At 33.5% G+C, this 66,084-nt stretch overlaps 1 protein-coding gene across 4 annotated transcripts; it reads right to left on the bottom strand.

Moving 5' to 3' along the window:
* Positions 1–9,795: 9,795 nt before the first annotated feature.
* Positions 9,796–47,936, bottom strand: LOC118200220 (uncharacterized). 4 transcript variants are annotated; one of them, XM_035372158.2, is made up of 9 exons: positions 47,682–47,936; positions 40,750–40,970; positions 36,160–36,383; positions 29,489–29,662; positions 23,736–23,874; positions 23,591–23,636; positions 20,700–21,591; positions 10,305–10,409; positions 9,796–10,135 (listed from the first exon to the last, which is right to left on the bottom strand). In XM_035372158.2, exons 1-9 carry the CDS (start codon positions 47,771–47,773, stop codon positions 10,013–10,015), a joined length of 2,016 nt encoding a protein of 671 aa, XP_035228049.1. In that variant the 5' UTR covers positions 47,774–47,936; the 3' UTR covers positions 9,796–10,012. The 4 variants fall into 4 exon arrangements, with proteins under 4 accessions (XP_035228049.1, XP_035228047.1, XP_085666866.1 ...); XM_035372156.2 differs by having other exon boundaries at positions 23,591–23,639; XM_085810740.1 differs by lacking the exon at positions 47,682–47,936 and adding an exon at positions 37,779–37,907 and having other exon boundaries at positions 23,591–23,639; positions 40,750–40,859.
* Positions 47,937–66,084: the final 18,148 nt, after the last annotated feature.

A 66,084-nucleotide genomic window follows, 5' to 3' on the forward strand; every position in this document is an offset into this window, starting at 1 on the left:
TGCATCGCCACAGGTCAGTTTTTTGTTTCTTTTGTTACAACTTTTTCTTGGTTTTAGCAAGACCCACTTTGTAGGTTATCATCTTAATTTTCTTTTATTTTATTTTAATTACAGATTTTCATTACAGATTTCTAAAATATATAAAATTGTTAATCTTTAAGCTTGCAGGCCCAGCCCGTATGTTTTTGTATATTTAGCACTAATAGCAGACCGCTATTTATTTTTGTTTTTATTTTTATTTTTATTTTTATTTTGATTTTAGTCTAGATTTAAGATGTTTCGGAATAGTTTTCACATATTTTAACACCTTAATGTGTCATTTTGTGCGGACGCGTCGGGAAATTGGAACAGAGAATTGAGACTATTAAAATTTTCCAAGACACTTTGTCTAAATTACAAATTTTTTTTGTAGCGAAAAAGTTTCAATTGTCTGTTTACGGCGAAACGCGTAATGGGGTTAGCTTGATTTGACGTTCAAACAAATTAAATTTCCCTTGAAAAGCCAGTTTGGAAGTCGAGTTAGGCTAATTTACCATTTTCCGCTTACCTTTTTATCTGATTCTGTTTTTTTAATGTTTTACATGTTTATTGGTTTGATTTTCATATGTATTAATTTTTTAAAACGAGTTGAACTTTTTGGAACAACAGCTCCTGGTAACTTTTAGGCGAGCTTACTACACTTTCTATTTTAAATCACTATAAAATATCTACATTATAATGAACATATTAAATTATTGTGTATTAATTGAGTTCGTGTACGTTCCTTAACATCCTTCCACCTTGCAATTTTAGGAAATTGCAACATGTTCTCTACTCAGTTCATCAGTTTCTAGTTCTGACTCTTCAGAGAGAGGCCATTTATCCGGCTCTTCTTTAAACCAGTCCGGCCCCTCCCACCATCTACTCTGTAGCAACATTTTGCAATCAATCCCTCTAGAGGGAAGATCAGCAGGTTTGCTTGAGCTTGATACATAATGCCCCAGTCGTCCGGATTTGTGCATCTCCTTATTTCAACTACACGGTTTGCCACAAAAACACTCCAGTGAGTATATTTTTTTATCCATGTCAGAACTACAGACGAGTCAATCCAAAGGTACACTTGGCACTTTGTCAATTTAAGAACGTCAATGACTTGACGATACAACCGAGTAGCTATAAGTGCTCCAAGCAACTACAATCTAGGAATAGTTACTGATTGCTCTGACATGTCTGTCTTGATTTACATAATTCCGATTGTACTGAAGATTTGCCCTCAAAATATGCACGTAAGAAAATGATGCTGCATAAGATACCTTACTAGCATCACTAAAGCAATGTAGAGTAATAGAGAATTCATCAAAGGGTCCAATCACAATTCTTCTTGAAATTTAAAGATTATTCAAAAAGTGTACTCTTTTGAGCCAAGCAAGAAATTCTCTTTCTATAGCTTGTGGAAGATTTTCATCCCAGGAAAGATTCATGTTCAATGTTTTTTGCAGAATGACTTTTGGAATAAACGTAGAAGGACTAGTAAATCCAATGGGGTTGAATATCCTCTCCAAGACTGACAGCAGAGATTTTTTCATGTGGACACTCTCAGAAAATGTTAATAGGGTTAAATTGCAATAAATTTCATCATTCTCGGTGTCCCATGAGAGTCCAAGAATTGGAATGATCTTCTGATAGGAAGTCATGCTTCTATCTTGGAATGGTGCAGCAGTCCAACCTCTAAGGTCAAAACCTCCTGAAAACATTAGAGTTTGGGACTCTTTGAACTTGACTACTTCTTCTTCGGTTTCGAAACGAGCTATACAATTGTCGACATAAAAGGATTTTCTCAATCTAAGTGCCGTTCCTCTTAAATATTGTGGAGCATTATTCAAATGGTAGGAAATCATCGCTCCCAACAGGAATGAACTCGAAGAAATGCCGAACACGACACAACAGTGTCTCTAGGTAACAATCTCGGTTTGATTTGAATCTTTCCACCACAGGAATTTCAAAAAGTCTCTGTCTCTAGCACGCAAACTTATTTGTAAGAAATCTTTCCTTATATCGGCAGTAACATTAATTGCATATTGCCGGAATTGCATCAAAAGTTTTGGAAGCATTTCTATTAAATTCGTCTATTTTCGAGGCAAGCATTCAAGGAATTCCCATTTTCATCCTTCAAGGATGCATCGAATACAGGTCGCACTTTCGTAGTCAGACTGGAATTCTTGATGAAATAAATAGTGACCAGTATGACTATTATTCGGAGCTATTTCAGTTATACCTTCCTTTAATAATACCATCATATTCTTCGAAAAATCCCATCTGCTGCAGTCTTCGTGTATTGGCGAAAAGTATTTTTTCCGCTTTATCTTTATTATCTCCAAGAATCCGATGACTATCCTTTCAAGGCAAACAGACTTCATACCTATTACCCTCGATTACTTATTAAAGTATTTTCTAGGAAAAATGTGATCATTTCAGGGTCTGAATGCTCATTAGTCTTCACTTCTATCGGATCTTTTATGGCAATTGTCTCTAAATTCCACAGTTCTCTGAGATCCAAATAGCAAAGTCTGACGGTATTAAGCAAGGTATTATGATTTTGCACCGGGCCTTGTAGTGTCCAACCCAATTTTGTTTCAATGGCAGCAAAGTTTTTGTCAATTGGAATGATATTAATTTAAAAGTCAAACAACAAAAATCAGCGTTATATTTTCAAATTTTCACAGTTTTTGTCATCTTGCAATTGTATGCGTTTCGGAGCCGCAAACGGCTTATTTTTCGCTTCCTTTTTTGCACGTGGTGTAACCGCCATTTTGTGATTGCATTGTGAAAATTTGAAAATATAATGCTGATTTTTGTTGTTTGACTTCTAAATTAATATTTGTTTGGCGTGTTATTGTATCTTGATTGGAATGATATTATGCGTCATCAACTGGCCAGAATAATCGGCTCCTATTAACAATACGATAATAGTTATGCTTCTATCTGGTGCATTTCTACCAGAATCGCTGATTTTGATTTTATGTTCTCGAAGTGAGCAACATATACGTTTGAATTTCACTCTAGGAATGTATCCACAAATTTTGTCTTTATCTAAAAGTTATAATTCGTATTTGAATTTATTTTCCTTACCTTGTATTTCGATATAAAAAATACCATGGACCTGAGATTCAACTCCACCAAACAGATTGTGGCTGAAAGTCTCTTGATCTTATTGGACTAATTCTAGTCTCTTTATTATGTCTTTCCATAAGTAAGATCTTTGTGACCCACTATCAAAACGTGTTCTCACAAGTTCTGTTCTTCTATTATGGACAATCTTCACCATAATAGTTTGGAGAAGAGTTGTTTACAGTTTTTGGTTAGACTCACTCGTTTCGTTAGCTACTTTGTAAGGATCCTAAGTTTTACTAACGTTTATTTTATTTAAAAACTGTACTATCACTTCTTAGTTTCTACTTCCGGCCAGAATTAAATGCTTTAACTTGTTTATGTAAATCGTCTTGCTAACGCCCAAGTACTTAAGTTGTGGCTTTTTGCCAAGGGAGAGAAGGAGTTTTAGGAAGAAAGCCGCTTGCTTCTGTAGTTTTACGAGTTTTCACTCGGTTGCTGGTTGCATTTAAGGCCAGAGGTTTAGCCCTCTTGATATTTGCAGACGTATCGTAGTTTTAGCAGCTCGGCGTACTTCATACGTACCTTTTTTAAATAACGGCCAGTCTTAGTGCTAGGCATTTGTATACTAATTCAAAGTTAGCTTTTAGTTAGAGTTTTAGTTAGTAGTTTTTATATTCTTAAGCTCAGACCACAAGTGGTTGGTCTCTGTATTCCGAAGTTCGGAAATACCTGTAAAGTATTGAAAATAAAGAGTTTCGTATACCCTTCCTGCTTGTGTTGTCTACGTCACACCTTCTTGAACATAGCTTGAGTAAGTTCCCTGTTCCTATTCAGGATCATTCATGTTTCCAAAGCAAATCAAGAGAAACACAAGTCCTGACAACTTTAGTGCTTCTTTTTTCGCAACTTCTAGAACCTTTTAGTTCTCTGCACATCACAGTTACATGACGTTTGTTGCAAAATAGGCAAAGAACTTTTACATTTTTAGGCAGTATGCCCAATTTTAGGCAGTTAAAACAAGCTTTTTTCTTCCTTAGTAAATTTTTCGTATCTTCCAATGAAAGGCTGTGCAGCCTAAAGCACTCATAGGAATTATGTGTTTCCTTGTCGCAAGAAACACAAAAATTAACTTGTTTCTTCTTTGAATCTCCTGCATAAATACAAGTTGCTGTGGCTGGAACCTAGCCAAGTTTGTCTGGAGCAAAAATACTTGTACGGGTCAACTGAAGAGGGTCTTCACTTTCAACTTCAATTCGGAAAAAATACAATAAATTTTCCAAATTTTCAGTGTGTGCAACACTTTTCCTACGCTGGCGAGATCGCTTTCATGCTCTCAGAATTTCTTCAGGTAGTGAAGACTTTACAAGGGGATACAGCATAGCTGCATAAATTTCACTTTTTACCCCCAACGTCTCTAAAGCTCTGAATTGTGTCTCTAACTTATCACATAAATTGGATAGAGTCATAATTCCTTTTTTGCCAGCTTGAGCCAAAATCAACTTTAATAATTCGCAAACATAAGATTTCTACCAGTAATTCGTCGCGTGCAAATTGAGATTTTAGTTGCTTGATAGCTTCCTTCTAATTCGCACCTGAGGGAGAATAACTATCTATGAGCTCTCTCGCTGGGGATCCAACGACAGTTGCCTGCAATAGGTATTGAAATTTGTCATCGTCATTTATACTTACATCATCGTCGATCTTCTTAAACTGTTCCCCAAATCCTAACCAATTTCGGGTCTCCCCATCGAATTTTTGAAGCTCCAAATTTGGTAAATTAAAGTTCCTCTTCGTGGAATTTTCTAAAGTTCCAGGTGTAATTACAGGAGTGGAATTCACCATTCTATTTTCTACTTTTGTTTTTAAACTGATATATTTATCACGATATGTTTCATTCGTCTTAAAATCAGACAAATATTACTTTCGTTTTCCCTTTCCTACAAAAGTTCGGAAATTTGTGATTGAACTTCATCTAATCTGTTGAATTTACCTTCCAATTGCAAGCTCAATACTTGGAGTTGATTAATCTCCACGTCAGGCTTTAGAATTCCAGCATCTAAAGCATTGGCAGTATAATCGTAAACGATTGCCTTAGAGGCTTAGGCTTTTGTAATAAAATTTCCATGATTTCAAATTCAATATATCCAATGATATAATCAAATAAATCATACATAACCCGCAAGACATTGTTGATTTGATTAAACCCTTTTCCTCTCGGGATAATTTTAGCATTGAAACTTTTATTCCTGATATAGAAGACATTTTTAATCTCTACCAAATAACGAAATCTGTTCATCAAAAAATTTTTGTTAAAAAAAGTCTTACAGTTCCAGCTTTAATCAGGTCAATTCGTGGAAATACTAATTGGGAACAATTAAAGCACCATTTATTAGATGAATTTTCGGACAAAATTAATAGCCCTCAATCACATCAAATAATGAAATCTCATCGTATGTAACCATTTGAAACCTTACAAGAATATTTTTTAGCTATGACAGATCTCGCACACAAAGGTTCAATGGATGATTCTTCTTTGATTGAGTATGTCATAAACGGTATTGCTGATTCAAACAACAAAATAATTCATCAAACAACAAAATGATTTTGTACGGCTGTAATTTAAAGAGAAACTGAAGATTTATGAAAAACTCTTTAACAATTCAAAATATACGGAGCAAAATACTCAAAAGAAATTTCCTAATTCCCTTCCCAATGTTAAATTTGATAATAAACGTACACAAGATACGCAACCGCTATGTTATTCCTGTGGTTTAAAAGGACATGAAAGCGTTAATTGTCTAAATAAATCTAATGGCAAATTTTGATATCGCAGCAAACATTATGGTCATATTCATACCCGAACTGTCCCAAAAGTTATAGTAGTTCTACCACGGAATCTGCTCCTAAATGTTCTACATCTGATAGTACTGTAAATGCACTTTCTGCTCAAACGTTTTCTAAAACATCCTATACATGTTGACATTCAGCTTAAAGGAACTCCGTTGACTGTTCCCTATGACACTGGATCACAAGCAACGCTAATTAATGAGAAAATATATCGCAAAATTGGTTCTCCACCATAGCATCCTTTTAGAATTACATTTTCAGGTTGCGAGACACAGATCAAAGTATTAGATTCTTTGAGGACTATATTCAAATTCAAAACACTATTTTACCTGCTAAAATCCATGGAGTAAAAGACTATATGATTCCTCTTGATGCCGTTATTAGAATCGAAATTTTGCAACAGACTCAATTTACATTTGATAAAGACGGTATTCATTTATGCAACAGTGATGATGATCAAATTTTTACTAACGTTGCTAATGTTACTGATGATCAAACATTTCCACCTGATCATTCGCACATCTTGAACTCTGACAATCGTGGGGAAGTTCAACATGTCGTTACTCCTCACAAAGCACATGAAGTTAACACTGCTATGAAAGATTTTCAGGCAATAAAAGAAAATCAAAATATACTTGAAGAAAACAGTCAAGGGAAATGATGATAATGCCCATGACGATTTAGAATTGGATTTAGATGATTATAATTTGGATTTGGATGATCAAAGATGATGATGATACCAATCATGAAGCTCATGACGATGATGCTGATCAAAATGATGTTGATGTTGTCGCAGATGATGACATGGATCAAAATCATGATATTGATGATGACGATGATGACAATCATGAAGATAATGATGCTGCTGATGATGATAACACTCATGAAACTAATGAATATGATGTTAATGCTGTCGATGATGTCAATGAAGATGATGTTGATGACAATGACGAAGATGATGATGACAGTCATGAAGCTAATGATGATGATGTCGATGATGAACAAAGCGTACAGAATAATGAAGAAGCTGTGAAAGATCAACTGAATCAGTTTGAACAAGGATTTGCTGAACAAGCAAAAGAGAAGACACCTGCCAAAAGCGCAGAAACTCCCAAACACAAACTAGAGAAAATACCAACGACTGAAAAATCTCCGAAAACCGAAACGCTTCTCGTTTTATAGAAGACTCTTGATGATGAAGTAAAAGATATTACAGACCTGTCTCTGGAACATTTGCTTAGTGATATCAGTACAGAAGACCTCATCTCTACAGAAGAAATCAAAGTTTTCTCTTCTGATATTTTAGATGTTGCTATGCCGAAAGAAGATACAAAGGAACAGGAATCACGGACATATAATCCAAGGAAACTACTTGTCTCTGACATTCCAGCTGATACTACGATTTCTGAAATTGCCGAACTTTTTCCAAAAGCATCTCAGATAACTCCGAATTTACCCCCTGTCAATCCAGATGCTACCAAAAGTTACATACAGAAAAAACCTGCAGTTGAAGCAACAAAGAATGCTGAAGTACTTGGAAGAAAAATTACTGTTTCCTATTCTTTAGCTACTTCACACCCGAAGAAACAAAACAAAACAAAACAAAAAAAAAAAAAAAAAAAAAAAAAAGATCCTGGAAGTATAAACGAAGAAAATTTAAACGGACTTCAAAGAAAATGAAATTGCTGACACAGCAAGATAATGAATACGATGCCTTACATTGAAGTTCAACGGAACATCCTCCGTTTACAGCAAGAAAATATGCGACAGTATAAGAAACGTCGCAAACATGCCTGCAAATACAAACTTGGAGACCAAATGCCAATCCAGCCTGGACTGCAGCTTCGACTGAAACTTAAACTTCGCCCCAAATTCTTCGGTCCTTATGAAACAACAAAAGTTCATCCATCTGATTGTTATGAAGCACGAAAGATACGCCGTGGAGGCCCCATTCTCATGTCAAACCTCTGCTGATAAGATGAAACAGTAGTGCACAAAGTTAACATTCGCCACATGGAGACTAATTTTTTTTCACTTTTTCTGCTTGCGTTTTTTTTTTTCTTTCATTTCAGATCCACCCCCAAGCGAGGATGCCTGGCAGGGCAGGATGGCCGTGTGGTCATCCGCCCTCTGCCTACAACGCCTCCCGACACTCAACATCTGGCAACCTCAGCAGGAGTTAGATCATTCTTCAAGCTGAGAGAGAAAATTCAGAGGATTCCGGAAGATGATGTTAGGATGCTGCGGAGGAATCATCGGTGATGCAACTCGATGTAATTGAAACAAAAGTGATTAAACCGTATCTTTGATGATGTGAACAATATTCTGTGTTTAATTCTTTTGATGTCTTCATCTTACTTCCTTTCACTTTGTACACCATCATCATGTTTATTCTTTCATTATTAAAAAAATCTGATGTGTACACCACATGACTTCCTTGTACGGAATATTAAATTATACGCATTTTTTCTTGCATTTCATTTAAACTTATTGGATTGAATTAAATCTACTTCGCCGGCAGCGCATAAACCACAATAGAATAAATGCATTCTTTAAAATTCACTCTAGTATTTGTTTACCATAGCGACACTCTGGCGCTAGATTCACTTAACAGTATTATAATTCGTTCATATTATAACTCATAATGCACAAAATTCGTATCATTTAAAGAATAGAATTATCTAATCGTTGCCACATGTTCTATTCAAATACTATAATAAAGCTAGAATGATGTATAAAAGAAATTAAGCAAACAAAACAAAAAAGAAACAGTTTTTCAGAGGCGATTGAGTATTTCTCATTCAATTAATTCAGTTCTCACTTCGCGAGAAGGCAAAAATACATAAAAACTCAACATATCTATATTAAAAATTACGAAGTAAATCTTAAACACTTATTTCCTCGAAAAAATTTCAGAAAGGATTAAGCATGATTTAAATAATAAATGAAGGCGTTATCTTTGTTATTGCGAAGCTAAGTTTCTTTAGATTGGCAACAAATCCACTAGTCTGCTGTTTCAAATGTAAACAAGCAATGGCCGCCATTAAAACAGGCTTAGCGGCAATTACACAACTTTAAAATTGCTGATAATTCTAAAAATATTGCACACAGATTTACTAAAGGCATAAAATCCTTAACCGGAAGATAAAAACAACATAATACAAGCAAAAAATGTACAATTTACAAACATATACGAGTAAAGAAACTGAGATCACTGAGCCGGGTAACAGAGTGGATATATATATAAATATATTTATATAAGTTTGGTGCGGCCGATTGCAACCAAAATACGAGGTGCACATCTACATGTTATAGCAGTCCTATATACAAAATTTCAACGTTCTGAGGGTACTCGTTTTGGAGTTATGCGAGATACGTACGTACATACGTTCGTACAGACGCCACGAAAAATTCTTTTCAGAATTCATTTTAAAGCAGTTTTATAATTGAAGGAAAAGAGTATTTTATTCTGTCCTTACGTACAGATATCGCGCAAAAACATCGTTAAATTGCATTCGATAGCTGTCAAAATGGATATTTTCGTTGAAATACTATGCTGCCTGAAACTTTTCGCGATTACAATACTTCCTTTTTACTTCGTACAGGGAAGTAAAAACGATAAAATGTCACTATTTTCTTCGTTATTAATCCCAACTTCATCCTATATATAGGTCTTAAATGTTTTATTGTGGAAAGAATTTGCTTCTTGAATGTATAAAATTCAAAGGTCATCAATGTACATTTGTAATTACATTATCAATTTGCATATGTATACAAAATCTCAGATGAAATATATTATTTATTTAAATTTTAATTACACTAATGATGTTGAGTTAATGTTACTTATTTAAAATTACGCACATTTAAAAATACTTTTTATTTTTAGAACTAAATTTGCCTGTTGAAATACAAAAATTGAGCAGAAGATTGCCTGTGGCCTACAGAACGCCATTTCATTTGCTTAAACAGATGTTCTAGTTCACGGTTATCGAGGAATTGCTATTGGAGGAGTTTTTTGAAACAATTCATGATGATTGAAAGAATTGGTACACAGAATAAATAAATTTATGTCTTCTTATTTGCGATACATTTTATATAAAATTGCTTTTCTTTGCTGGAAATTATTAATAAATATAGTAAATATGGTAGACATAATTATGAACTCCAAGATGAGGAAGAAAGCGTGAAGTTCCAGCACCTAAAATTGAAGATAAAAAGGAAAACATTTAAAAGTATTTCAAAGTAAACAACTCCTAACTTTTAAATGAATAAAAGTACTTTTTCCCCCATTTTCCTTTTTATAATGCTGCATAACATATTTTGTTTAAGTTAAATTTTTGATAGCAAGAAATGCTTTTAAAAATAACCTTTTTAAATGATTCTCTCTGCTCCGTAATCAAATATTCTACTTTGCTATTTAAAGAGTTCAGTTTCTGCTTCATGAAAGATATATCATTTTGCTGTTTATCATCCTGAGAAAAAAAGAACATATTTTAACAACAAATTTTAATAACGAAAATTTTAAATAAAAATTAGCCGTAAACAAGTCAAACAATATAGATTGAGAACGTGTCCAAAAATTTCCTAATTTCTGCATGAAATTAAAAATTGTTCTATTATGTGTAACACATAGCATTAGAATTTTTTTAATAATTAAAATAATTGTAAATGTTTGATTGAATGGAATTGATTCAAATGTTTATAGAGGTTACTCATCAAATGTATAAAATCCAGCGATATAGATGTGATGGAAGATACGTGCATTAGAGATAGTATTAAAAATGAAATAGTTGTGTAAATTATTAAAAGAATAATATTAATAAAAGATTAAAATTTTTGAACATTTATTATGTTATTTGCAAATCTGCGAATTACTGTATCATTTACAAATCTACAAATGGCGTGTCACTTCGACATTTTATAAGAGTTTTTGCACACAACAACATAGATAAATATGTGTATATTACCAGTCGTTCGTTTCAGTAGTTGCGTGTCATCAAGCTCACAAAATCTTAGTCAGTATCATTTCTGGGTGTAGAGCTACTTCTAGAATAACTTTTGTAGTAGCACTGTGGCAGAATTGAGGAACCCTGCTTATGTAAGGCGTCAAAGACCACAATTTATGTTTAAATATCGAGCCCACTTCTTATAACCTTCAACATATGAGAATTCGAAAGCATGTGAATGAATCTACTTGAGAGATGCTTTGCTGAAGGACCGTGAGGGGGAACAAGCTCCTATTCACGTTGGCCACGGACAAAACCACGAAAACACTCATTCACGTTGGCAATGGAAAAAACTACGAAAGCAATGGAGTCAGCTTGTTTGTCATGATACAAACCCGAGTCAAATTTCCAATATTCAGCGGTCTTAGTCATCTGACCAGTGATAGGAGTATAGATATTAAATGTCCAGAAACTGCAACTTGACGGAATGTTGACAAAAATATTGGCATATTAAGTGTAAGCAATTTCTGATATCAAAATATAGCACTGTTGTTAACAGCTCAACTACCTCAAATCAAACAAAAATAAGATACATTTAACTAGACTAATTTTTATTTCTATATTGTATTGCGAAATTTTTTTTCTTTTTCTTTTTCAGTAGCCGAATACTACATTCAGTAGTGGAGAAGGGTGGATTATGATTGTTGCCAGTATTGCAAACTATGTGCGCATTTCTTTAATTAGATTAATTCGAGAAGAGGAATTATGAATGTTGCCTGTATTGTAAACTAAATGCGCACAACGCACACGAAATCCACTTTAAGTAATATAATCATATCCTGCAAATAAAATTCTCTTTAAATGCTGGAAATGAATTCTAATACCAAATATATGTCTTTAAATATTTTTAGCTTAAAAGGGCTTAGCCTCGAAACACGAGTTTGCATTGTTTTACTTTTCATTTGAGTAACGCCATTTGGAAAAATGTAAGATATTATTCTTTCATATGACTGTCTATTCTTAATTAACAAATTAAAATATCTGTAATAAAATAGATGCAGCTCATAAGAATGTTACTTTTTCACATTTTGATCTGATTGATTTAAATAAAATGCATTTAATTCATGATATATCTAATTAAAAACACTAAATATTTTTATAGAATTACATCACATATTATTTAATTTTTTAAGTAGACAGAAGATATGTAACATTCCCATGTTAGTCTAAATGCATATTCATACTTTAAAATAATGTTTCTTATAAAATGTTTTGCTATTCTACCTGGGCCATCTCTATCGATAATTTCTACTGATAAATCATATTATTACGAAATGTCCAGGCGCGGTAAGATAGCTTCCCCTCAAAGCAGGTTCAGGGTTGCCTGAAAATGGTAAGGGATGGCAGGGTTGACACATTTGGGGAGAAATCGCGAATTTGGCGACAATATTGGCGATATGCCATAGAGGGAAAGCCTTCTGAAACCAATTCTTATTGGCTTAGGCCAGATTGTTCTCGAACACAAGCCAAAAAGCTATATAAACCCTGCTGGTACGCGGAGAGTCAGTCAGTGTCTCGTCTAGCGAGTTGATGGTCAGTCAGTGAGCGAGTGTCTCGAAGTCTGGTGCCGAGTTGGTCGTCGAGTACATCGAGAGAGTCTCTTAGTGTACCGCAAGTTAGTGCCTCGTCGAGTTTGATCTTAGAGTGCGCTGAACTCCGAAAACGACTGAACCGAGGAGTCGGGAGCTGTATTCTAGTGTATCGTCGAGTGCATCGCGAGTTGTAGCGTGGAGAGTCTTGAGAGTACGCATAATTCAGAGAACGATCGAGCAAAGTCGAGAGCTGTACTCTGGTGCTTTGACGGGAAGCTAACACCATCGTTATAGCCTGATAGCCCTGAGGCTGTGTTGCTGATTGTTTCAGCGTATTTACAGTAGTTTTTCGACGACTGTAAACGTTATTTTGGAGCTGTCTTGAATAATACTGGACTCGTCGTTATTCACTCCATATCCACGAGCCCCGTACGAACGTAAAGAGAAAAAAAGAACGTAACAATATTATTAAGTTTTAAATAGCGCTTTTGAGCGACCATTAAAATATAAACCCGCTGAGATTAAAAAAAAATCGATTTTCCCCCCCTCTTCCCTTTTGAGTGCAACTTGAAGTAACTGAACCACATATATTGGCAAGCGACTGTAGGCAAGCTCAGAAGTATTTTATGTGTTGTCTTGTGTTGTGTGCCCATAACATAACATAATTCTGCATGCTTTGTGTGGAAAAATAGAGACAAATTCTAAAATGAAAGGGAATTTAAGACTACAGAAATTCTGTAACCCCAAAATTTTGATGGATTATGGACATTCTAGACAGCTACTTTGGCTATTAGATCTTCCTGCAATAGGCATTTTCTTAGGGCTTGCTTGAAAAACATTGTGTACTAGATCGAGATGAATGATCTCAGCATTAAACGTACACATAATGGTTTCCACGTTAAGAGAGTCACAGAATATACTTCAAGCAACTTAGAATAAAAGTGATTATTTGGATGCTTATCGTTCCAGAGTTGGTGAACGTAATTGGAAGTAACCAAGATAGTTAGAGAGATAAAATATTGTTCCTATTCTTTAATTTTATAATAACGTAAATAATAATTTCCATAATAAATCTTAAGTATAGTACTGGCCATCAAAGTTTCTACACCATGAAGGAAAGCAGAGTAGAAAAGTGTATATTTCGTATTTATTTTAGAAATGCATTATAAAAGAAAGATGAAATGATGAAAATTTTAGATAATTTTGAGATGCAAAAATCAGTAATTTAAGCCTTCGCCTCTGCAACAATAGCAGCTGTTATTCTGCTGGACATGGAATCATACTTTATATGATAGTTACGGGTATTGCAGTCCATGCGGCTTCAATTCTATGCCAGAGTTGATCTGTCATCAGAGCCGGATTTATGTATAAGCAACACAAACTACAGCTTTAGGGCCCCCCCCAAAATTAAAATATAGTATAAATAGTATTAAAACTTATTATAACAGACTTCTAAAGCGCCCCATATCTCAAATAGCTCAGAGCCTTACAAGTCTAAATCTGGCTCTGTCTGTTATCCTGGATTGTGGTATTTTAGAGGCAGTCCCTCTGTAGCCATTGAGTAGACGTTTTGAACGATTGATAGATCTGGGGAATATAACCGTCCAAGGCAGAAGTCGAACATCCTTAAGACTGAAAAAACGTACGACAAGTGTAATTTAAAATGTAGCTCTCCAACTGTCATATGCTAATACTTTTTTGAAGGTATAGCGAATGACGCCCCGAAGATAGGCCAGCACGGGTATTAAAATCTTAATAATGTGACTGCGGCCAGTCTAAGTACTGGATGTGCGCACTAGAGGCCAATCGAATGTGTACCCAGCATCAACCCATACCATCAGTCCAAGTGCCGCGTGGAAATTGACATTGAAAGTTGCAAACTTTGAACTTCCGCTTTCTCTCCTTGCCTCCATAAACAGATACCGCTATCACGATACTGTAATAAAGTGGAAGTAGTTAGAAAAGAGCTTTTCACATCACTGATGTGTCCATAACGCATGAAATGGTTTGAACGCACAGTTTCAGGCGTTGGTTGTCCTGTAAATTTAAGGGAAGCCGAAAAAGTCGCTTGTTAGATCTACCTTACTTACAGATTTTTTTTTGAGTATTAAACATCCAGTTTGTCGATTCAGGGTACATGATGTGGCTGTATGATTCTTAACGGCGATTCGGACAAGATGTCTGTCGTCTCAGACTTTCACGAGTGGAAGCAATTGAGATCCCGTACGTCGCTCTACGTGCATCTCCTTGAGCCACAGACTGTAAATTCTCATAATACTCGCTTAGTTTTCGTCAAATCAAGCAGCAGCTGCACCGTAAGGGATAATCTGATTACCTGGCTGGATCCAATTCTCAGGTACAGGAGGCATAAATCGACCTCCAACGCAAAAACAGGACAAGTAAATACGATCTACAAATGAAACGATTTAGCGTTTCAGTCTGCTTTTTTGTTATATATACTGCTATAAGGTATTCATAAATTTTGCTTTTAATGTAAACAAGCCATAAAATGCTAACCATTTGCATATTCCACCAAGTTCTATTTTTCTGGCAAATTTCAAGTGTGCTGTACACTTTTTTCACGGTATAACAATTTTAATGGGCAGCAGTATATAATCTTGTTTCTACGGATATCGCATATTCTTTCAGTCTGAAAAAGGTTTAGTCACATTTTAGTTTTAGTAGAAATGTAAAAAAGTAGTATTTTATTTCGTATTTATTATTAAGATTTAATTTTTTCTACAAAGAAAGTTTTAATTATTAAATTGGTCACTGTCTCAAATCCTTTTAAAAATCTAATAATGAAAAACTCTTCTTGAAGCAAAATTTCAAAATTACATGATCCAAAATATTTTCAACCAACAAAGCGCCCCATATCTCAAATAGCTCAGAGCCTTACAAGTCTAAATCTGGCTCTGTCTGTTATCCTGGATTGTGGTATTTTAGAGGCAGTCCCTCTGTAGCCATTGAGTAGACGTTTTGAACGATTGATAGATCTGGGGAATATAACCGTCCAAGGCAGAAGTCGAACATCCTTAAGACTGAAAAAACGTACGACAAGTGTAATTTAAAATGTAGCTCTCCAACTGTCATATGCTAATACTTTTTTGAAGGTATAGCGAATGACGCCCCGAAGATAGGCCAGCACGGGTATTAAAATCTTAATAATGTGACTGCGGCCAGTCTAAGTACTGGATGTGCGCACTAGAGGCCAATCGAATGTGTACCCAGCATCAACCCATACCATCAGTCCAAGTGCCGCGTGGAAATTGACATTGAAAGTTGCAAACTTTGAACTTCCGCTTTCTCTCCTTGCCTCCATAAACAGATACCGCTATCACGATACTGTAATAAAGTGGAAGTAGTTAGAAAAGAGCTTTTCACATCACTGATGTGTCCATAACGCATGAAATGGTTTGAACGCACAGTTTCAGGCGTTGGTTGTCCTGTAAATTTAAGGGAAGCCGAAAAAGTCGCTTGTTAGATCTACCTTACTTACAGATTTTTTTTTGAGTATTAAACATCCAGTTTGTCGATTCAGGGTACATGATGTGGCTGTATGATTCTTAACGGCGATTCGGACAAGATGTCTGTCGTCTCAGACTTTCACGAGTGGAAGCAATTGAGATCCCGTACGTCGCTCTACGTGCATCTCCTTGAGCCACAGACTGTAAATTCTCATAATACTCGCTTAGTTTTCGTCAAATCAAGCAGCAGCTGCACCGTAAGGGATAATCTGATTACCTGGCTGGATCCAATTCTCAGGTACAGGAGGCATAAATCGACCTCCAACGCAAAAACAGGACAAGTAAATACGATCTACAAATGAAACGATTTAGCGTTTCAGTCTGCTTTTTTGTTATATATACTGCTATAAGGTATTCATAAATTTTGCTTTTAATGTAAACAAGCCATAAAATGCTAACCATTTGCATATTCCACCAAGTTCTATTTTTCTGGCAAATTTCAAGTGTGCTGTACACTTTTTTCACGGTATAACAATTTTAATGGGCAGCAGTATATAATCTTGTTTCTACGGATATCGCATATTCTTTCAGTCTGAAAAAGGTTTAGTCACATTTTAGTTTTAGTAGAAATGTAAAAAAGTAGTATTTTATTTCGTATTTATTATTAAGATTTAATTTTTTCTACAAAGAAAGTTTTAATTATTAAATTGGTCACTGTCTCAAATCCTTTTAAAAATCTAATAATGAAAAACTCTTCTTGAAGCAAAATTTCAAAATTACATGATCCAAAATATTTTCAACCAACAAAGCGCCCCATATCTCAAATAGCTCAGAGCCTTACAAGTCTAAATCTGGCTCTGTCTGTTATCCTGGATTGTGGTATTTTAGAGGCAGTCCCTCTGTAGCCATTGAGTAGACGTTTTGAACGATTGATAGATCTGGGGAATATAACCGTCCAAGGCAGAAGTCGAACATCCTTAAGACTGAAAAAACGTACGACAAGTGTAATTTAAAATGTAGCTCTCCAACTGTCATATGCTAATACTTTTTTGAAGGTATAGCGAATGACGCCCCGAAGATAGGCCAGCACGGGTATTAAAATCTTAATAATGTGACTGCGGCCAGTCTAAGTACTGGATGTGCGCACTAGAGGCCAATCGAATGTGTACCCAGCATCAACCCATACCATCAGTCCAAGTGCCGCGTGGAAATTGACATTGAAAGTTGCAAACTTTGAACTTCCGCTTTCTCTCCTTGCCTCCATAAACAGATACCGCTATCACGATACTGTAATAAAGTGGAAGTAGTTAGAAAAGAGCTTTTCACATCACTGATGTGTCCATAACGCATGAAATGGTTTGAACGCACAGTTTCAGGCGTTGGTTGTCCTGTAAATTTAAGGGAAGCCGAAAAAGTCGCTTGTTAGATCTACCTTACCTACAGATTTTTTTTTGAGTATTAAACATCCAGTTTGTCGATTCAGGGTACATGATGTGGCTGTATGATTCTTAACGGCGATTCGGACAAGATGTCTGTCGTCTCAGACTTTCACGAGTGGAAGCAATTGAGATCCCGTACGTCGCTCTACGTGCATCTCCTTGAGCCACAGACTGTAAATTCTCATAATACTCGCTTAGTTTTCGTCAAATCAAGCAGCAGCTGCACCGTAAGGGATAATCTGATTACCTGGCTGGATCCAATTCTCAGGTACAGGAGGCATAAATCGACCTCCAACGCAAAAACAGGACAAGTAAATACGATCTACAAATGAAACGATTTAGCGTTTCAGTCTGCTTTTTTGTTATATATACTGCTATAAGGTATTCATAAATTTTGCTTTTAATGTAAACAAGCCATAAAATGCTAACCATTTGCATATTCCACCAAGTTCTATTTTTCTGGCAAATTTCAAGTGTGCTGTACACTTTTTTCACGGTATAACAATTTTAATGGGCAGCAGTATATAATCTTGTTTCTACGGATATCGCATATTCTTTCAGTCTGAAAAAGGTTTAGTCACATTTTAGTTTTAGTAGAAATGTAAAAAAGTAGTATTTTATTTCGTATTTATTATTAAGATTTAATTTTTTCTACAAAGAAAGTTTTAATTATTAAATTGGTCACTGTCTCAAATCCTTTTAAAAATCTAATAATGAAAAACTCTTCTTGAAGCAAAATTTCAAAATTACATGATCCAAAATATTTTCAACCAACAAAGCGCCCCATATCTCAAATAGCTCAGAGCCTTACAAGTCTAAATCTGGCTCTGTCTGTTATCCTGGATTGTGGTATTTTAGAGGCAGTCCCTCTGTAGCCATTGAGTAGACGTTTTGAACGATTGATAGATCTGGGGAATATAACCGTCCAAGGCAGAAGTCGAACATCCTTAAGACTGAAAAAACGTACGACAAGTGTAATTTAAAATGTAGCTCTCCAACTGTCATATGCTAATACTTTTTTGAAGGCATAGCGAATGACGCCCCGAAGATAGGCCAGCACGGGTATTAAAATCTTAATAATGTGACTGCGGCCAGTCTAAGTACTGGATGTGCGCACTAGAGGCCAATGGAATGTGTACCCAGCATCAACCCATACCATCAGTCCAAGTGCCGCGTGGAAATTGACATTGAAAGTTGCAAACTTTGAACTTCCGCTTTCTCTCCTTGCCTCCATAAACAGATACCGCTATCACGATACTGTAATAAAGTGGAAGTAGTTAGAAAAGAGCTTTTCACATCACTGATGTGTCCATAACGCATGAAATGGTTTGAACGCACAGTTTCAGGCGTTGGTTGTCCTGTAAAGTGAGAAAGAGTGAAAAGAAACATGATACATTGCTTTCTAGGCCAATCAAAAACTAAATTACGTTAGATAGAAAATTTCGAATTTCAGCATTTCTAAAAATGAGTATTTGAGAATAATACTTCTGTATTCGTGTTTCTTTGAAGAAAAAACGTATTATCTGTAAATTTACTTTCGAACTTACACATGAAGAGCTTTATTTTGTATTGTTTTGTATTAGTTTGTTTTTCCATCGAATCGGCATAAAAAAATTAAAGTTTTGGCATATCTCGCGATCAAAACTCGTAATTTTTTTGCATTCATTTCTAAATCCGAAATCCTGGACCAATGTTGAATCTATCAAGAAATATTTAGAAATATTATGTTTCAAGTGAAGAATAAATTAATTTAATTAACTATCAGGTGATCGGAAAGTAATGCAGAATTGTGGTTTGCCAACATCCATTTACATAGGAGCGTAGTAATATTATTTTGTAATCATAATTTTTACAGTATATATATTTTAGTGTTCCAGCTTCACTGAATTTAACATTTGATTAATTTTATTTATACGCGAGTGATTCTCTGTGATAAGCTGCACATTCTTCGTATAATTCTTTAAGTGATTCGCCTGCATGAAACTACTACAAAAGCTAATTGGAATTTTGCTTGCCAATTATCCATAAACACAGAAGCATACTAAGATATTTTTGCAATCATATTTTTATACTCCACATATTTCGGGCTTCCAGCTTAACTGAATTTAACATTTGATTAATTTTATTCATACGCAAGTGATATCCCACGATAAGCTGCACATTCTCCGTATCATTCTCTAAGTGTTTTGTCACTTTTACTTAGTTTAGTTTAGGGTGAATTTAGTTAAAATACTACAGAAGCTAATTGGAATTTTTAACAATATTTTCGGGTGGTATCAGGGAATGACAATAACAGGAGTTATATAAGAAGTTCCAATTAAGTTTAAGAATTTTAAGAAGTGGATTTAAGTTTCAACTAGAGCTTTCAATCTAGAGAATGAGCCAGGAAGTGGGTAATGAAAGAAAGTGGAAAATGATGAACTGAAGATGATGCTACTGCTAATGAACTTAAGAGTCAAATCCATGCATCACAGTAACGAAATAGATGAGAGGAACTCTTGGCACAGTGAACATCAACACGTTATAGGAAATGAATCAGGAGATTTCCTGATTCATTTCCTATAACGTTTTGTTTGTGTTTCTTATGAACTCACAACTGAAAATCATTAGCAAAAATCATTTGCATTTCTGTGTCTACAATAATTAAGTGAAGCGTTTTCTTTCGTGTACTATGACTGGAGGCAAAAATAGGGTTTTTAATGTTGAGTACAAAAGAGAAGCTAAATATCACCAGAAAAACCAGGATTGCATCCAAAGAAGCTTTTACTCTCTATATGGTGGGGCACGTAAAGTGTAGCGGGTATTGAACTATTAGGTAGTAACTAAAACATCAGTTCAGACATCTGTTATCATTACAGGTAATTTTAAACTAGGTTTAATTACTAAGCGATCTGCATTGATTAACAGATTTGACGTGATTTTTCAGAGGGATCATAAATCACACGCTGCTAGATGGCTCGATAAAAGCTTAATAATATGAAATTTTATTCATTCTATAATCGTCCTCTCCATTTTTACCTGTTTAGGCTACTGAAACCCACTTTAAACAGGAGGTTGATATTAAACTAAATGAATACTTTAAACAACCGTAAAAAGAATTCTTCGAAAAGGGATTGAAAATGCTTGAAAGAAGAGCAGAAGTCATAAAAAGCGAAAGATGTTGTTTAATAAATAATTTGATTTAATAATATTTTTATGATCCTTTAAAATGTTTTTATTTCTAATTCTATATTACTTTCCGATTAATTTGATACCAGCATATCCATTTATTTGCGGATGCATTTCTTGAGACAAAAATAATGAAGTATGGATACTTACAATAATTTCTGCTTTTTCCGATGCCAAAGTAATAGCCTTGACCGTTGCGTTGAACTTATTTTGCATATCTTCCATTTGCAAACGATAAGATTGACTAAGATGCTGTAGATATCGATTAATGAGATTTAAGTTGAATTCAGATTCTTTTATGCGTGATGTTAACCTTATCAAAACAGACTCTTTCTGAATAAGAGCTGCGCTATCAGCAGCATTTTCTTTGCCTTGATATTGCTCTTCCAAAATTTCGGGAAAGTGAGCATTTATAAAGTTCTTCTGATTCTGAAATTCTTTCGTTCTACTGTTTTCGCAGACACATGGAATACATTGTTTCTGGATCACAGGTTTGTTTTCAGTATTGATGTCAGACATAGTGGTGTTACTTACAGTTTTTTCTTTGCTTTTTGTAGTTATTTCGACCAGAATGCTTTTCTTTTTATTAATTTCAGATTTCCTTAGCTTTTGTTTACTATTTTTGTCCCTATGACATTGAGATCCATTTTCAGATGCTGTCACATAGGACTGAAACATAGCTCTGATGTTAATGTCAGAAGCATTTAAATTGCATTTGTTGCCACGTGGAAATTCCATTATCTCTGATTTGTTTTTGTGTTTGATAGCAGCTTCTGTTTGAATTGATGAATTAGTCACAATACATGCGCTAGAAAGTTTGTGAGATTCGATCGGACATACATCTTCACTCGGATTTCGCGAATTTCCAATGATATATTTCAAAAACAGACAAGGTGATAGATTCAGAGTTTTACTTTTAACCCGGAAATGCGAACAATAATATTTTAATACCGTGCAGGTTTGTTGAGAATATTTATCTTGGGATTTAACTCTGTTCGTTACGTCAAATGATTGATTGCTGATGTCATGGGTCTTTGAATACCTGGAATTTGAGAGGATGAATCGTTAATGGCAAATGAGGTTGATTTTGTCAATTTTTTCATTCAAAGAAAACAAAGCAAATGTTACCAAAATTCACTGATAAAAACAACATGAAAATACATTAAAATATCGTAATACAAAAAGACACAAGTGTAATGGAGAATGGATTCAAATAGCGCCCATTGTGTTGTGTGATTCATAATGGGAATGTGTTTCTAAATAATTGTTTTACCTTGAAGTAAAATGCATTGAATCGTCACAAAGGCTACATTTGGTTGCAATGACAAAGTTACGCATCTTAATGCGATCACCGTCTGAAAACTCGGCTATGATTGAAATTATCTGCATCTTCTCTACACCTAAATCATTTAACATCGCTTTTTCGTTTCTGGTAGAAAGATAAGTTAAGAGGCAATTTAGAGTACATTCCATTATTTGTTTTAGAAGGAATTTTTGCATGAATGTCTTCTTAAGAAGAATTCGCTTGCATTCTTAAAGATTTACATTTTCCTTAGAAGTACATTATAAGCAACACGAAGCTGCATGGGAGAAAACTATGAATGCCTAATATAGAGTCTGCAGTGTACTAACAGAAAATTAAGGCAAACATTAATGCACCCTGCATATGTCTCATAACACATTAATAAACTCTTTTCAAGGGTTCTTATTACTTATAATTGCATATTTCTTAGTGACATACTAAAGATATTCTAAAGTAATTTTCTTCAATAAACTGAAGAAGAAGTTAGGAGAAAGTGTTAAAATAGGCATTAATGGCAAGATAAAAGTACATTCAAAGAAAATTGATTGAAAAGTACTAGACTCAGTTTTCAATAAAAACAAATAGTTGCTATCTCTTTTTAGATAAATTAATAGTTATGCTGCATGATGTTTACAAATATGATATATATTTTTGCTATCTAATGGGCATGAAAAGTGATGTTTCGATTTCGAAAAAAATTGGCATAATCATAGAGTTTTCGCTGACTGACTGATGTTTTTGCATTACACCAAGTATTTTAAAATTAATGCAAGAGTTCAATTAAACATACTATTCGCTCAATGGAAAAGTGTGCCCCAAAAGTTCTTATAAGTATACTTAATAGGTCCTTTTAGCATAAATAATGTTACTACCTAACTGGAGAAGAACAGGAATTCTTTTTCAGTACTCTTATCGAGAACTTCGGACTAGAATTGCTCAGTCCTTAATTCCTTCTAAAAATTTTGGGAAAAAACTATATTAAATTCTAAAAATTACATTTTAGAATAGAATTTTAAAATTTTAATTCGAATGTTTAATTTAATTAACTTATTTTAATTATTTTCAATAATATCTAAAATTATTAAAAATTTTAAATGTACTTAATCGTTTATTTTACCTTTATATTCTTGCTTGTGGAAATAATAAGAAAAATATTATTCTAAAATTACCACACATTATTCAAATTCTGAGCAATAAATATTTCATTGCATTTGTGCTTGGAGTGGAACTATTTTTAAAAATAATTATTTCACTGGAAATGAAATGTATTATCATTTCATGTTAAGCAGGGGATTTGGGGAAGATTTCCTTGAAAGATTTGACGCATAAGATATAGAAAATAAAAACGATAAATAAAAGTTAAATTTATGATTGAGTAGTTTTAGCACATATTAATTCAATTGTAAAAGAAAATGAGTAAATTAGATATCAATATCCTCTCTTCATGCTAAGGAAACTATACAGAACTTTTCTATTTTATAATAAATAATAATTTTCTTTTGTCTAACTATATGTGGTTAGCATGAGCAACGAATTTCGAAAACCGATATCTCACTAACTCTTAGATATGTCGCCAAAATTCGTTTTGCGTATTTTTATTTCTTAGAATTTTGGAGCTGCCATCTTAAATAATCTTATCTAGATTTTAAATGAAAACAATTGTATTCGTTTTATAACAGATTATTCATCATTTGTGTCACCCGAATGGTAGTGATTACAACGATAATCAGTGACTTACATGTTGGGCATCATTGAGTCGTTCTGCACTTTGATCAAAGAAGAACCTGCTAAAAAATAAGAATTTGGTAACTTTACCACAATATGCTAAATAATTGACTTAAATGAAACATTTTACGTATCATGTAGTTATTTTTACGACTTACTAAAAGGTTGAGAAGTATTTTCATATGTGGACTTTTCAGTTTCTGTTTCATCATATGCATAAACCATAGAATAGCCCAAGATTCGGAGTGTACTCAGAGGACAATAGTGCTCCTTTCCATGATGACTATGAATCACAACCTGGAAAAATATTATACTGTGAAACTTCGAAAATATATCGTTCTTTGACCGAGTAAAATCTGACGCATTAACGCATTAAGAGTGGCACTTTCTGAAACAGAGTTTCCCCCTTCCTTTACAGATCAGATTTGATCTTCCGAAAAAAAAAAAAAAAAAAAAAAAAAAAAAAACAGATATATGCTATTTATTTACATAAAAATTTAGTTTGCTTCAAAACTTACATTTTATAAAATTATTAAAAATTATTATTAAATTTACATTGTACTCAAAATTTACATTTATTTCATATTTTGCTTCAAAATGTACATAAAATCGCATAAAAAATCTTTCCTCGATTTGAAAATTTCAGCTTAAGATATGTACCACTTAATTTTAAAGAGCAAGAAAATAGAACACCATGGTTGCCCAATGTAAGAAATTTCGAGAATAGGAGACGTTTTAAGAAAAATTGCTAAATTTAAGTCTTAAAATAAAGCTGTTTCGTTAGTAGTTGTTAAGACAATTAACTACCGTCTATATATAGCCGTTATACTTTGGACTTCCTTTCCCTACAGATCTACGAAAATGTCCGCTCGACCTTTGCTCACATCCCGCTGCACATATAATGATCGACATCGGCCTACATGCAAACCTCACTGCTAACTCGAATAATTGCTCTAGCGTACCCAGGTTTCGTAGTTCAATAAAATCCTGAATTTAAGGTAAAAACATAGGCAGTATTATTTGGATAACCTTCGCATCGGGGTTTTTCTGATACAGTTTCGCAACTATATTTTACTCACTACGAACTCAGCCATTTTCAGTTATGTAAGCAAACCTTACTCCGGAAAAACTACAGTATTTTCCCTTTAACAGTTACAATCTATCTATTTTGCCAAAAATCAAGACAGGTTGCGAGTCGCATTTGAACTGGAGTAATGATGGGACTACTGACTGATTTTAAAATAATCAAAGATATGAGTCATGATTTGGTCAAAAATGAGGTTATACGTTTGGATGCGTGGGAATATAGTGATCATACTTTAAAATATACGCTATATACAATCCTCTGAACAACAAACCAAGTTTTACCTATTTCAATAATTCATCAAAAAGAATACTGATAGGAGATTTTAGTGCCCATTCTCCATCATGGGATTATCAGGATGTAAATGATCCTTGGAGAGAAGTCGAGGATCTTTTGAATTCCGATATGCTTGAATTCATTTAAGATCTCAAAGACTTAAAGATTTTTTTTACTATAACGCAAAATCATTTAATCCAGATCTTTTACTTGTATCATCAGATATATCTCCTACTATTAAGAGACAGATTTTAGATGACCCTGGTACAGGGCATGGTCAGGTTATAGCTGAAGTTACATTTGCTGGTCCAGTCCGAAGCATAAGAACTTCAAAAACGTCTTGGAGTTTCAAGAAAGCCAAGTGGAATGGTTTCAAAGATGTATCTAACCTTATGCTTGATCCCAATAAATAAAATTGGAAAGCTAGAGTTGATTCAACTACCAAACCTATTACTAACAAAATTATCTAAAGTGCAAAAAGTGTATTCCAAGGGGCAAATGCAAAGCGTACAGATTGTTCTGGACTGAAGAACTCAATACAATAAAGGATAAAAGAAACAGACTTCGGAAAAAGGCAGAAGTAACTGAACGCCCAACTGATGTTCAGGCACAGCGTAGAAAAGTCGCGGTTTTTAAGAAAGCTGTTCTCATAGAGAAAAGATTGTCTTTTAACAACTTTATTTTCAAGATGAGTTTTCAAAGAGCTGGGGAAAGAGGTTTTAAGTTCCTTGCAAATATTAAAAATGGTAATACTGGTACCGCCAAGAAATCATTTGTTTCCAAAGGTAGGACTATTGCATCATATCCAAAAACTGCAAATGCATTTGAACAACATTTGTATGGTATTCAACAAAAATCCAAGTATTGTAATAAACAATCAAAAACTTCGAAAAAGACTATTAGCATTTCTGTCCCCTCTTCCAATTTTCTCTGCCCAAATAACTCTTGATGAAATATATACGGATATAAATTACTTAAAAACTAATAAATCACCATGTGAGGATGAAGACTATCTTAAAGTTATTCAATCTTGTTTGGACCTCTGGCTGTGTCGTTTCTTTGTGGAGTAGATCTATTATAATACCACTTCATAAAAGGGGAAAGGACCAGGGAGCTTTTAAGGATTATATATCTATTTCACTAATAACTATACTATGCAAAACTATGGAAAGAATAATTCCAAAAAGGTTAAACTGTTATATTGAGAATTTTGGATGTTTAGCCAATGAGCAAGCAGGATTTAAGACAGTACAGATCAACTAACGAGCATGTCACTCTCCTTAGCCAGAAGGTAAACGATGCATTGGACAAAAAACACATCCTATCAGCTATTTTTGTAGATTTCCGCCTATGACTTGGTCTGCAGGGAGAGTTTTGCTTATTAAAACTATATAATATTGGTATCCACTTAAACACTGTATATTCCATTGGTTCAAAAGTTTTCTCGGCCAGCGAATCTGTAGAGTGCGCTTAGAAAACTGCTCCTCACATTTCAAAAATCTTAAAACTGGACTCGCTCAGGATGCCCTCACTAGTTGTTTACTTTTTAACTTTTATATAAATGACCTTATTACTAACCTACTGAAGATTGGTGATGTGAAATGCCTATTTTATGCAGACGATTTGGTTATCTGGATTGAAAATCCCCCAAAACGAGCTATATTATAATATGAAACTTCTATCAGGCTCTAAATAAACTAAACGATTGGTGTCATGTTAATAATATGGAAGTAAATCTACAAAAACTGTATATCAAACTTGACCCTCACACACCAACCGATCAAGCTAAATTTATTTTACCAAAATTCCCTGTTGTTCAGACCAACCACTTCTCTTATTTGGGTGCCAGTTTTGACCATAAACTGACATGGAAAGAGCATGTTCCTAATATATTGGAAAAAGTTACCAAGAAACTTACTTTACTAAAAGGAATTGCTAGCTCTAAGTGGGAATGCTGCAAAACAACCCTTGACCTGACCTATAATTCCTATATTTTGCCACTTATTACTTGCTGTTCCAAACCTTTGGTGGCGGTAAGTAAGCAAGTTACTGATAAATTGGAAAAATTCTATTTCCAAGCCCTTTGTCTTATCACGAGAGCTGTTAAGACATCTCCGATTGATGCGCTTTTGATATCTACCCAGCCATTATTAAATCAGTAATTGAAGAAAAGGCACTAATTTTATGAGAAAATATCGCAAGACACACAGGGAGAAAATATCGCAAGCACAGGGGGAAATCAGATTATTTCCCCCTGTGCAATAGCTCTTTCTCATCATCTTCACGGAAACCAATATGGTTTCCTTCAGAAAATTTTTAATACGAAAGAACAATAGGATTAAGAAAGAAACGAATGACATAATTCTCAATGCTGTAGCCTTGGAAACTATCCATGAATTTACCCAGATAATGAGTGGCTGCCTGTGTTTACAGAAGGCTCCATGTTGAATGACCATATGGCTCCATCCTAAATGACCAGCTGGAGCTGGCGTCTTCTGCAAGTTCTTCTCATTTTACACTCCAGTCGGAAGGTTTAAAACAGCCTTTGACACGGAGATCTCTGCAATTCAAATCACCTTGCCACAGCTCCAATGCCAAGCTGAAAATTATCCAAAGACTGTTATTCTGTCTGATTCTAGGGCTGTATTCCTTCCATTGCTTCATCTGAAGCTCCTATTTCAACTGATATTTTGAAGATTCGTCTGACCTTTAATGATATAATCGAAAACCATAAAGAGATTGCTTTGCAGTGGGTACCAGCACACTATGGAATGAAATAGCTGACTCCCTGGCAAAGAAGGCAACCAAAAGTGCTCAAGCAGCAGATAAACCAATTATTTTTTACACTGCCAAACGGTTAATTAAAAAATCTTTTAGAGAGAACTATTGGAAAAAAATCAAAGAGACAAAAAAAGACAAGAAATGGATTTAGGTAATCACAAATATTCCACTATGGCCAGGGGAGAGATCTGTTGCCACTTTTCTCCTGGCTGCAGGTCAGGATTGCTTCTCCAAATATCTATTTCGCATTAAAATACTGCCAAGTCCTCTTTGCCAATTGTGCAATATTCGTGAGGAAATGGACGCGAACCATTTGAGTCACTGCCCTGGACTGGGCTCGAGGCACTTGTGGGAAAAATACTGGAGAGCTCGGCGCAAGATGAATGATGTATAGAGTTACTGTAGTTTTAGTTTTATTACTTATTTCCTTTAGTTTGTATTTCCGACTACAGTTGTCTTTTAATCAGCCATCGAAAATAAAAAAACTCAGTCAGTTCTTCAACCTTAGTTTGATATCTACCAAAACTCTCCGCTTCTAGTTTCGCGCTTCATTCACCACGGGCTACACTTTCACAACGCGGTTTTAAATGCTTCTAACTCTCACTGCCTGGTTCACCCAACATAAATTTAACCATGCCTTTATATTACCGCAGTGCATGTTCTCGAAGCGCGGCGGTTACTATGATGGCCTTCTGTAATTCTGCAAACGGGTACAGTAGCATCTAAGATGAAAATAAAGCCCAAAATTTTACTTCTTGATTTTGGTAGAGCCTGCAATTTTGGAAAGGGGGATAGAGTAAATGCTACTTCTTCTTGTGACAGAATCCGTGATTTGTTCAGCCTCCACCTATAACTTGATCTGGTAATGCCATTTTAGACCTACAACCCTAACAGACGCGAAGCAAGTTATCGCTATGTCTGAGATAAACGACAAAGTCTTAAGAAGGTTATAATAATTTTTTTTTGTTCAAACAGAATTTGGAACATAAGGTCACAGTCTTGTGCTACAACCAGTGGTGATGCAGGAAAGAACAATCAAATTTAACTTAAACGTTGAACTGTAGTCAAAGATTACACAATTAAATACTAAACTAGAACCTGGCTCAATCATATTAACGAAGTGTCAAAGTCATTGAAGGCATTAATAAAAGTATTTTATCATCATAAATTGTTCATTCTTTCACTAACTAGAAATATTTTATAGAAATCCTAGGAAAATTTTTGGCAACCGAGTAATGAGCCATTATAGTAAATTTTATGTAAGATTGAGCAATGCAATACATGTCTAATGTTTTATTGCAAATTTCAATGGATAAATTTTATAGTTTTGTGATATCCAGTTGCTATATTAAATGCCAAACAGTGTTAAGTTTCGTCTGCATCTAAACCTTACTAGTTTAAAACTGCGAGAATTGATGTTGTGGAAATTTATGAAACTCAAAGTATTGAATTTTAAATTCGCCATTTTAGCTCAGTTTCGAATCGAAATTACCAAGTTGTATAATGACACAAATGAGGACTTGTGCAACAGAGATTTTGTAATTATGATCCCATATCTTCAAAAAGATATGTACTGGACGTGCCAATCAAGTGAACATGCATTTGCAAGGAATAAGATATTTCTATCTGAAATTCCTTAAATTCAGCGAAAAGTTATATTTCTGATTTTGTTTTGAAATAGATCAACTTTCCCCTCCATATAAAACACCTGTTATACTTTTTGTAAGCATTCAGATATTAGGTGAATGAATTATAGTGAAATTAAAGTACCTTGATAAATTTCCCCATATTTCGGAGATTCACATTGAAAGTCTGCATTGTCCTTTGGTCTTTAGCTTCAAATGATCCTAGATGGTGCCATATCGTCGTGGGGTAGATATCACTCCAGAAGGCGGAAAACTCTTTGGGAGATGAGGAATACAGTTCATAGTTGGCTAATTCAATCTACATCACAACATAATAAAAATAAACACGGTACAGATTTAAAAATGCAGATTTTGTGTTAAATAATTTACCAAAGATAAAATCTAAATGAATAAAGATAAATCTACCAAAGATAAAAGATGAATTATTCATCTGTTATCTTTGGCAGATGAAGAACACTGTTCATAGTTAGCTAATTCAATCAACACCACAATACAATAAAAATCTTATGTGGAGAACACATGACTTCCTTGTATGGCCTATTAAATTGTACACATTATTTGCTGCACTTTATTTAAACTTATTTTCTTGAATTTTCTCATTCAATTAATTCAATTCTTCCTTCGCGGCAAAGGAAAAATACATAAAATCTCAAAATATCTTCATTAAAAATTGTAAAATGCAGAAAGACATAAAATACCGAATACAATCAAAACAGTTAAAAATTTTTTTTTTTACAATTAAAATTAGAGCTTCTACAAAAAAAAAAAAAAAAAAAAAAAAAAAAAAAAAAAACATATCGGCCAGCGTTCGGGAAGGCAGATTTTCCGGAGCACTAAACTGAATGTTTACATTTGGTCCCACTCGGGGAAAAGACACTGAGGTTGCAGAAACTCACTTGATTCACTTTTCTACTGAGTTTCAAATGTAAAATAAAGACCGGATCGTTAGACTTAACTGACCAAGCAAAGATCTCTTCAGAATCCATTTTAAATGCATTTTACAATCCTTTTTAACATAAACAATCCTTTATTGTATCCAGTATAGATGTAATTCAAAAACATCGTTCAAATGGTTTCGAGAGCGATTGAAATGAATATTTCATTGAAATGTGATATCCGAAATTTTTCGCGATTACAATACTTCCTTTACGTCATACAAGGAAGTAAAAACAAACACGCTACACATTTTGAAATGAAGTTTATGTGTTAAATAATTAAATACATTTCCCTAAAAATGCAATTTTTACAATCCATCTATTACGCGTCATATGTAAAACTCTGCTATTTATTGATTTATAAACCTAGGCAGGGGCGTAGCTAGAGGGGGGCAAGGGGGCATCTGTCCCCGGGCGCAGAATCCAAAGGGCACCAAACTGTTGTTACGACATTTTAGAATTAAATGTTTTCTATCCTTGGCAAGCTGTAGGGGGCGTGAAATCTTCAGTTGTCTCTAAGCGCTGAAAACCCTAGCTACGACTCTGAACCTAGGTAAATAATAAAGCAATGTATTCAATGCTGTTGTTGTTGTTGCTTATCCTCGAAAGATCTGACTTACGTCAGATCAGCTCCAGAAGATTGTTGAACGTATTCAAAGCTAGTATGATCAAATAAGAAATTTTAAAGCAAGTTCTCTACCTTTAGGAAATAATCAAAAACCGAATATTAAGATACTGGAATATTTTTTGTGAACTGCTCTACCTTCAATGTAATTAGTACGTAGACACTTGTAGTGTTAAGTAATTCGCAGGCTAGATCCATACACACAGTACAGAAATTCCTAGGTGTGCTTTCGCAGATTTTACGCAGAAATTTCTGTCAGCTTTTGTAGAGGTCATGAAGCATTTTCAAAACCATTCTCTGAGCAATCTTTAATTTATTACTGCCTTGTACGAAGTAAAAGAAGTATTTTCCTTTACTTTGCACAAAGAAGATTTACTGAACTATGATACCCAAAATTTTTTTGCGGTTACAATACTTCCTTGTACTAAGTAAAGGGAATATTGTGAAAAATTTTGGACTTCATACTTCAGCTGTAATTTCCATTTTAACCGTTTTCGAATCCATTCGGACGATTCCTTTTTGCTTGATTTCTGTATCTACGAACATGTACGTATCTCGCATACCTCGAAAACGATTAGCCATATAAAGTTGAAATTTTTTATATGGATCTGCCATAACATTTAGTTGCACCTCCCTTTTTAATCGCAATCGGTAGTACCAAACGTGTATACATATACCGTATGTTCTGGCGTATAAGGCGCACTTTTAATAGAAAAAATGAGATCGAAATTTACGGGGGCTTTATACGCCGGATATAAAAATGATATATTTAAAAATAAGGAAAAGATGAGCACACAAAAATTTGATTTCTGCATCTACCTAAACGCTTTTATTCTGAGGATTTTCTATGATCCAGTTCGCAATATTGACGTCTAGGATAGGCCATTTCCGCAACGAACATTCATATTTTTCTTCCATTCACATATGGAGCTTTCAACAAAACCAAGCATCTGTACCAGCGGCACGATTTCCATTTCTTTTCGCAAACTGAATGACTTTGCATTTGAAACCAGCACTTTGTTTATTTCATTTGGCAGCAACCACATTATTAAAACGAAAATTAGATTAACTGCATTTCAACTAAAGCAAACGCGGTTTACTAAAACCTTCGATGTTCATTTCAGAATCAGGGCTACAGATGAGTACAGAAAGAGCAAACATCTGACACTAATTCCGCAAATTCATTCTGGTTGGAAGTATTTCCATATCCCAAAGTATTTCCTCTTTTTTCCTGAAAACCTAGAATAACATTCTTGTTCAGAACTGCATTGAATATAACCCATTCTCTTTGCACAATTATTTACTCCCTAAAGCATTTCCCGACGCATATATTGTTCTCCTTATCGCTTGTCATTCAGTATACCTTTGTTCGATAAGCCTGAAAAAGATCTTCGAATTTAAGACTTAAAAAAAAAAATAAAAAAAAATAAAAAAAAAAAAAAAAAAGCAGCATCACACATGCAGTTTTCAGGCTCCTTCATTAAAATGTTTTTAAAAATTATGCAGCGAATATGACTAAAATTTTTTAAAAATTGTAGTTTGAAATTACAGATGCGTGTTATAGGCCTGTATATGTATATGTTATATGTCCACTCTCTAACCCAGATTAAGAGTTCCTTACTCGCTTTTTATTTTCGCAGTTGTTGGTCGTAGTTATATTACTTTCAATAACATAAGTGTTTTAAACGACGAGAATATTTATGTTTTGTAATGCCAGTTTTAAAAAATAATTTATTTTCGACAAATAATGAAATCTAACTTTTAATGCTATCCCCTAGTTGTTATAGTTTTATTTGGGAATGTTTTATACTTGTTATAAAAAATAAAATTCTACGAAATCCGACTCTCGTACGAGAAGACATTGAGCGGAATATTTAATTTCAAGATTTGGAATTTTTGATGTCACTTTCAACTTGTCTTGAGACATAGGTTAATTAAGTTAGAATAATTCGAGGAAATAAATTTAAATAAAGTGCAGTAAAAAATATATAGAATTTAATAGGCTGTTCAAGAAAATCATGTGGTGTCCTCATCAGATTTTTTAGGACTGCATTCTTCAGACTTTCTTCGGTGGAAAACTGTCACAACTGAAGTCACTGTTTCAAACCTGTGAATGGTGATATAATAATAGTTTATACATGTTTTAACGCTTTTGTTTTATGTCAATATCATGTTTGTGAAAATCAGTGCCTTTTATAATGAAAAATCTAAAAAAAAACAAACTGGTGCATTTTAAAGGTAACTAGAGTGTTAATCTATTGACTTCATGAGGAAATCTGTAAAACACATCAAGCAGGCTTCCGATTAATAGGTAAGTCTTAATGTAATAATAATAAGATTAAAAATCCAAATGATTTTTTGTAAGAGGGCGAGTGCTTACTTAAATTTGTTGTTAACTGTAAAGCCTGGGAGTAACTGTTTTAGCTCAACGTAACCAGTTCAGGAACCAGACAAAATTCAAATACAATACTACAAGTTCTGCTAGGTAAAATGCATTTGGTTGATGCGGAAGATGAAGAGCTGCTGGTTTGCCTAAAGTACTGAAAACTAGAAATTGCTTATCTATGGGTGATAGCGTTTTTGTGTAATTGCATCCATTAATTATATATTCGAAGTTGATTAATTAACTTCGAATATATAATTAATGGAAATTAGTAATAACCTTAAAGACCAAAGCTTCTTGATAACAGCGGTTATTTTATATGTCCTTCTTTTGTTTGTCAGTACTTTTGAAGCAATTTACGAAATTTTCTCGTCATTTTGCTTTGCTGAACATTTCATTAGTACTGCCGCATTCGCATAAATACTGCCATATCATAAATACTGCCAATATTTTAGTACATAAATACTGCCGCATTCGTACTGCTGATCTCGTCATTTCGTGTTGCTGATCTTCTATTGGGTTTATTGTCTTCAGCCTTTTCGCTGAGTCTATTAAAATCATGTATGTTATTCGAAAGCTTCTAAATTGAGCTTGAAACAAAATTTGCTTCAGCACTTCTTAATTTTATGTTTTTAAATATACACGGAAATTAATGTCTTTCTGCCTATCATTAAATACCATTTTTTCTTACATCCCCAGCTGCAAAACACCTGGCTCAGAATTCTTAAACTTCTTAGAAGAATCAAGTGAAGTAATTTGTCGAAGTGTTTTATCAATTCACGGGATTTCAAAGTAATTTAATCAATAATCACATACTATCTGTACAGGCATGTAAATTTCGAACATTATAATCCGATTTATAAAAATTTATGGTACAGTGGTTTTTCTTTCGGATGCATTATTTAGATACAATGAAATTAATTTTCAAGAAATTTTCAAATAATGAAGTTATTTCTAAATAAAAGACAGTACAAAAGAATTTTTGAAAGTTAAGTTCATTTTTTATGGCCATAAATAAAAATATTAACCTCTTAAAATTTATATAATAATTAAGATATTCCAAGTGAAATGTAAACTATGTATAAACAATAAAAGTGCTGATAAAAATTTTAATTTATCGTGAATGTTTTTTAATAGTGGCTGATTTTTATTTAGGTGTCGAAATATTTGTTTATGTATCGGATTTAATATATAAGGTGTTCACTAATTTTTGAAAAGGTCTAAAAAATGCTGCAATATGTAATACTAGTGTAATATATGTGTAAAACGCTTTAAAATAATAATATGTAATATAATATATAACAATATATAACACTTCAAAATATGCACAATATATAACACCAGTGTAATACTTTAAAACAATAATATATAACACAACAGATAACAATATTTAACACTTCAAATATATGTACGCTATATAACACTTCAGCAATATGTATACTATATAACACTTCAGCAATATGGATACTATATAACACTTCAAAAATATATACAATATGTAACACTTCAACGATATGTACACTATATAACTCTTCAAAAATATACACAATACATAACACTATATAACAATAACGTTACAATATATAACACTTCGAAAAGATTACAATGTGCAGTATTGAGCCACATCACTAGATATGATATGCAAATCATAGACCTATGAACCGTATCAGGTTAAACAACAGAATTAATGAAGAATTACTTTTCTTTAATATCTTTAGATTATGCTGTTAAATTTGCTGTCTGCTATTCGTTTGAACTTAAGTTACCAATTCTATTCCATTCTTTTACGACATTCCAGATTTGAATTCATTGCTCTTCGCAAATTTAATGATAGAAACTTAACTCTTGTTAAAAGCGAAAAATTAAATTTTCGAACTTTGATTTAATAATAACACGAAAATGATATAATAAAAGAAGTCAGTGAAAATGAATATTACTACTAATGGTGTTTCATAGCCGTTGATGCAGCGTAATCAATTACAATCCTTCTAACTGCGTGTGTCCCTTTCTTCAAAGAGACTAATAGGACTTTAATGTAACTGATATCGAAAATTCTTTTAACACCTTTTCAAACGCAACACTTTTGCTAAGTTCGAATACATAGTTCGGTTCTTCCTTTCTTATAATTGCTTGATCTACGCGAAATACAACGTCAAACGAAAGTTCCTGAATATTAAATATTGCAGATGGAAATCTACTATTGAAAGTTAGTTCAGATAATACGCGTTTCTAGAAAGAATAGCCTGTTGCGCTTTTCGTTTGTACGAGGGATACGAGTTTTAGTATTGCGCATTATGGTAACACTAAAACCCGTATCTCACCTACGAATGCGTTATTCTGTATTGCGCCTTATGCGCAGGTTTGCAGAATGATAACAAATTCGTGATTTAAATTTTTTGGAAGCACAGTCCTTTGGCATCATTCCAGTGCAGAATGGAAGCCAGTTAGGATATCTCCCTCTTTTCCATATCTCCAGTTGCTTAAACTTTGAAACAGAGCTGTTCCTTTCATCTCTTATGCTAACGATCACGAACAGAAAGATAGGAAAGCTAAATTTCATTATTCGGTCTAACGTTCTTCAAACTGACAAATCATTTATGACAGATTGCATGTTTGCATATGGCAAATCGCAGGGGAGGGTTGTTTGCTTACGAAGGATGCCTTCGTGGAGGGCTTTTTAAGAGAAATTGCCCAGTTGCCTAGGCTAGGTTGCCTAGCCGGGACAAATTAATAGTATTCAGCAGTGGTGGACCGTTAGACAGTAAAAGAACAAACGAATAGGAATAGATATATAACTAATTTCCAATTATTTAACATGTTGAAATTAAAGAGAGAAGATCAAGAAAGCTTACGTGTGTAATTTCGATAGTATCACATAGCTCGACAACGAACCATGTGGTAACTCGACAGGGATTCAGCATATATTCGTCCGCTTTCTCGTTCAAGACTGCCATCTTATGTCTTGCTTCCGGATTTGACACAAGAACTTTAGCTCCGCATTTCGCAGATGCATAATTGAGTTTCCTTCTTGATAAACTCTTTGTGTTTTGACGCTTTTCGGTGGTCATACTTTGTTCTAGGAGATAAAAGAAGATAATAGAAAAATATGCTCATATATTGCTATCTATAACTATCCACATACACCCACATATATTATATATTCTTTTCTTTATATATGTATAACCGGCTAAAGTGTGTGTCGCCGATAGTTTATTGTTGCCACTCGGAAAAATGAGCGCGCAAATTAACGTTTCGCAGTTTTTAATTAATATCTCGGCCAATTAAAGTCGTACAAAGATGAGAACGGTATCGATGGATTCAGAGAATTTTTTGGAATCCGAGGATATGCGTTTCGCATTTCAACTCGATGCCGTTCCGTAGATATTCGAGAAAAAAGAATTTGGCACGTAGCCAAATCTTTGTAATAGGGAAAACCCAAGAAAGAAAGTGGAAATTGTAGGGAAAACGTAGCGGAAAATTAGTTTTTAATTAACATCTCGGCTAATTAAAGTTCCAAGAAGACGTGAATGGTCAAAATAGCGTGCCACGGACTTGCGGAATCCAACGGTGTGCTTCGCTAAGCCCGGAAGCCAGCCGTTTCGGAGGAAATTATGCTACTTCACCCCATATATATATGCAGCTTAAGTGTCTGTTTGTCGCCGATAGTTTATTGGTTGCTTGCGTAACTGTACTAGCCAATGGGGTGAAGTTGCCACGGCACAGGGTTGCCGTTTCAATTGAGACAATTTCCTGTAAAACTTGCCTTTGCTATGACCATCAATAAGTCTCAGGGACAAACGCTTAAGCGTGTTGGCATTTTTTTACCTGAGCCTGCATTTGGACACGGTCAACTTTATGTTGCCTGTTCAAGAGTTCGTGAAAGAAGGGACGTAAAGTTAAAAATAACTGATGGTCCTCTCCAAGTCGAGCTTAAAAATAATGGAAAGATCTACACAAGAAATGTTGTATACAAAGAGATCTTTGGCATGTGAATTAATATTTTATTATTTAAATCACCTTTATTTATTGAGCTCCCGGTGGCTCTTAAGAAATGTACCGCCAGTGGTTTCCTTCATTGCACTCTACTTTAAGCAATTAAGCAAGGGGAAAACCCCGTGGGGCAATAAGCAAAGGAGCGCCCTCGCCGCCTGCCCTGGGTAATTCAGTTTGAATTAGCAGACATCTTTGCCCAAATAATTTTAATTACAATTTATAATATCTAGAACAGTGGTCAATTCGTATGACCGCCGGGCTTTCTGTATCATATATATATATATATCTATATCTATATATATATATATATATACATAAATGCTGTTACATGTATTAAAATTTACAAAATAATCATAAAGAAAGTATTTAACAATGTAAATTTCCCTCATCCATAGCCAGTTGACAGTTCCTAAAAAAGTGCAAGCAAAAGAGTAAAAGTTGTGATAATGGTACAGATATGAGAGCAAAAATAAAATACCTGATAAACTGGAATAAAATTACAAAGGCGTTGACGTCGTGTGAATGTTAAAGCCAAATCCAATACCACTGAGCAATTAGTCGAAAAATCCCTTATTTCTTCTTAATTGAAATCTCAATAGCTTGAAATCTATATGGTAAAAGCGATGCAAAATATGAAAGTAAAAATAAACATAATCAATGGACAATGCATGTTTATTTATTTCCAAATATCTTGGTTTTGGCTTATAGCGTATGCCGTTACCTGCCTTCTTTCCTTTGTTATTTTACACAAAATTAGAAACTGTTAATTGCGGAGCACGCGTTTAAATACTATCTGTCCATGTGCTCTTCCGTCACAAAGAAAGCACACTGGAGTTTTCTTGAATCAATGTAAAACAGATGCACATTAGGGCAAATATGTCCAGTTAAAAAACAGAACAATGCTTCTACTGGAGTATGAAAGAAATATGGGCTTGTTTAGAAGTTATTGCCAACCTTTCTCTTAGCTTTTTATGCATAAATATGAGTCAAAAATCTTCCCAAATTCCATGTTTTTCAGTCTTTTAGAAAAATGAAATGTTATTAAATTTTTGGTTTTTTTTCTTGCGTTTTTGCTTCTGAAGGAAGGGGGACCTATGACTGGTCGCCCACCGAATTGATAGAGTTTTCCTTTTGCTCCTAAAGAAGAGTAGCTTGCGTCCGAACGTTTTTGTAACTGACAGAATTTCTAGTCAACTGTGCGTTGGTAGTGTGCGTAGTTTAGGTTGTAAGAAATAAGATGCGTAGTTAACGATATCGTTTAATTATTTATTCTTAGCGAGAACAAAAACAGTTATCACAACGAGAAAATTTTGCGTGTGATCGTTCTACTGCGTAGTAGTAGACTATATCAGTTGCCACTTATCAGAGACTAAACTTTACATTATTTCTTGTTGCCAGATCTAACAAATTAACATAATAAATACACAATAACAAAAATGCGATGGGAAAGTGTTCCATCAGCCAAACGACAAAGTACGGAACATCGAATTAAGGAAATAAAATAAGGAACATCAAATTAAATTTTACATTGGCATGTTTCCCTTTTAATTTGGTTGATATATACTGCTTTTCTAGAAGTCTGTTACGAATATACATATAATATTAACATTTTTATTACATTTTTGGATTTTTAAATTAAAAAAAACAATTTTATTAAAATTTCAAAATTTAAATTTTATAAATTCTCCTAGTACCTAGAGTTCTATTTAGAAAAGTTTTATTCTAATTATAAGACAAAAATACAAAAATTTTGATTTCCATATGACAAAAACTGATAGAAATATTCTATGCGAAATCTGGAATTCGCATCCACGTACATAAACGGAAGAACGAAATGTTTGCATTTGTTCATAATTAAAAATAAACATCAGTTTAGAAAATTATTTCTGATATTAATAGGTTAAGCGACGAACTTTACTCTGCAAACTGTCGAGAAAATAATTGACTAGACTGTTTTTCAACAAACAGACCGTTTGAACGCCCAGAATCTTACAAAATCCGTGTTTTAGAAAACACTGACAAGATTCAGGTTTGGCTCATAGTCTTTTCGTAATATTATTTTCAGGAATTAAAAATTAAAAATATTTTCTAGGTTATCGAGTTTTTAATGTGATTATTAGATAATTTTCCTTGAAGTAATAAAACTATATGAAAATTTTCATCCCGCATTTTAGCATATGAAATTGTAGAGGTTATTTTAAGTTTCTAACGTGTCTTTTAATTTTTAAACATGCCTTACTCTCTGTTCTTGTTTCCCATCCACTATTCCCTATAAGTTTTTAGTATTGCGTTACAGGTAAGGGTACAAAGAATATTTAAAGGAAGGTTTCGCTTACTTCAGCAGAAGAGCTTAGGAGTCCTTATAGGCAGGTTTTTGCCGCCAGGTTATTTCTTTATCTAAAGCTTGCTGATATTTGCCGGTTATTTTAATTAAAAGCCATATACGTTAGATGATTTTATACAGATTCTGTTTAGTTTAACATTAGCTTAGTTTCTTGTCTTGAGTTAAAGGCCCAAGTAGAGGCTTTTCTGTAAGTACGAGAATGAGGCCGTCTTTTTTCTTAGTTTGAGATAATAATGGGTGAGTTTAACCCTTCTCTGGAGTTTTCATCTACACTTGGACTCAGCTATAAGTCGCTACATAGTTCATCTAGTTTTCTACTAAGTTAAGCATAGACAAAATAATTATTCATAGCCCAATGCTCAAAACTTCATCACACCAATAGACAAAATAATTAGAAAGATTACAAAATTTATAAATTACTTTGGTGAAAAATTTTTCAGCGTACCATTTGTAGTAAAATTATGAATTAGATGATGTAACGTATTAGTAAATCATTGAAGGATATTTTTGAATGGCGTTAATCAACCTTAAATTATTCTAACTAATTTGTTAACAGACCCGTAAAAGAACGTTGGAAATGCCTTCAAATATGTCGAAGTTTTAAATTATACCTGTCAACGTGCTTTGTTTAATTTTTATAATGTGTATAAAATTTTTCTAATTATAAGTATAGGAATTGAGAAACCATATAAAATTTAAGACTTTTTGTCTTTTTTTTTAAAACTGATTGTTTCAAATTTGAAAATGCCAAATATTGAATACTTGAGTCATTTAAAACACTTTTGTGATTGGAAGTACGTGTCTGTAATAACCAACAGAGGTGAAAATAAAGAGGCTGCATAAGGAATTTTGTGGATACCGTACGTACATTCATCACAAAAAATTATTTGTCTGTCTATGATTAGTGTTAGTGTCATCGGCAAGGGTTTCACTTAACAGAAGGCTATTAACAGCCAAATTTTTGAAATTTCAGAAATACAGACTTGGAAATCCTGGGATACCGAATTTTCAAACCACTACATAATACAGGGATCAACGTTTTCTTTTATCATGAGAAAAAAGACCTCGAAAAATTATATTTATGTCGCATTCTTTTAATCTGTACCTTGTTTAGTAATTTCCCCTTCTTTCCATTCGTTGAAAGATGGTATAATACTGTACTCCTTCTTTGATACTCTTTCAGCTTTACTTGCAGCAGATTTTATGAAGGATTCCAAAACATCTGTATGCTTCTTCCATACCAGAGGAATATCTTTCGTCAATGAGTTCTTTTCTTTACTGGGCTTTCTCAGAGGGTTTTGCTTTCCATCTTGGAATATATCATAACTGAAAAACAGAAATTATGAAGTTAAGTTATACTTAATCAATTTAATAGGCCAGGAAACCATAATAATATGTAGGACAGTTAGCTAGTTCCATTAAATAACTTTAAAACAGTTAGCTAGTTACATTTTAGAGTCTATTTCTTTAAAGTTGGGTACTCTACTGTTATCAGGACCAGATACAGAAATGTATGTATGAATGCATGTATGTATGGATATATGTATTCATGTATGCATGCATATATAGGTGCGTGTGTAGTATATGTATGTATGTGTAGTATATGTATGTATGTGTAGTATATGTATACACACATATATATATACTCAAATACATACATAAACATGTGCATACATATATACATTTCTGAATTCAGTCCTCATAACAGAAGAGTACCTAAAGTTGTAATTAAATGTAAGGTGTATCTTTAAAGCAATATATTTTCTATCACAGCTTAAAACAACACAGAGTGATTATTAATTCTTTTTGGGATTTCGAAAGAATAGGACATTAACTACAACATATACAGCAGAATGGCACATCAGTGTATAAAGAAATCTCCCCAAATTTTCTTTGCGTATTGCAAGCGATCTAGGAACGAGACAGACATCAACATAATTCATATTCTAGCTTCACACTTTCCAACATATCATGACTGATATCAGCGACTGCGAGGTAATTTCTTATATCAGTGGTAAATGAGCAGGGACACGATTTTGGATATAACCAAATAAGCAAAAATTAACATGGGATTACATCAATTGAGCTAAGAAGTCATGAAAGAAGGCGAGAGTCAATCCCCAAGAAGCATCTCCATTCCAATGACAAGAGAATGAGCGCAGACTACCTCATGAAAATGTGGATATCCTCATTTTATAGAAAAAAGAAGTTCATGCTATCTTCTCTGGAATTCTGCTATTAACTACACTCATGTCCAAAATTATCTTTACATACCCAAAAATGATGATATTCAATGAAATATCGAATCAATGTGATCCGTATTTGCAGGGAATGTGTGAAAACCAAGCCTAATTAGCATTATCCAATCAAAAGTAATCAAACGGTTTGTGATATGCAAATCTAGGCGTTACGTGAATCAAGCGCTTTGCGCAAACTGAATATTTGAGTGAATTTCTGCAACATAGCGTTTGATTTCAGTGTGTAGGGACTCAAAGCGGTTTGTTATGGCTTCGAAGTATCATTTGGAAGAATCTGTAAAGTGGCGAATTATCTGCCGTTTAGAAGCAGGGCAGTCAATCATGGAAACAGCCACATGTCTGAATATTTCAAGACAGACAGTCTCTAAGCTATGGAAGCAGTTTCAAAATGATGGAAGTGTTGTAAGGAGGCCTGGACAAGATTCGGAAACGAATGACAACTGCTTCTGAAGATCGGTATCTGGCATTATTTGCCCGTCGTAACAGAACGGCTACTGCTCGCCAGTTAAGTTCAGAGCTTGCAGCCGCCACTGGAACTGTTGCATCACGGCAAACAATATACAGAAGGCTTAATGAAAAAGGCCTTTATGCCAGAAAGCCAAGGGTATGTGTTTTACTGTCTTCACAGAAAAAGAGGGATCGCTTTAATTGGTGTAAAGAACATCAAAACTGGACTGAACATCAATGGTCCCATGTTCTCTTTATTGATGAGTCGCGGTTTAGTTTAACTGGTAATTCTAAACGTGTTTACATCTGGAGGGAGTCAGGAACACGAAATGATCCCTCGAACATTGTGGAACGTGACCGTTTCGGTAGTAAAGGTGTGATGGTATGGGGTGGAATAACGATCGATGGACGTACGCCCCTACACGTGTTCAGCAGCGGATCTGTGACAGGCCAGATATATCGAGATGAGGTCTTAGATCCTTATGTAAGACTTTTCAGGGGTGCATATGGACCTGACTTTTTATTTATGGATGATAATGCCCGTCTCCATCGAGCAAACCTCGTTGATGAATTCCTTGAAAGTGAAGACATTAAGCGAATACCTTGGCCACCAAACCCTCCTGACCTTAACCCGATAGAGAACTTATGGGACTACCTTGGAAGAGCAATTGCACGTATACATCCTCCTCCTAGAGATGTAAATGCTCTGAAGACGGCATTGCTGGAAGAGTGGAGATTAATTCCCCAAACTGTGGTTAACAACGTTATTTCCAGCCTTAAAACACGTTGTGACGTGTGTGTACAAGTCAGGGGAGATCATATTCCATATTAAATTCGTAAGACTTAATTCTTTTTCTGAATCATTCCTTTTTTTCTTAACTCTCTTTGTCACACTTTATTACCATTTTTATTGTTTCATGCTACAATTTTATATCATATGAGGTGATCTTCAATTTTTTCTTTTGCATTTATGTGTCATCATGTTATGCATGATTCCACGAAAATTTATTAAATTATAAGTCATAGTCTCTGAGAAATCCGTGAATTTATGCATGTAAACATAATTTTGGACATGAGTGTACTTTTGCCGTCCCAAGAACTGATCCGTATAATGGTTAGTGAAACTGACATCCATACCGAGGGTTCCTGGTTCGAATTTTGGTGAAAACATGCATGTTTTCAGGCGTATAGTATATGCATAGTAAGCGCTGTTTACACTTTTTTATTATTCGCATTTTAATCATAGTATACTTTATGTATATTTGCTCATTTGGTAAGATATTTTTAGGAAATTTATTACAGTCGGAAACATTCTGACATGGAAAATGCAAGACAAAATATTTTAGAAGTATATAAACAGAAAAGCGAAGAAAGTTTCCATAAAATTCTAAAGGATAGGATCCCTACTGGCTTACTGTCTGCTTCACAAACACTCCACGTCTTAATATATAACGTACAGTGCCCTCTGTTAGGTAGCCTGTTGCTCTATAATTGGCATTCTCACCAGAGAAGAAATCTGCTAACAATGAAACTTTTCACCTATTAACAAAACCAATGAACAGAGTAAAGAGAAGCATTTGCAAACAAACTAAGTAACAAATTTAGGAAGACTTGAGTTAATGTGAATGTTGTATAACGTATTACATATGTACCATTTTAATGGAGAAAATGCCAAGTGTCGTTCAAGGTCTTCAACACCTACGACTAATCTCTCAAACTGATTTGCGTCTTGATGCTGTTTTAAGAGCTCCATATGCTCTTAAAACAGCATTTAAGAGTCTTTAAACAGTTTTAAGAGCTTCAAAGACTTTATACCTTTGTAAACATCCATGCTTTCTCTATATCTGAACTCGAAGACAGTGATAATTAAGTCCGCTCACTACCAATACCGATCAAGACAACAATCAATAAAAGTGAAGTGTATTTGTAAACTTTTCCTCAGTTTAATTATGCTAATATTTTTTCTCCAAGATCCAACTAAAATTATTTAATTCCTAATTCATTTATCAATCTTTAACTCTTTCAAAATAAGATTCTAAATTCTGCTACACTCATTTCTTAGACGCTGACGAGAAACCTTCTCCATTATTAAAGAAGTCTAGTAAAGAACTCAAGTTATTATCTTTAGTAAAAATTTATAATATGAAGTAAAAATTTTTGTTATTGATAAATTATATCAAAAGATAACGAAGTAGATTTTTGTTTTGCCCATTACATCATTAGTTATATCTCCTCCATTGCTAAATAATGTAGAATCTATATTTATGCAGCTAGAACCATTAAATTTTGAACACTCATAGTCCTTGACCCACACAAGTGCCTCTCGAAGTGCGAACTTGAATTTTTTTTATTTATTTCTTATTTTATGCGAGATTAATGAATTTTTATTAATAAACTCAATGATTCAAAAGCAATGTGTTACTACGGTTCGGAAAAAATATTTTTATGTACTTCTCTCCAGTATATTGCCCTGTTTGCTGTATTTCCCATGTGTCCCATATTTGCCATATTTACTACCATTTTAATCAAAAAACTCGTACATGTAAAAGTGATATTTTGCTACTCCCGAGAATTAATGCTTTTACCTTCCACGTGTCAATTAGTTGCCGTTTTCCTAAGCATAATATATCTAACTTTCAAATTCAATCTGTTATTGATTAATAAACTAAGGAAATTAAAAGTAATAAATGCAATTCTCAATAAAACTTTTTAATTATATTTACTTTTAAATAAAAATTAATTTAGTTGTCTCGCCGAATTGAAGTCATGCTATTAATTCGTACGTAAATTCTTCAGTATTCATTACGTTTAGTGCGTGCAGTCTGTCCTACATAATGTCATATTACTACTTTCAGACCTTTTCTTGGTTTTTATTTCTTTAGAAAGATTACCCAAACTTCATTGCAAGGTAGAGGAACGACTGATGGTTTGGGATGTATGCACAATTGGCAGTTTTGATTTAAAACACATCTATTATAGATCTACTAGAAGCTTAATATCATAATAACAGTAGAAACAAATTAATAATCAATCTTTAAATGCGCAGAAGAAATACTTAGATACTCTTCAAAGATAAATATAGTTATCGTCTTCATTACGGGAAGATCTTGCTAGCAACAAGAGTCTGTCTAATTAAGACTCAGCTCTTTTGTACTTGCTCTGCCTGGTACATTTTGCAGATTGAATTAATCATGTTTGTTTGGCTTTTATGTTGTAGTTTACGTCCTCTGGTTCATTTGAGTTGAAGAAAGTTATCAGGTGATGCAGAGGTCGATCAGCTCCTGAAACTGAGAAGTTTTGACAACAGACACAGTAAAAATCACTAGAATCCTCTAACACTGGTTGAGGACATTACTGAACAAATTATTAAATGTGTAATATCAAAGCATGTTTTCGCGCGCCTTCTTAATGGCTTGACTTGTCTGGCGTTGGAATTTAGATTGCGACATATGAGTGGCGGCAAGCATGAATTTTTTTATCTGTCTCTAGTCTGTGATAGTAGAAAGAAAAAAATGAACTTTGCTACAGAAATAATAGCTACAACGGTTTTAACAGAGTTACCAATGTGGCTCCTATCATTAAATTCTTCAATTAAAGGGAAGGCAAGATAACATGGAACAACTGATATTTGAGCTCAGTACTGCCAATATGTAATGAAAAATAGAGTAGCATATCAAAATTAATATAAATTTATTTGAGAAGATCTGAATTAAAAATAGAAATCATATTCTCTATATTCAATTCTTAATGTATACACTCCAGTTATTTTCGGAGCATAATTGAAAGTAGTTGTCCTATTAAAGAAATTATACAATGAACTGTAAGTCATCGTAATTAATAGAAATTATACAATGACTACAGTTCATTGTATAATTTCTATTACATATAACGTCTAGAATCGTCGGCCTGGAACGGTTGATTGAATTAGTCTAATAACAAAACGTTTGGCTTATTATTAAAAATCATTGCTAGCTGAGCCCAATGAAATTGCATTCATTTGCCTAGACTAATCAAAGTCATTACAGAATTTTTCTTTTTAATAATGAATATTTTAGATAGCAGGCCCCGCAAGCGGGTAGTTAATTAAAATAAAAAAGCATAAATATTACTAAGAAATGCATACTTCTATAAAAGTTTAAAATTAATTGATTTATTAAGCATCATGCCGTTTTAATTTGAGCAGCAAACTGAAAGTGTTATAGAAGGTAGAATGTGTACACCTCTAAAACACAGCCATTTGCAAAATTGCGAGGGTGATTGCGGAATAGGGCACTGAAGAAACTCCATAGTAGAGCAACATTTCGTGACAGGAAAAATAAAACTAGAACACGATCGTTTCAAAGTGCTTCAACTGACCATCTGTCTTCTAAATATAAACAAACATTATGATTCTACATTGAAGTCTTCATAATTAACAGCGGCGAAGGGGTAAAGTCTTTGAACGCTGGTAATTTAGTCAAGGCTCAAATTCCAGCGAACATATGTACTAGCTGCATGAGTGCTTTCGAGTTTATCCCCATGTGTAATGTGTATACGAATGAGTTTCCCTCAGAAGCTCCTTCACGAAGATCCGAGTCGAGTGTTTTACCTTAACCAAAACAAATCAAACCAAAATTTCATAACTACAATGGATAAAAGGTAAGATGAGCTTATGCACCTTATGACTTAGGCAAAGAAAAAAAAAGGAGCTATTTTTCTAACGGGAAGGATGGTTTCATGAAGAATGTTTTAAAGGAAACTTGATTATATTCATATTACAAATGTTACACATTCTTATTGAGCACGAGTCGAACTATCAATGTTTATCAGTGTTATCCATTAGGCTACTGCCATCGCCTCACGTGAAAGCCGACAAATTTTATAACAGAAGAGACAATTTTTTTATTCCTCTAATAAAAGTAGCCTAAAATTCGCAGCAAATATTAACATTGAGATTATAGCAGATTGGTTGAAATTCACAAATTCTGAAATAAATGTAGATTTCTTATAGATCCATTATTAGCTAATATTTCTTGCTAGCAAATATATTAGTTAATGTTTCTCGTTTATTAACTCAGTTTACTGATTACCTTAAAATTTACATTATACTGATACTTCATTTATATCATCTTAAACACTTAAACGAAGAATTGCGGTAACTGTTGTTTTGGTATCCAAACTGCACAGAAAAATGTGCAGCCAATTTTTAAAACTAATTCATAAAAAAAAAAGAAATCCATAAGAATTTATTACTAAATTCAAATAAATTAAATTACGTTTCATTTCCATTATTATTTGAAACATATATTCACTTACATTTTTCAAGCAACACCAGAAAGCAAGTAGCACTTACTTCGAGGGTAAATTCCAAGTTAAACTCCAGTAGAGAAGATAAAGAAGCAACAATAATTGTAATGCAGATGTAATTTCACTCTTAAGATCCATTCTGTATTTTGTGCCTTAAATCGAATTTATAGCAAGGTATGAAATTCAATATATTCATGATAGCTTTAGTAGACTTTGCCATATTCAGTTAAACAAAGAAATAAACAATATTTTCATTCTGGAAATTAGTTTTTACTTAAAGTTCAGACCATATGCTTTCTCTAGTTTCTTTCGCGAAAACAAAGGCTTATAAGAGCTATATATATGCGTTATCTGATTTCTAATCAATCTATATTCGATAAAGTAAATGTATTGAACAATGGCTTTGAAAACATATCTGAAAAAAAAAATAACAAGAAAGAAAAAGATCGTTGGTTATCTGTGTATAAGAGTGAGTTACTTTGTATTACATTTGTAAGGATTAGTGAATTAGTAGCTGTGTATATGAATATGTTTCTCGGGAGATTGCCGAGACATTAAATTAAAGTAGATTTAATACAAGGCACTTACTTTATAATTTCATCTCACTTACTCGTTAATTTTATTTTTAGTTTTACATAAAAGTTATTAAAAAGGCTATTATACAAAGTTTATTTTAAGTAACGTGTTTTTGTTTATGTTAAAATCTGTTCTATACTTCTATCCCAGTAAAATATGCAAAAGGAAGCAACTTTAAATAGGAATAAGTTTAGAGAAGGAAGATTGGCACTTACTTTATAATTACAGCTCACTTACTTTATAATTTTATTTTTAGTTTCATATTAATGGTACTAAAAAGGCTATTATACAAAGTTTATTTTAAGTAACGTGTTTTTGTTTATGTTAAAATCTGTTCTATACCTCTATCGCGGTAAAATATGCAAAATGAAGACATTTTAAATAGGAATAAATTTAGAGAAAGAAGATTGGCAACATCAACCTACCTGTAAAAGAGATCTCTGTTTGTGTCCAACGTCAGCGGTATTTCTATTAACTGGTGAGGTTCCCCTTTGCTTTGAATATTAAGTATTTTTTCCTGAAATGAATCGATTCAGGTACTAGGATATAACTTAACATAATTGTTAATAGTTTAGTTTCATGCTGTCTCTCATTCCCGTCTGAAACGGGATTAAATTTGAGTTAATTGATTTCATCTAGTACTTCAGACTGAAGTCAACATTCAATTTATAGTTGTTTTTATTTTAGTTGATATTGTCATAATTATAAATTATAATTATATAATAATTATATAATAATAACTTAAAATTATAATCAGAAAGAAAATTATAAAAGTTAAAAAAAGTTAATAACATGTATTAAAATTTTCGACTTTAGACATTGCAACAAATCATGGTTTCAAAAGAAAAAGTAAAAAAAGTAGAAAGAGAAATCCTCATTTAGAAGTTTTTTTGCAAATGCGTACTGTATGACAATTTTACATTCTTTAATGAAAAAACAACATTCCATAGATAAATTAAAGCAAGTTTAAATTTAATTGCTTCGAAACGAAGAAAATGCAATTCAGATATAGAAATTCAGATTTCTGGAGTTGGAAAAATTGGAATTCTCAAATATACAATTTCCAACAGAGAAAAGGAAACGTGTAATGCAGCAACATTAGAATATCTTAAGAAGAAGTGATAAATGAAGTCAAAAGTTATTTATGCTTGCCTTATTGAATCGAACTTAAATGAACCCATCCAAGTCATAGTAAAGAAACAGTGATTGTAGACTTCCTGTTCATTTGACCTCGACTTGTCTGGCTTTCAGAATTAAGCCACGCTCTCGGACTCAGAACGCGTTAAACAAGCGGCCTTTCACAATTTCCTCACAGATTGCAGAAGAGGAGCACCAACAAAAAATTTTAAATCAATTTATAATGTGACGCCACTTTGGAATGCATTGTGTGTGCACTGACCGTATGAAAGCTTATGAAGAAAAACAGTGGCAGTGACTGGAGAAACTTGTCTTACTAGGGAAAGAAAAACGTTTTACATATTTGTTGGGAACTTTTTTTTCGCTTGCCAACTGAAGATGTGTGAAATCATTTTGAAATTTAATGTTATCGGTCTTAAACTTTTAGTATTATTTTAGAACAGATCTAAAATGCTAACTTTTCCTACTCTTTTTTAAAAAGCAGAGGAAAATGACAGAAAATTTTTTAAATATTTTTTAACTAAAAATTATATGCTTTCGCGGAAACGAAAATATGAAAACGAGATAGGAAAAGAAATAACTTTCCATTACTGAAAACAAAAATTTTATAATAAATTTTTGATTTAACATTTAGGAGACTTTTAAAATTTTTTAAAAAGATGAAACTTTTTCTTATCTTTTGCTGTTCTTAATAATTCTGAAGTAGCCCAAAAGAAACTATTATATCTGTAAAACTAAAACTAAAGTTTCGACCATCAAAGGATCTCAAAATATTATTAAAAAACACACGTTGAAAAATTATACTGAATACATTTCCAGCATAATTTTTTCAGTAACACACACACAAAAACCGTATTTCATTTGAAAAATGTTCCCAACTTAGTTATGATACTGACATGCATTATTTTTACTTCCTTGTATGAAGTAAAAGAAGTATTGTAATCGCGAAAAATTTTAGGTTTCATATTTCAACGAAAATGCCCATTTTGACAGCTATCGAATGCAATTTAACGATGTTTTTGCGTAACATCTGTACGCAAAGACGGAATAAAGGACTGGTTTTCCACAAACGAACTATAAAACTTATTTAAAATGGATTCAGAAGAGTTTTTTTTCCGTGGCGTCTGTACGTACGTACGTACGTATGTATGTAATTACATCGTATAACTCAAAAACGAGTAGCCTCAGAAATTTGAATTTTGTATATAGAACTGCTAGAACATGTAGTTGTGCACCTCTCTCTTTTGTTGCTATCGGCCGCACCAAGTGTTACTACCTACTATGTTAATCGTCTCAATGACCTCAGTTTTTATATTCTTATTTGTTAGTAAATTGTGCATTTTTTGCTTTAAAAATTATTGAATTATTTTGTTTTTATCTTCCGCGGTTAAGGTTTTTATACCTTTATTTAATCTGCATGCAACAGTTGTACAATTATCACCAATTTAAAAGCTATTTAAGTGCGGCTAAGAATAATTTTCTTTTACGATAGCAGCCATATTTGTTTAAAGTTGAAAGTTAGCAGAATAGGGAATTAAGTCTTTCTGAACCTTCAGTGTCTTTTTGCCAAAGCGAAACTTTTAGTTCTGTGCACCGAAAAATCTGCCTTCTAGCCTGCTGGCCGAATGGCTTGTTTTCCCATAGAAATTGCAATTTTAATTGTAAAAATTGTTTTCTAATTGTTTTAACTGTATTCGGTGTTTTATGTTTTTCTTTATCTTTCAATTTTTAATGAAGATATTTTGAGTTTTCATGTATTTTTGCTTTGCCGCGAAGTGACAACTGAAATAATTGAATGAGAAATATCTCTCTAATGAAATTCGAGGAAACAAGTTTAAATGAAACGCAAAAAATGCGCATAATCTGATATTCTGCACAAGTAAGTCATATGTTGTATACATAAGATTTTTTAAAATTTATTATTATTTATTTGTAAAAATAGGCAATTGTCCATTTTGAAGACATATCATGCATGGCAAAATAAAGCTTTTGTACAAGTTGCTTGTTCAAGTCTCATGAGTTTTTGAATACCTTAATATTTCCCTTCAGTGTTCGTATGCATACAAATATGTGTATTTGACGTACTTACGTATGTCCTACATATTTACATTTATGCATTTACTTACTATCTACTATTTTATTTACTATCTACTATAATTTGCACTTTATTACTTATATAACATTCTAAGTGAAATGCATACAAATCGTTTCTGATGTTTTCTATTATATCTTTATATACATAATTAATTCATACTTGAATAAAATTTCGTTTTCTTTAATTGAAAATCATCAATTATATTAACACTCGTTTGAAACGACTACAGCAGTTTAACCAGATTCCTAACATTGATTCTAACATCTTAACCCTACCACGTTACTCATATAATCATTCGAGTCGGCAAAATACTTTTCCATATATTCATCAGTTTCTTTTGTTACTTTAATGTCTGAAAGTCTCTCAGCTGATGCTTCTCCTGAATTCCCCATTCTAATGATTAATGAATGGCAAGGATTCTACGAGGGCAAGGATTGTTGCCTTCTGGCCGAATTGCTTGTTTTTGCTAAGAAACTGTAGTTTTAATTGTAAAAAAATTGTTTCTCAATTGTTTCAACAGTATTTGGTGTTTTATGTTTTTCTACATCTCTCAATTTTTAATGAAGGTATTTTGAGTTTTTATGTATTTTTGCTTTGCCTCGAAGTGCGAACCGAATTAACTGAATGAGAAAAATATCTCTAATGAAATTCGAGTAAATGCGTTTAAATGAAATGCAGAAAAAATAATGCGCATAATTTAATATTCCGTACAAGGAAGTCATGTGATGTACACAACAGATTTTTTTTCTGTTGCGTACGTATGAAGTTTGCAACGTATGTTCCCAGAAGACCAGACGACAGATAGACGTTCAAATGGATAATTACAGTTACTGCGATATTAAGGCTGCTTGCCACGGAAAGCTCAGACAGACATTTTTTAATTTTCGTAGAATTTAAAAAGTAGTCTGAAAGATAAAGGAAAGATGTTATGAATGTAAAGTGGCAACAACAAACTATTTTGAGACGATGCTAAATTTTCCGCACGGTGAAAAAATTAATTTCTCTTTTTTGATGGTTAAAAATATGTGCTTTTCATTTCAAATGTCAAACTTTGGCACAAACTTTTCCACTAGAATAAACACCGTTGCCTGTTTTATTTCAATTAATTACATTCAATTTCATTGTAAGATTATAGTTAAATTGGTTGCCTTTATTAGCCAGAATACTTATTAGCCAGAAGTGTGCAGTGACTGTTCGCTGACTTCTAAAAGGCTGGAGTGACAAGTCCAAAGAAGGATTAAAATACCCTTTTATTTAACTTGATATTATTTACAGTTGGCCCTTCTCGGGATTACAGGGAACTTGCATTTAGGCTTTAACTTGAGATAGAAAATAAGGAACTAAAATAATGCCAAATAGCTAAAAACTACCCAAAGCTGTACAATACTAACAGGCCTTTAATTAAACCTCACCCACGGATACTAGCAATACGGCGGAACGCAGTAATATTCGGAGTAAAGCAACGACGTGGCCAGAAGGAAGAACACGCTTTACTAAGCTCTTATAGGCTCTGCTATGGAAGTGACCGGAATTTCCTCTTAAATACTGGTTCTACCTCATTTACGTAAAAGGCCCATTCTAGCAGGAAATTATAAATGGAAAACAGGAAACTATAGGAAGGCTGTTATATTTGGAGATTAAAATCCCACCCTACACCTTAAACAAATCCAGGGATTCCATGACATTATCAAAGCTGGAGTGCACAAAAATGACCCTTGCGTAAACTAGGTAATGTTCAATAAAGCATTTGGATGAAAATTCATTTACACCTAAAGAGAGCTAAGAACACAAAAAATTCCATTAATATTAGAGAATATTACCATTAATGTTATGCAAATGTGATGATGTGAGGAAGAATAATGATAACGGACATTCTTCTTTGTGTCTGCAGATACAGAAAGGAAATCCCGTAATCTGCGTAAAGTATTTCAGAGAGATGAATGAAGAGATATGAATTTGACTTCTTTCTATGAATGATAATCAACATCTATATCCAAGATGTTATAAGCCCCAAAGGGCTATTATTCCTAAACACGATTTTGAGTTGTTTTTCGAGTCTTTGCCGTCTGAAAAAACGTAAGACATTATTTCTTCATAGTTAATGTATTTGTTATTAATTAATATATGGATTTTTACCTGTTTGGTTGCGTAAACCAGCAACAAACTGCTAACAGACTTAAGGCGAAAAATCGCTGTGCCTGAAATTAACGACAGAAGCTTCAAAAGTTGAAATAACCTTTTTATTATATCATAACTTGAACTTAAAATGTACGTCTCGTGCTAACATAATTAACACAGTTGATTTAACGGAAAGTTGGCTCAAAACTTAAGAATTACAGTCTTGTCAGAGCAGGACAAACCTAATAACGTGGCCTCAAGAGCAAAAACATGCTGTGTGTTACAATCCAAAACCTCGACTTAAATAGTCTCTAACACATTTACATTTCTGGAGAAAAGAAGAAGGAGAAATGAAAAAGAAGGGATAGCAAAAGCTGAAATTCTAAATAATTTAATGCAAAATAATGGTAACCGTACAATGTTCCCCCACCAGAATTGAAATAATCGCAACAAAGTTCTTTCACAACCTTAGTAAAACTTTTAATTTTAAACCTAACCGTGAGCCAGCTTTATAACCGAGACATTTATAATCTTAACATTACCTTACAAAACACGGACATCAAAAAACAAAAGAAATATTATCTTCTTTACGGAACCAGAACACGAAATTTCATAGAAGGCGGTGAGTTAAGTGTTCAAACGTTAGACTGCAACTTAAAAAAAAAAAAAAAAAAAAAAAAAAAAGGGACATCTCGGATGATTATTGTCTTTAAGAATTCAGGATGTTTTAGCCATTCGTTGAAAAATTTCATGTCGTTAGGAAATGCTATGGAGCTTGTGTTCTTTCAGCCAACATAGCGCCCATCTTGCACAAGCACGAGACATTTTCAAATGCTTCTTAATAACAACATTTTTGCTGCACTAGTATGATATTCAGATCACTCGATAAAACTCTATTCTCTTTGAACAATATTTGCGCTTTTACAATGTTCTCGTCATTTGTAGATATTGATGGGCTCCCACATCTCCACTCATCTTGTACACTGTGTGAGCCTTTTTTAAAAATATTTCTGCCATTGACACGTCAGTTTGCCTGTTACTTCTTCATCGTCTTCTAGTTTATTCATCTCAAATGGTTCCTGGCCACTTTTGCGTAACTTGACACAGAATTCAACAGCAATTCTTTGTACGATAATGAAAGATATAGTCTTCTTTTCATATTGGTATAATTTCTGTTAATTATCCATGTATCTTTCTTTTGAATAGTCCATAACGCAACACAAAATTTACCAGAAATGCTTTCTCTAGTTATCAGCGGAGTATCCTTCTTATATGAAATTGTTATGCAAACTGCATCTCGACTTTTATAATGATAGAAAAGATCATAAGAACACGTTGACTTTACTCACATTAATGAATTTTGACACGTTACTTCACGCGGGACAATCATAGAACCGTTTCCGCAAAATCGACATAGTGTTGCCGTCCACTGTCTTTGGAAATAGTCCTTATATATAATATAGGGTAAGTAAATAAATTCGTACTCATTTTTTGGTAAATTTTTAAATAATATAAAAAACACAATTTAACATTTTAATCAATTATATATTTTCCTCCATTATCTACAATGTCTCGCCATCTTACAGGCAGCTTTTTTATGCCATTCCTGTAGAAAGACTCTGGTTTTTATGCAAAAAAAACTTGAACGTTCATTGTGTACATCCTGTTTAGAATTAAATTTTTTCCCAGTAAAATGTTTTGTAAGGCACGAAATAAGTAAAGATCACTTGGGGCTATATCTGGGGAGTAAGCAGGATGTGGCAAAAGCTCCCAATTAAATTCACTAATTTTTTGCGGCGTTGTTCGAGCCGTATGCGATCTAGCGTTATCAAGATGAAACAACACTTTCTTGTTATTTACTTATCGTGGGCGTTTTTTGATCAATTCTGAGTTTAGACGGCAAAGTTGTTCACCATTAACTTCTGAATTAATCGTTTGATTCGGTTCTAACAGTTTAAAAAGTCTTAAACGGCGTTCATCAACAATGCTGCCTTTTCCAATTAAAAATTTTTTAAACCATTTCTGGGCTGTCCTTACACTAATAGTGTACACTATTAATTTTTATTGCTGCAAACCTGGCAGATTCGCCACACGAAAACAAAAAAATGTAGCACAGCACGTTTGTACTGATTATCTGTATTCATCTTCTATGGGTACTAAAATGCGTTCGATATTTACGAAAGTTGGTGATGAACTGAATAATATGTTAGTCAAATGACGAGAAGTTTCAACAGGTTCAAAATTATATTGTTTTAGTAATTGCGTCATAGTGAAGTCCACGCATACTATTAATGCGCACGAACTTACGGACTGACCCTTTATTATGATATTATGCATTCATAATAATTCAGCCAATTTTATACATGTTTTGAAAGGTCACCATTTTTGTGTATATAAAAATAATTATGTACGTGATTTTCTTTCAGTCTTCTCATTTTTGATTTTTATCAAAGCATTGAGGGCCTTAAATTCCAGAATTCTCATGTTTTGACTAACATTAAGCTTATACCGTAATTTTAAAAGCGGAAATTAAAAATTTTTTAATACTAAGGTAAACCCTCCTAATAATTTGTACAGAAATTATTCAGTGCTATGTTTAATCCATCTAGTCTATGTTTTATTTTATATTATCATTATACTCCTTTTTATATCTTTTTCGATGTTTTTTTAGAAGGATTCGCCAGGTTTCGTTGCATAGGTAGAGAAAAGAGGGAAATTTTATTACAAGAATAATATGTATGACGATTGCTACAGACTGAATATTGTGTCCTGTGTCGTAGAATACTTCCTCCAAGGGAAAAATAAACGTAAAAAATTTTAAAAATCGGTATCTGAGTTTACAGCAGTATTACGAAGAATAACATATAAACAATATAAACATAGTTGAAGAGATCTATTGCATACTTTTATTCACTGATAAATAACATAATGTTACTAAATTTTTGCAAATAAGCAAATAATATTCACAAGAAAAGCTTTTTTTTTATTCCCTAAAAATTACACTGTAAACTTCTCTTAAAATCAGTTTTAGATTTTTTTTCAATTTAGGCAAATTCAGTTTTCAAATTTTAATCTCTCATGATCGTGGTCAAGAAAGATACATGCATTATTATAAGAATTTGCGAGAGGAAATAACGTATGCATTGATTTCGTGAATCTTCCTAAATAGAAAATTTGTTCAATTCGCTCAAAATATAAAATAAATAAAAAAACAAATTCGAAATTTAAATTTCGGATTTCGAGATACACGTGTTCAGGTGCAGGACTAAGTGTGCTTAAAATCTAAAGATACTAAGTCTCACCGTCTTTCCGCAAAACGGAGAACTCACTGAGAGGTTTTTAATTTTTTAATAATAGAATAGATTTCTGTTTCGAATATTAGTCTGTAAATGTCCTTATAAACATCCTTACGCTGCATTATTAAACTGGTAATTACCTTCTTTTGATCTTCTCCGAATATTCAGAAGAGAAGCCAAACAAAAGAGCTATAAGAAAGATATTTTATTGTTTTATGACTTTTCATAGCTATGGCTGCATTTATATTTCTATTACAGGTGACAACAATGATGATAAAAAAAATGAAGATAAAATAAAAGACCGTTATTCCTTTTCCATTAACACAATTGGAGGGAATATTGAGATTTTAAATAAAACAGAAATTCAGTTACGTGAATTAATGTCGACTAATTGCGTAACTTAGTTACAACAAAACTCGTTATTTACCTGTAAGGAAAGATGCCTACATAGAGAATATTTAAGAGATGCCGGTCCTTGTTTACGAAGCACATGGAAAAAGGAAAAAAGAGAAATCCTACGACGATTTTTACTGCTGAGTAGAAAGTTTAATTAATGAGAGTCCATTTTATACCTCGAAAAATTGAAATTTGGGAAAACGAAAGCAGTAAATAGTGACTATTCAAATATTTGGCTAATTTGAATTGGGCACTATGAATTTTCAAATTATTTTCATACCGTACGAAATTTAATGCTGCACAAAATAAGGGAAAGTACAAATGCAGCATAGCCCTTATTATTTAGGCAACACTTTTGGGATAATTACAATGTAAATGGTTAGCCTACAATGAAATTAAAACCGTAAAAGTAAAAGAATAAAAAAAACATACATTATAACACTCGCTTATCATTTCAAAACTTGCTTAAAAAGTTGTAATTTTTGTTTTGCCGTTCCCGTTATTATTATTATTATTATTATTGTTTTTCAGTTATTCTTTGTATCATTGCTGCAATTTTCGCAGTCGCTTTAGCCCTAAATTATTGTTGTAATGCTTTCCTTCGATTCAATGTATAAAGGTTCTTTTTCTGTAGAACTTACACTGTCTTCATGAAAAGTAAATGTGGATATCTCTATGCACACAGTACTGTATTCACGGAGAAATATGTATGGATTGTAAAAACAACAATGATGATAAAAAATGAAGATAAAATAAATTAGCCTTTGATAGTTCAAATTCAAATAAAGTTGAAGCTTTATTTGAATCTGCTGTATTTGCTAAAGGTTCAGAAAATAAGTTCAAGATTAAACAATGCAAAAAGTCGTCGACAATGTCTCGCAGTCATCAATTTGAATTTGACAGCTTCAGTTTAACAACCTTGTTAAGAATATGTTTCTCGTATTAATAAAAACACAGGTTCTTAAACCAGTTGAATTACGGATGAAGTGAACTGGAGTGGAATTTGCGATTCGTCGAAATTTACGACATCCTTATCAAGAAAAGGAATTCTTCTTGTATAATGATCAATCATGTCCTTTTAAACGACAACACGCTATGAAAACAAATCACATCATCGTTTTTCGGTTTCAACCGAGTGTTTCTGATTTAGGGTTGTCTTGATCTATTAAGTAACAGACTAAAAGACTCAAAACGAAATTTGCTTTTTCAAAATGCAGGATATTAGATTGTGCAGTGTATAGTTTGGTAAGACAAAAAAAAAAAAAAAAAAAAAAAACATTGTTGTCATTAAAAGCTAGATGGTTTAATATTATATCATTTTTCAAAGCATCCGAGAGTTCAGAAAAAAAAGGTAATTGTAACTTCGAATATGAGACTAATGGGGAGATTTAAAGTGCCCCATTAACTCCGAAACTTCGCTTTCTTTACATTTCAGCTGCTTTCTATTTAAACACATTTGTTTTGATATCTTTTCATTTCGTTTTTTATTCAGGAATTCATCTAATTTTCCACTTCGTAACGTTGGAGAACCTATGTGCAATAAAAACCTTGATACGTGTTCTGCATTCATGCGTTTTGATTCACTTATGAAAGATAACGAGATATAGGCGAAAATGCTAATGTCCTGGCATTAAATAAATACAAGCTGGTGTAGAGTCTGCTGATACATTTTAAATGGTCTTAGATAACACATGAAAATAGGGAAAAGTAAGTGAAAACTGTCAATAAATACATCCAAGTATCCTTTTCATTACCCACATTTTTCAAAGTTTATTCTTTGAAAAATTTATATCAGGCAAATAGTCTTCTTTACATCCACGCATTCTTACAAGAGTGTGTAAAAGCTGTTTTAACGCAGCTTCGTAAGCCCTCGTTAAGATGGCACGATTACTACTTAGGCTCGCAAATGCTTAGGCCTAGGATTTCTCACTTCAGGGTCCCCGAAACATCCTAATAACTCTGTAATCCTGTTTTCCTCTCGTAACATATTCACGAAAATAAAGTAAAATGAATTTGGAAGAGCGCTGAAAGACATCTGTGTCTAGGGCTACGGAGTTTTAAAGCACCATTGCAAGTGACTTATATGGTACGACTTTTTTTTCTTTTCTTTATCTTTCTCTTTCTTGCCAAATCACCACAAGATACTGTTTAGCTTAATATTCGAATATCAAATCTATCAGTCAGCTCCATACCACCCTACTTGGCTGTCTTCCACGCAATACTGACGACTTATTAAAATAGCTGGGACTAAAAAATGAAAGTTTTTAATGCTACAGCAGCTGAAGAATTTTTGTAAGGCTGCACTGATTCATTTCTATTACTGCTTTAGCCTTAATGCACTACTCATCTATATTTGGAATACTATCTGGAGAATGCAAATATGTTAAATATTGATCAGAAAAACTTTTTAATTACTTTAAATAATAAATAAGATACTCGTAAATTTTAATAAATATATTTTAAGGATTATGTTAATTTTATTAACAGTTAAATTTTAAGTTAAATTTCCTTTTCTGTCGATTCTTAACTTCAACTTACTACTTCCGGCCAGAACGTAGTTTTAGAATCACGTCTGAATACATAATGAGGAAGAGCGGTATTTAACCGCTAAGTTCTTCTGCACACGTTCGCCTTTTTAGGCTACTCTCTCGTAAACTATTATCACGCTTGGCCCTACTTTAGGCCCTTGATAGCTTCGTAGTCTATTAACGTTAAGGGGCCAACTCGGTTAGAATTTTGATAGCTTCGGCTATACCTCTTTACTGTAGATTAGTTTAATATTATTATTAATGTCTTAAGTTCAAAGCCCAAGTGTCGGCTTGTTGTACACCCTAAGACGGAGTTTTGTTAAATTTTAGTTGGAATAATAAAGGGTTAGTTTACCCTTCTATCTTGTTGTTTCCTGTCACACGAACTCAAGCGATTATTCGCTTGTCAGTTCTTAAGATTCTTCAGTTCCACCAGTAACTTAGAATTACACAGCGAGGAACTCTACAATATAATATAAAATAATTTAAATAAATTTTTAAATTACTTTAGAAATTTATAAATGAAAACAAGAAGCTGCTTGTTTAGTAAATTTAACACACAGTTATATTCAATCAATTAATTGCATTCATTCCCGACTTAAAATATGAAGTTAAAAAGTATTAAAAGCTAGCATTTCAAAATAAATCAACATTTAAAAAATAAATAAGAGAGAATAATTACCTAGCTACAATTTGAAATAATTTATGCTTTGCCCCTTATATTGAATTATGTAACAGACCTATTTAAGTGTAATTGAACTATTTTATTCACGCCATGAACTCATGAACTGTAACCGAACTATTTTATTTAAACGCCATCTCGTGGCGATATGAAAAAACGTCAGTCGACCTCCAGCCGCCATGATGATAGCTTACAATGTTATGTTATTCTCAATGTTTGATGTTCCATTTGGTATATGTTTCATTTTTATGTGTATTTATTTTGTTTGTAACCGTTCCTGTGTGCTCTGTTAATAAATCCTTTTAAAGCTAGCCGGCATTAGTGTCTATTGAGGAACGGCTACATCACATTGGCGCCCAACTAAATTTGAATCCAAAATGGCGCAACAAAATGTTTAGAATTTCTGTTTGGCTTTAACAAGCTCTTACTCCCGAATTTAACTTTTAGTTGCCGGAAATCGGCTCAGTTTCTTTTCAGGTCAAATATTCTGGAAACGAATTCTGTAATTAAAATTGTCATACCGTACTGCTAGCACATCGAATCATCAACTGGACAATTTCAACGGAAAAGATAAGTTTCGTTTACATTATCGTTTAATCTGAGTTTAAAGTTCTTTTAAACTGATTATTTATTATAAGCTGCTTCTTAAAGCAAATGTAAATTCTTTACTGAAATCTCATTTATTGATACTACATAAGAGTATTAAACGAAAGCAAACAGCTTTCTGTTAACCAAACGTTATTTCTTGAATTGTAATTTGTTATTTTAAAATGTTAATTCGCATAATAAATTAATTTGTGAATAATATTGTTTCACTGAATACATGTTTTGATGTTAAAGTTTGAATATATTCATGGACGTTGTTCATTAGAATTTATTAGTTTCGCTTCTGCATACAGCAGCAGATGTTTCCCCCCCGCGGAAATGTTTAGACTAGCGATGATTTATGATCTGTTTACGTCAAATCTTTTATTATTTTTATTTTTGAGTGCTGTTGTTCCTTATTAAATGTTTTATTCTACATAAAATAAAATATTGTACTTGTTGATTTATCTTTCGACGAACATTTTGAGAAAATGATTATAATATACTACTTCAGGTAAATATAATTGTTTTCCTTTAATGAATGCATGTCTTAAAAAATATTTCTTGAAGCGAAAGAAAATAATTATGAATAAAATCGAATGACTATTTAAATAAAGTAAAAGAGTTACTAAGTGTGTGTTGCTTAATCAGCTTAATATTTTGTTAAGATTAAGATTTCGAAGAATTCAGCTTAAATATAAAAGCTTATGGTAAGACATTTATGTATGTTTTGTATGTTTTGCTAAGTAGTAAACAATTTTTGAGCAATTTATTATATGTTATTTTCTTGATACAAGTTGAATTTATGAGGGCATTTTATGATATTTTTACGACTTCGAAATAATAAACTTTGTGAGTATTATTGTTTACATTTATAAATACTGTTTAATAGTGGTATATAAATGTACGAGTAACATTGTTTACATTTATACATGCTGTTTAATAGGGGTATATACATTTTACTTAAAGGTATAATTATTAATTCTAAAATACTGTATTGTGAATAAAATCGAAATAACAACAAATTCAACTTCATATTTTCCCTCCCCCCTGACCTCTCATATAATTATGGCTTACCTTGCCAAAGCACGAAAAGAGGATTTAAAAACTCTCGCTGCAGAACTGGATTTCACTGTAAACGACACTATGCGAGTAATAGATCTTAAAGATCTTATTGTCAGTTCTGACACTTATGATGAGGCTTTTACTAGGAATCTTCTGGAAACTTTAATCGAAACTAGACAACAAAAACAACGTGAAAGCAACGATCTGGAGACACGTCAAAGAAAAGAACAAGAACTTTTATTAGAATTGGAACGTTTAAAATTAAACCTGGCAGCTGCTAGCTCAAACCCTAACTATGTCGCCTTTGCTTCAAATGCAGCTATTGGAACAAATATTCAACACCTAATCCCAAAATTTACAGGAACTTCTGACATTGCAACCTACCTGCAAATTTTTGAAAGACAATGTGAGAAAGTTAATATAAAACAAATAGATTACATCACTCATCTCCTACCTCTTCTGCCTATAGACATTTCGCAAATTATTTTAAGAGAACCAAAAGACAAATTAGAAGATTATTCTTACATCAAGTAGATTCTGCTACAAAGATTCAAATTAAATGCTGAATCATTTCTAATTAAATTTACTACACATCAAAAACACCCTGGGTCTTTATGGAAAGATTTTACTTACGAATTAAACAATTATCTCGAAGAGTGGCTCCATAGTCTCGATGTTACAGACTTTGAATCACTCAAAGACTTGGTCCTGACGGATCAGCTTAAAAGAAGAGTCAGTAGTGACGTTAAGGAGCATTTTATTGATACTTGGGGAAAAATAAAGAGTTCATCTGAATTAGTACAGAAATTGGATGATTATGAAGCTGTACGTGTTAAAAATACGAACTATAAAACTCAACTTCCTGGCAGGCGGAACTATTCTTACAAACCGACTAATCCATCCAAACACAAAGTAGAAAATCGAACAAGTGACATACAGGGAACTCATAAAACCTTTTCAAATCGTGTTCAGCAACAAACAGAGGAAACGCGACCCTTTAACATGCTATGGGTGCGGAAAAACTGGTTTTATCAAGTCTAAATGTCCAGACTGTAACCCTCCAAAGACTTCAAATTCATCAAATTTTGGCACTATTCAAATCCGATCCTGTTTATCTTCCACTCGGTCTGCTGTATTTCCAGTTAGTATTGGTGGTGTTTCCGGTACAGCTTTCGCCGACACTGGTGCTAGTCACTCAATTGCAAGTGAATCCCTCTATCATATTCTGCAAAAACAAGATGCAGTATTTGAAAAGACAACACTACAGGTGTCTTTCGCTGATGGTTTGGTATCTGAAAAAGAGGTACTTCGCACCGAACAAATCATTCTTCTCTAAGGCAGAGACTTCAAAACTCCGCTCCTTGTGCTGCCTGATGCCAAAAATAACTCGACTCTGTTAGGAACTGACTTTCTTCAAAAAGCTAAAATTGTTTTAAATCTTGCTGAAAATAAGTGGAACTTTTCTGATGAACCTCGAAGAAAATATAGCTTCGTGAAACCTCATCAATCCCAAGTACTGGAAGAAACCCCAGTTGTTGTAAACAACTACCGACTACGAGAAAATGAAGGACAGCAATTAACTACAGCCCAACGGCTTGCAACTGATGCATTGCTTAACAAATATCACACTGTCTTCAAAGTAGGGGGAGAAACCACTAATCAAAAGCCATCTGGCTTACTTCAAATTCCAGTCTATGCTCAACGTTTTGAAACCTTGTCAATTGATCTTTTCGGTCCCCTTCCTGAAACACCGTCTGGTGAAAAATGGATTTTTATTGTGCAGGACTGTGCTACGAAGTGGACAGAACTATTTGCTTTAAAGGAAGCCACGGCCAGAGAATGTGCCACTATTCTTTTGGAGGAAGTTGCCCTTCGATTTGGGTTACCCAAGAAAATAATAAGTGATAATGGTACCCAGTTTACTAGTGCTGTTATGCAACAACTATGCTATATCTTGAACATTGATCAAAGTCTTACTCCTTTCTATCATCCACAATCTAACCCAGTTGAAAGGAAGAATAGAGATCTGAAACCACGTTTAGCAATACTTGTTGGTAACGACCATCAGTCATGGAAGGATAAACTGCCAGTAATAAGGTTTGCTTTGAATACAGTCAAATGTGATTCAACTGGACATTCTTCTGCTTTTCTTCAATTTGCACGAGAGTTACGAACCTTAGATGATGTAAAGCATGATATAAAAGCCGTAATTCAGAACGATAATTTTGTTCCCGAAATTACTCCATATTTGAAACGTTTTGCAAGAAATGTACAACAGGTACGAGAAAGAGTCGAAATGCATCAAGATAAGCAGAAACGATATGCTGACAAAAAACGAAGAGAAACACCGAAATTCGTTCCTGGAGATAAAGTTTTGGTCACCCTCCACCCAATCAGCAAAGGTCCACCGAAGAAAACTGCTAAATTCATGCCCAAGAGAGATGGTCCTTATGTGATAGTGACTACAAGATCTCCAACCACTTATGATATTGCCGATCCTCATGAACCAGACAAAATTCTCGGCAAGTATCATGTTTCAGCCTTGAAACCATATCAAGATCGAAATAAGCAAAACTCAGCTCGTGTAATTCCAGTGGTTCCCTTAAAGAAAAGAGGACGCCCGAAACGTATAATACCATCCGAATCTGCACCTGTTGCACAAGGTGCAGGTGACGCTAAATTTCCTGCTTGTCAAACTGGAGCCCATTCATCTGATTCTCCGCCCGCTGCACAAAGTAGACAAAGGTCAGTTCCTGACTTCTTGCCGAGACGTCTACGAAGTCAGAGGGGGAGGATGTAACAGACCTATTTAAGTGTAATTGAACTATTTTATTCACGCCATGAACTTATGAACTGTAACCGAACTATTTTATTTAAACGCCATCTCGTGGCGATATGAAAAAACGTCAGTCGACCTCCAGCCGCCATGATGATAGCTTACAATGTTATGTTATTCAAATGTTTGATGTTCCATTTGGTATATGTTTCATTTTTATGTATATTTCTTTTGCTTGTAACTGTTCCTGTGTGCTCTGTTAATAAATCCTTTTAAAGCTAGCCGGCATTAGTGTCTATTGAGGAACGGCTAGGAACGGCTACATCACAATTATAACCCATATGTCCTTTATATTGAATATAACAATGCACTTCCATTAAGTAATGGGAATCAATAACAAACTTTTATTAGTTGCCGCAGAATTAAATGGAGAATAAAATTTATAGCTTAAAGTGAAAAACATAAAAAAGAATTAGTTAGAGGTAGTGGAGAATTATAGTCTTTTTTGCGCTAATTAATTGCATTGTCTACAAAACAGTACTACAACTAGATAAAAGCTGTTACTAGATGTCAAAATTTCTTTTGAACTACACGATCTTGAAAGTAGTCTAGGTTTACCCCATCCTCACAAGTATTTCGAATCAAAGGTTTCACTTGAATGAAGATTAAACAACAGATGAAAATAGCGGAAATACTTTCCAAAATAATTTTAGAAACATACATCCTGGAGTTGTTGTTTTGAGTCCATATTTCTTGGAAGTATGGTTGCCAGAGCCTCAAAGAGGTTGGACATTTACTGGAACCCTAATTTTGAGGGAGAGCACACTTAAGGGTGGACCGAGGATCTCCCACCTCTCTTCCCTACCACCAAACTACACGAGAGGACGTTCTGCCCGCCGTATATTTTGAGTGGCCCCCTGCCGCAAAGACACTATACATTTACAAATATCCGTGATTTTTCCGGGATTCTAGGCCGGGTTTTCTATTACCACAGTCAAAATCACTAACCCTATTTCGTCTGGTGGCCTTCCTAGGCTTATATACCCACAAAGAAAATAAATGTGGATGCAGAATGTAAGTTCATAATTACATTCTATCGAATAGGTTATTTTATGTTAACTCTATTAAGTGAAGTTCAGTGCAAGGTATATGATTGGTAACTCAAGTCATCGTTGTCATAGTCCATTGAGATTCT

Source organism: Stegodyphus dumicola, chromosome 2 (assembly GCF_044657685.1).
Source record: "Stegodyphus dumicola isolate Sdum_Otavi_A_Nest chromosome 2, ASM4465768v1".
NCBI classification, from domain to species: domain Eukaryota; kingdom Metazoa; phylum Arthropoda; class Arachnida; order Araneae; family Eresidae; genus Stegodyphus; species Stegodyphus dumicola.

Bases quoted from the DNA above. Each gene is read 5' to 3' on its own strand.
- LOC118200220 (XM_035372156.2), bottom strand. From the start codon at position 47,773: ATGGATCTTAAGAGTGAAATTACATCTGCATTACAATTATTGTTGCTT. The intron at 40,971-47,681 runs GTAAGTGCTACT...TCTGTTTTTCAG, and splicing joins ACTTGGAATTTACCCTCGAA to TTATGATATATTCCAAGATG. The intron at 10,136-10,304 runs GTTATTTTTAAA...CTTCAATTTTAG, and splicing joins AGAGAGAATCATTTAAAAAG to GTGCTGGAACTTCACGCTTT.